This window comes from Salmo salar, chromosome 08 (genome assembly GCF_965601325.2).
Source record: "Salmo salar chromosome 08, fSalSal1, whole genome shotgun sequence".
Classification (NCBI taxonomy): domain Eukaryota; kingdom Metazoa; phylum Chordata; class Actinopteri; order Salmoniformes; family Salmonidae; genus Salmo; species Salmo salar.
Genome location: NC_138298.1, coordinates 28983479 through 29049394, shown reverse-complemented (window position 1 = coordinate 29049394; position 65916 = coordinate 28983479). Strand labels below are relative to the sequence as shown.

The 65916-nt window shown below is 42.2% G+C and overlaps 2 protein-coding genes across 2 annotated transcripts; both read right to left on the bottom strand.

Annotated features, from left to right (window-relative positions):
- Window positions 1–38910: 38910 nt before the first annotated feature.
- LOC106610433 (von Willebrand factor A domain-containing protein 7) lies at window positions 38911–63983 on the bottom strand. The gene is made up of 18 exons (XM_045722980.2): window positions 63846–63983; window positions 62847–63159; window positions 62458–62610; window positions 61930–62070; window positions 61739–61832; window positions 56221–56349; window positions 55595–55781; window positions 55194–55363; window positions 54562–54674; window positions 54070–54186; window positions 53597–53750; window positions 53413–53489; window positions 48020–48152; window positions 47771–47923; window positions 40915–41007; window positions 40336–40622; window positions 39888–40187; window positions 38911–39541 (listed from the first exon to the last, which is right to left on the bottom strand). Exons 2-18 carry the CDS (start codon window positions 63033–63035, stop codon window positions 39074–39076), a joined length of 2958 nt encoding a protein of 985 aa, XP_045578936.1. The 5' UTR covers window positions 63036–63159; window positions 63846–63983; the 3' UTR covers window positions 38911–39073.
- On the bottom strand, window positions 56354–57700 carry LOC145881462 (uncharacterized; the record flags this gene model as incomplete). Its single annotated transcript, XM_082978167.1, has 2 exons — window positions 57478–57700; window positions 56354–57357 (listed from the first exon to the last, which is right to left on the bottom strand). Coding segments are annotated over exons 1-2 (1227 nt in total), but the record flags the coding sequence as incomplete, so codon positions are not given.
- Window positions 63984–65916: the final 1933 nt, after the last annotated feature.

Genomic DNA, 65916 nt, shown 5'->3' with positions numbered 1-65916 from the left:
ATGAATTGAGAAAAAACCCATAGACAAGTGTGTAATACCACTATTTTACCTCTATGTTGAGTTCATGGTGAGTTCATCTCTCACTTTAACCACTAGGTGGGATCATCACTTAACCATTCAGCACTGTATCCAACCATCAACATGAGAGAGGTAGAGGTAGAGAGACAGAGATATTTGTGTAGAGCCTACATGCAATGCTATATAATGAACTATACATCTTAACATTAACAACAGCTTTTACGTGATATACAGTACCAGTCAAAAGTTTGGACACACCTACTCACCTTGTTTATTTTACTATTTTCTACATTTTAGAATAATTTTAGAATAATAGTGAAGATATCAAAACTATGAAATAACACATATGGAATCATGTAGTTACCAAAAAAGTGTTAAACAAATCAAAATATATTTTACATTCTTCAAAGTAGCCAACCCTTGCATTGATGACAACTTTACACACTCTTGGCATTCTCTCAACCAGCTTCACCTGGAATGCTTTTCCAACAGTCTTGAAGGAGTTCCCACATAGGCTGAACACTTGTTGGCTGCTTTTCCTTCACTCTGCGGTCCAACTCATCCCAAACCATCTCAACTGGGTGGAGGCCAGGTCCTCTGATGCAGCACTCCATGACTCTCCTTCTTGATCAAATAGCCCTTACACAGCCTGGAGGTGTGTTGGATCATTGTCCTAAACAATTGATAGGAAGGCGAGACTGAGACAGGTAATGGCGGACTGAACGTAGTTATGTAGAGCACCTCAAGATAAAAACGTAATATTCAATATCGGCAAGTTAGACTAAATATTAGCACTACACAATCTGGTGGGTAACAACCTTCAATCTGGATAATAACACTAAACAAATCTTAAGACTAGAGACATTTATCGACAAATATTACGAAAACAAGCAACACCCAAACATGACGAAGAGTAAGACAGGGGAACCGATTTCAAAACGAAAACGTGATTCTTCTACAGACACAGACGATTTAACATTTTCACCACCGGGAAAGGTAAAGGTCGAAACCGATCTGTTAAAGTCAATAAATGACAAACTGGGTATACTTGAATTAGTCAGTAAGGATATAAAAGAGTTGAAGGCAAGCCTCGAGATGAGTGATGAAAAAGCTGCGACATTGGTGAAGGAAACACACAAGATGCCTTCCCTGTAGCTCAGTTGGTAGAGCATGGTGTTTGCAACACCAGGGTTGTGGGTTCGATTCCCACGGGGGGCCAGCACAGAAAAAAAAAATGTATGAAATGTATGCATTCACTACTGTAAGTCGCTCTGGATAAGAGCGTCTGCTAAATGACTAAAATGTAAAATGTAAATGTATAAAAGGGACAGTCAATAAGATTGAAACCGAAGTGAATGAACTTAAAAAGGAGTACTCCGTTCTGAGAGAAGTCTTACTTGACATACAGACTAGATCCATGAGAGAGAATCTGGTACTTACAGGTATACAAGAGAAAGAAGGAGAAGTTCCTGAATCTGTAGTTAGAGTTCCTCCTTACAGCGCTTCAGATTTCACGCAAAGCTATCGACAAAATCCAACTCGAACGTGTACACCGCTTCGGACAGAGAGGGCAAAGGTATAAACGCCCAATCGTTGCCAAGTTTGCTTCCTTTAAAGATAAAATAATGGTTAAATGCCTGGGTAAATGACTTGCTGGGACCAAAATTGGCATGAATGACCAGTTTCCGAAGGAAATTGCAGAACGGCGTAAAGTTCTGTGTCCAATTCTCAAGGAAAATAGATTAAAAGGGAAACGGGTAGCTCTCGTCGTCAATAAACTATATATTGATAACCAGTTGTTCAGAGACACAAGACATGGTTATTTTAAAAATGACAAAGTTCTTATAGACGAGGAAAATAATGAAACACAATTCTAGCCCGGTTATGGATTGTAACAATACGATAAAAAATATAGCTTTCTATATATCTTCAAATATTACTAATTGGTACACACAAGCACTAATTCAACATGGTGAAGATAAAAACTCAGTAAACAGAAGGCACAGTATGTGTGGATGGTGTGGTGTGTGTTTATTATTATTATTTTTTTTTTTGTTATGTTTGGGAAAGTGTGGCGTTGAGTGAGAAAGGAAATGGTTGCATGTCCCAGAACCAATGTATTGCTGTGAGCGGGAGTGTGAGAGCGCTTTCAATGTTGTTCAGATGATTGATAAACTTTTTATAATGAATTATACATCTTATTTATTTATTGTCATATCATGGTGGCACTGTTTTAAAATATATTATACATTTAGTGTATTTATTGTCCTGTCATGGGGAACAATTAAAAAAAAAAAAATTATATATATATATAATTGATTTATTTATGATCCTATATTGATGGAACGGTCCACAACTCTATACCCTAGACACCCACCTGAATGACCCAGATACTAAAGAGAAGTCCCTAACTGTTTTATGGGCCTGCTGTAAGCGGTCTGTATTCAGCCAAAATGCGGTCAGAGATCTAGAGCAGCACTGCCTCCTCAAGATTCTGAGCCTGCTTGGCAGGGTTGGTCCTGCAAAGCCAAAGCCCCCTAAAGGGAGAGCAGACTATACAAGGAAATTCTCAAAGCTGCTAATGAGAACCTTGACAACCTTGTACCTAGTTGGTGGGGATTCCGGTGGGGTGACCCCACCCAGGCAGTGGCAGTGCTGGCAACACCAGCTGCAGTAACCCATGGGGAGGTGGTCACACTCGGACATTCAGAGAGGAGGTATATTATTGTGGCCCTGGTGGCACAAAATTTGACCTCCATCATCTGGGATGTGACAACGGTTAATGAAATCTCCATTTCTGCCAATTTTTTTGCACGGTCTTGCAGGCCTTCTCATACAGCTGCAACTGTATATGCATTTGTAAATCAAGACCTTTCTTGAGTTGGGCTCTGGGATGGTGCAACTGTTGTGTGGGGGGAAAGGGTTGAGTGTGTATGAGTACGTGAGTGTATGTGCGTACCCCACAACTGTTGCGAAGGAGTAAAATATGTTAGGGACAATAGAGGATGATTCACAATAATTGTTCGCTAATATAATAATTGCTTGTAATAATGTAATTTTGGTCATGGCGAGACTGGTGAGAAGTAAAATCATTTTCATAAATTGCCTACATTACAACAAATATGAATAGCTAATTATGGAAAATAAGAAACAGGATTCTTAATATATATATATATATATATATATATATATATATATATATATATATGTATATATATATATATATATATATATATATATTTATTTATTTTTTTGATGGCTATATATAATAAAAATCGAGGTGGTGAAATAAGTATAGCCAGTTACAATTGTAATGGCCTAGCAGATAATAAGAAAAGACAATCAGTATTTACCTGGCTAAAAGAGAAGGAATATAATATCTATTGTTTACAGGAAATTCATTCAACAATTTTAGATGAAGTTTTGTGGAAAAAGGACTGGGGGGGCAAAATATATTTCTCCCATGGGCAAAGAAATTCAAAAGGGGTGATGGTTTTAATTAACAGTAATTTTGATCCAAACGTGCAAATTGTCCAAACAGATCATCAAGGTAGATGGATTATTTTAAATATGTTATTGGACAATAAACAGATACGGCTTATTAACCTATACGGTCCAAATAATGATGATCCAAGCTTCTTTGAAAATATATATAAGAATTTATCAACTCTACAAGCAACACTAGACTCTATTATTATGGTGGGAGATTTTAAAACGGTCTTAAATACCTCTATGGACCGGAAAGGAAATCACACTACAAACTATCCCCCTCAGGCACTTAAGGAAATCATGAATGTCATGGATAAATTGGAATTAGTGGATATATGGAGACTTAAAAACCCTGACCTAGTGAGATATACATGGCGGAGGCTTTATCAAGCTAGTTGTCTTGACTACTTTCTTATGCCATTCTCTCTGGCACCAAAAGTTTAAAAAGTGTTGACAGGGGACAGAATACGGTCGGATCATCACATAATTGGCATATATATTACTCTTACAGAATTTCCACGTGGGCGAGGATATTGGAAATTTAATCAAAGCCTACTAGATTATAAATTGATGATAAAAACTAGGACAGAAGAATTTATAACTGACTTTTTCAGACATAACATAGGTACAGCAGATCCCCTTATTGTATGGGACACGTTTAAGTGTGCCTTTAGAGGCCGTGCAATTCAATACTCATCTATAAAACAAAAGCAATTTAGATCAAACAAGTCCATATTAACAGAGGAAATTGACGGACTAACAGTACAGTTAGATAGCAATAAAAACTGTACCATCGAGGCACAGAATAAGTTAGAGTAAAAACAAAAAGAAATGGAGGAACTTATTCAAGAAAGATCCAGTGTAATATATTATAAAAATATAGCGAACTGGATGGAATATGGGGGAAAATGCACCAAATTCTTTTTCCATCTTCAATTTAGAAATGCTACCAAAAAATGTATTAAAACTTGTTACAAATGATGGAGCCACGCATGATTCACCGAATGATATTTTGAAAGAGGAAGTAAAGTACTTTAAGAATATGTTTTTGTTTCAGTCTCCTCCAGGTCCACTAACTGAAACTAATGGTATGGATTTCTTTCCTATTAATAATGTAAAATTAACATCTGTACAGAAAGACTCATGTGAAGGCCAAATTACAGAGGAGGAACTTCTTGATGCAATTGGGGCCTTTAAGGATGGGAAAACTCCAGGGCTGGATGGCATACCAATGGAAGTATACGAAACGTTTTTTTGATATATTCAGAGGACCATTATTAGCATGTTTTAACCACTCCTATATATATGGTAGATTATCAGACAAGCAACAAGAAGGTCTGATATCATTATTACTGAAACAGGACCCAAGTGGTGTATATATAAAGATCCAGTCCATTAAAAAAGTTGAAGACCTCTTACACTTCAGTGTTGTGATGCAAAACTCCTAGCAAAATGCTTGGCGCATTGAGTTAAAAAAGTATTGTCAGATATTATTCATCCTAATCAGAGAGGTTTTTTACATGGACGATACATTGGAGATAATATAAGACAAGTACTGGAAACAATAGAATACTGTGAAATATCGGGGACACCAGGCCTGGTTTTCATAGCTGATTTTGAAAAGGCTTTTGATAAAGTACGACTGGAGTTTATATATAAATACCTAGAATTTTTCAATTTTGGGGTTAAAATTATGTATAGTAACCCTAGGTGTAAAATAGTAAATAACGCCTACATCTCAGAAAGTTTTAAAAACTACCTAAAGGAGTAAAACAAGGTTGTCCACTATTGGCATATCTATTTATTAATGCCATAGAAATGTTAGCTGTTAAAATTAGATCAAACAATAATATTAAGCGATTAGAAATCCGTGGCTCTATAAGAGGTTAAAAACTAAGGTGTCATTGTACGCTGATGATTCATGTTTTCTTTTAAAACCACAATTAGAATCTCTCCACAGCCTTATAGAGGATCTAGATACTTTTGCTATCCTCTCTGGATTAAAACCAAATTATGATAAGTGTACTATACTACATATTGGATCACAAAAAAATGCACAATTTACATTACCATGTAGTTTACCAATTAAATGGTCTGACGGAGATGTGGACATACTCGGCTTACATATCCTAAAAGAAAGAAATTAACTCAGTCCAATACATTTTTATAGAAAGTTAGCAAAATTAGATAAGATCTTGCTACCATGGAAAGGAAAATACCTGTGTATTTGTGGAAAAATCATCCTGATTAACGCTTTAGTCATATCACAGTTTACCTATTTGTTTATGGTTTTGCCTACACCTAGTGACCTGTCTGGCAAGCCAGACAAAATTAAAAGGGCCTATTTATATAACGAATATGAGTTCAGAGGGCAGAAATTATTAAATATTAAAGCATTAGACATCTCACTAAAGGCATCAGTCATACAAAAGTTATACTTAAATCCAAACTGGTTCTCCAGTAAATTGGTAGGAATGTCCATGTTCAAGAATGGCCTTTTTCCCTTTATTCAGATTACACCTGCTCACTTTCGATTGTTTGAAGGGGAAATAATCTCCAAAATATCATTATGTTTTAAACAAGCCTTGGAAAGTTGGTTGCAATTTTAATCCACCTGAAAAGACAACAAATAAGGACATTTTAAAAAAAGGTATAATTTTAGTGAATGATATCATAAGTAGGACTAGTGGAGTTATGTCACACATGCAGCTAACACAGACATATGGAAATGGCTGCTCTATCCAGAATTACAACCAACTAATTGCAGCATTACCACAAAAATGGAAGAGGCAAGTAGAAGGGGAAAAAGTAAGGAACTTGTATGTCGGCCTTGTATTAAAGAACAAAAAAGGTTAAAGAAAAGTGTGATAAATAAAAACATATACCAATTTCATTTAAAGACCAAAAAACTGACAGCTGTGCCATATAAATTGCAAAATAGTTGGGAAGAGATTTTCGATGTACCCATTCCATGGCACATGGTTTATGATTTGATACGCAAAACAACGCTGGATTCAAAACTTCACATTTTTCCATTTAATTTACTATACAAAATTCTTGCAACCAACATAATGTTATATATATGGGGGATACAATCTTCCCAGCTTTGCAGATTTTGCTGTGAGGAGGCAGAGTCATTAGATCATTTATTTTGGTATTGTCCATAAGTAGCTTGTTTTTGGTCACAGGTCCAGGAATGGCTGAAGAAGACATATCAGTGTGGATGACGGATCACCACCTCAGGCTGAACCTCGGCAAGACGGAGCTGCTCTTCCTCCCGGGGAAGGACTGCCCGTTCCATGATCTCGCCATCACGGTTGACAACTCCCTTGTGTCCTCCTCCCAGAGTGCTAAGAACCTTGGCGTGATCCTGGACAACACCCTGTCGTTCTCCACTAACATCAAGGCGGTGACCCGATCCTGTAGGTTCATGCTCTACAACATTCGCAGAGTACGACCCTGCCTCACACAGGAAGCGGCGCAGGTCCTAATCCAGGCACTTGTCATCTCCCGTCTGGATTACTGCAACTCGCTGTTGGCTGGGCTCCCTGCCTGTGCCATTAAACCCCTACAACTCATCCAGAACGCCGCAGCCCGTCTGGTGTTCAACCTTCCCAAGTTCTCTCACGTCACCCCGCTCCTCCGCTCTCTCCACTGGCTTCCAGTTGAAGCTCGCATCCGCTACAAGACCATGGTGCTTGCCTACGGAGCTGTGAGGGGAACGGCACCTCCATACCTTCAGGCTCTGATCAGGCCCTACACCCAAACAAGGGCACTGCGTTCATCCACCTCTGGCCTGCTGGCCCCCCTACCTCTGAGGAAGCATGGTTCCCGCTCAGCCCAGTCCAAACTGTTCGCTGCTCTGGCACCCCAATGGTGGAACAAGCTCCCTCACGACGCCAGGACAGCGGAGTCAATCACCACCTTCCGGAGACACCTGAAACCCCACCTCTTTAAGGAATACCTGGGATAGGATAAAGTAATCCTTCTAACCCCCCCCCCCCCCCCCTTAAAATATTTAGATGCACTATTGTAAAGTGGTTGTTCCACTGGATATCATAAGGTGAATGCACCAATTTGTAAGTCGCTCTGGATAAGAGCGTCTGCTAAATGACTTAAATGTAAAAATGTAAATGAAGAATTGCAACATTTGCCTAGAACTAACGCTGCAGATAGCAATACTGGGTGATTTGAAAAGCCATAGTCAATTAATTAATAATATAATTATTATTTTAGCATAAATGTTTATTTTTAATTTACAATCTGTAGAAGCTATGAGAATAGAAAGGTTCAGTACTTTTGTGAAGCATCACAGCACAGTTGAAAAATATATGGCAAATAGAAATCCAAAATGGATGATGTTGAGAGATAGATGGGAGGGGTTGAATGGAGCTGAAGGGTGGGACTAATAACAAGATAAACAATGTAAAACATACGGGGTCTGTAAAATGTACATAGGTTCAGACATTTTGTGAAATAGCACAGTTACAAATAGAAATCAAACTGGATGGACATCAGAAATAGAGGAAGGACTAAAAACAAACAAAATATAACTATTGTAAAATAGATTGTGTCTGTAAAATGTGTATAAGATGTATAAACTGAAGGTAGAAGCCTAAGTGTTTATTAGTTTACTCCAATTGATGGGAGGGTGGTAGGGTTTGCGGGGAATAATAAAGGTATATTCTTAAAAAAGAATGTATATCTATATAGGTATGTGTATGTATATATGTGTATATGTATGCATGCGTGTATGTATATGGATATATATATATATTTACCCCAAAAATATATAGGGGATTGGAAATGATGCAGATAATTACATTGATGGAAGCAACAATCTTTCCGCAATATTAAGCTGATCCACCCCTTAAAAAAATCCATTAAAAAATTAAAATATTAAAATAAATGATCGTTCCACTAAGCACAAACCATATGGGATAGCATATCGCTGCAGAATGCTGTGCTAGCCATGCTGGTTAAGTGTGCCTTGAATTCTAAATAAATCACTGACCGTGTCACCAACAAAGCACCCCCACCCCATCATACCCCCTCTTCCATGCTTCACGATGGGAACCACACATGTAGAGATCATCCGTTCACCTACTCTGTATCTCACAAAGACACGGCGGTTGTAACCAAAAATCTCAAATTTGGACTCATCAGACCAAAGGACAGATTTCCATGTTCCAATGTTAATTGCTCGTATTTCTTTGCCCTAGCAAGTCTCTTATTATTATTGGTGTCATTTAGTATTGGTTTCTTTGCAGCAATTCGACCATGAAGGCCTGATTCACACAGTCTCCTCTGAACAGCATTTTAAGCATTTTTCTACGGCTGGCCATGCTTTCCACCTAACTACCCCTACTGCATTCAACAGCACTGCACCGCCCACAGCTACTCGCCCAAGCCTCCCCCATTTCTCCTTCTCCCAAATCCATTCAGCTGATGTTCTGAAAGAGCTGCAAAATCTGGACCCCTACAAATCAGCTGGGCTTGACAATCTGGACCATTTCTTTCTAAAATTATCTGCCGAAATTATTGCAACCCCTATTACTAGCCTGTTCAACCTCTCTTTCGTGTCGTCTGAGATTCCCATAGATTGGAAAGCAGCTGCTGTCATCCCCCTCTTCAAAGGAGGTGACACTCTTGACCCAAATTGCTACAGACCTATATCCATCCTACCCTGCCTTTCTAAGGTCTTCGAAAGCCAAGTCAACAAACAGATTACCGACCATTTCGAATCCCACCGCACCCTCTCCGCTATGCAATCTGGTTTCAGAGCTGGTCATGGGTGCACCTCAGCCACGCTCAAGGTCCTAAACGACATCGTAACCGCCATCGATAAGAAACAATACTGTGCTGCCGTATTCATTGACCTGGCCAAAGCTTTTGACTCTGTTAATCACCACATCCTCATCGGCAGACTCAGTAGCCTTGGTTTCTCAAACGATTGCGTCGCCTGGTTCACCAACTACTTCTCTGACAGAGTTCAGTGTGTCAAATCGGAGGGCCTACTGTCTGGACCTCTGGCAGTCTCTATGGGGGTACCACAGGGTTCAATTCTTGGGCCAACTCTTTTCTCTGTATACATAAATGATGTCGCTCTTGCTGCTGGTGAATCTCTGATCCACCTCTACGCAGACGACACCATTCTGTACACTTCTGGCCCTTCTTTGGACACTGTGTTAACAACCCTCCAGACGAGCTTCAATGCCATTCAACTCTCCTTCCGTGGTCTCCAACTGCTCCTAAACACAAGTAAAACTAAATGCATGCTCTTCAACCGATCGCTGCCTGCACCTGCCCGCCTGTCCAGCATCACTTCTCTGGACGGTTCTAACTTAGAATTTGTGGACAACTACAAATACCTAGGTGTCTGGTTAGACTGTAAACTCTCCTTCCAGACTCACATCAATCATCTCCAATCCAAAGTGAAATCTCGAATTGGCTTCCTATTTCGCAACAAAGCATCCTTCACTCATGCTGCCAAACATACCCTCGTAAAACTGACCATCCTACCAATCCTCGACTTCGGCGATGTCATTTACAAAATAGCTTCCAATACCCTACTCAACAAGCTGGATGCAGTCTATCACAGTGCCATCCGTTTTGTCACCAAAGCCCCATATACTACCCATCACTGCGACCTGTACGCTCTCGTTGGCTGGCCTTCGCTTCATAATCGTCGCCAAACACATTGGCTCCAGGTCATCTACAAGACCCTGCTAGGTAAAGTCCCCCCTTATCTCCGCTCACTGGTCACCATAGCAGCACCCACCTGTAGCACGCGCTCCAGCAGGTATATCTCTCTGGTCAGCCCTAAAGCCAACTCCTCCTTTGGTCGTCTCTCCTTCCAGTTCTCTGCTGCCAATGACTGGAACGAACTACAAAAATCTCTGAAACTGGAAACACTTATCTCCCTCACTAGCTTTAAGCACCAGCTGTCAGAGCAGCTCACAGATCACTGCACCTGTACATAGCCCATCTATAATTTAGCCCAAACTACTACCTCTTCCCCTACTGTATTTATTTATTTTATTTATTTTGCTCCTTTGCACCATATTATTTATATTTTATCTCTGAACTTTCTTCAAACTACAAATCTACCATTCCAGTGTTTTTCTTGCTATACTTTATTTACTTTGCCACCATGGCATTTTTTTTGCCTTTACCTCCCTTATCTCACATCATTTGCTCACATTGTATATAGTCTTTTTTTTTTTCTACTGCATCATTGATTGTATGTTGTTTTACTCCATGTGTAACTCTGTGTTTTTGTATGTTGTCGAACTGCTTTGCTTTATCTTGGCCAGGTCGCAATTGTAAATGAGAACTTGTTCTCAACTTGCCTACCTGGTTAAATAAAGGTGAAATAAATAAATAAAATAAAAAACAGTTGATGTTGGGATGTGTCTGTTACTTGAACTCATTTACTTAGGAATCATTTATTTAGGCTCCAATCTGAGGTGCAGTTAACTCTAATGAACTTTTCCTCTGCAGCAGAGGTAACTTTGGGTCTTCCTTTCCTGTGGCGGTCCTCATGAGAGCCAGTTTCATCATAGCGCTTGATGGTTTTTGTGACTGCACTTGAAGAAACTTTCAAAGTTCTTGAAATGTTCCAGATTGACTGACCTTCGTGTATTAAAGTAATGATGGGCTGCCATTTCTCTTTGCTTATTTGAGCTGTTCTTGCCATATTATGGACTTTACCCTATTTGGTAAAATACTGTCTTCTTTATACTGCCCCTACCTTGTCGCAACAAAACTGATTGGCTAAACGCATTAAGAAGGAAAGAAATTCCACAAATTAACTTTTAACAAATGCATTCCAGGTGACTACCTCATGAAGCTGGTTGAGAGAATGTCAAGAGTGTGCAAAGCTGTCATCAAGGCAAAAGGTGGCTACTTTGAAGAATCTGAAATATAAAATATATTTTGAATTGTTTAACACTAATTTGGTTGCTACATGATTCCATATGTGTTATTTCATAGTTTTGATGTCTTCACTATTATTCTACAATGTAGAAAATAGTAAAAATATAGAAAAACCCTGGATTGAGTAGGTGTGTCCAAACATTTCACTGGTAGTGTATATACCTAATTTGTTTTGTGTGTGTGAATGCTTCCGTGTGTTTGTGTGTGTGTGTGTGTGTGTACGTGCCTCTCTCTCTCCAACGTCTGGTTTATAGTGCCATTTTACCGAAATATATAATCAGTATTCAGAGTTCCTTAAACAGCAGTACCTACAAAAGGCCTTTTTCACAGATCCAGTACTCTCGATTGGAACACCCAAAGTCCCACCAATCTCCTTGGCTTGATGACCAGTAAGGTACCACCGCACAGTTCTCCACGCCACCACCATTAGGCTCTCCACTCCTCCAATAGCTGCAGTAGAAACAACAGAGTTATACTGACCACTCTCTCAGAACCTAGAGTATGAACAACACAGAGAATCAGTCCTACTTCTTCCACTGTGGTCAGTGTTATTAGAGCAGTAGTCTCTTACCTTGGGGTGGTCAGTGTTATTATAGAGCAGTAGTCTCTTACCTTGGGGTGGTCAGTGTTATTAGAGCAGTAGTCTCTTACCTTGGGGTGGTCAGTGTTATTAGAGCAGTAGTCTCTTACCCTGGGGTGGTCAGTGTTATTATAGAGCAGTAGTCTCTTACCTTGGGGTGGTCAATGGTGTGCCATCCATCCATTTCCAGGTCCCCTCAGTAACAGAGTCAGTCAGACCAATCCAGACATGACTGACTGATTTAAGCCCATTGATGAACGTCTGTTATTGTGACAGAAAACAACATTGTTAATACAATATCTCCACCGCTATTCATTCTCTCTCTCTCTCTCTCTCTCTCTCTCTCTCTCTCTCTCTCTCTCTCTCTCTCTCTCTCTCTCTCTCTCTCTCTCTCTCTCTCTCTCTCTCTCTCTCTCTCTCTCTCTCTCTCTCTCTCTCTCTCTCTCTCTCTCTCTCTCTCTCTCTCGCAGTGCATGCTGGCAATTTTTTGGAGTTTGAGTATTTGGTGTGGAGGGCTCTGTCCTAACTTTTCTCTTGATTATTTCGTTGGTCTTTTCTTTACATTTTTATTTTCTATTGTGGAAGGTTAATGCACTGTTTGTTTTAGCGGTACCCACATTTTTTTTCTCTCTCAAAGTTAGGGTAGAATAGGACAGAGTTTTATTTTCCTGGGGTTTGAGCGGTGTGGTGTGCGCGATGGCTTCACAGCCTAGCACGAAGGGGACGCTGTCGTTACGGCATGGATTCAGCTGTGTTCCTGAGAATGGAATTAAGGTGGAGGAGGTTCTGCTTGCGGTCGGCAAACAGGTAGGAGCAGAATTTATACATTCCGTTTCCAGAATGAACAAAGCTGTGGTTGTGTTCATGAAAAGAGCACATTTGGTTGGTAGGCGCATTGCTAGTGGAATATTTGTAAGGGTGTGTTGATGCCAGTTTATCCTCTTTCTACCACTTCGACCAGGGTGATAGTTGCAAATTTGCCTCCGGTTATTACGGATGATCAAATCAGGAAAGAGCTGAGTTGTTTGGGTAAGTTTGCTAGCGGTTTTTGTGTACTGTAGACCTCCAGGCTAATTTAGCTGAATTACGTAGGGACGTGGGGAGTTTTTTCCAGGTTAAAGCAAAGGGAGCACTAGTAAGAGCTAGGGTTCTCCTTGCTCAAGGAAATGGACACTCCCAGCTCCTTCTTTCTTGGTTTGGAAAGACAGAGCGGTGAAGCCAAGGATATGCATTGTCTACGGCTGTCTGATGGGCAGTTGACCTCTTGAGGGGAGAGATGCGGGAGCAGACTGTGGCGTTTTATATTGAGTTGTATAGGGCAGCACTGTGTGCTCAGATTTTGTTTGAAGAACTCCCTAAGTTCTCTCTGGCACAGAGGGATGAAATGGACATTCCTCTGTTGTCACATGAACTGGCAGAGGCCGTAACCCAGATGTCCCCCGGCCGTACACCAGGGGTCGATGGACTCTGGGTGGAGTTTTATAAATAAATCTGGGGAATAATTGGACTGGACTTCTTTTGCGTGTTGCGTGAATGTGTCGGGGTAGGAGAGTTGCCGATGAGCTGGCGTCGGGTGGCTCTGACTCTCCTGCCCAAAAAAGGGGACTTGTGTGTGAACTTAAGAACTGAAGGCCTGTGGCATTGCTCTGTGCGGACTACAAGATATTTGCCAAGGTCCTCTCTAACAGACTGAAGTCCTATCTGGACTCTATAGTACACAAGGACCAGACATATTGTGTACCGTGCACGCTCAGTCACGGACAACGTGTTCTCGTTGGACTTGTCGAGAGGTTCTGATGTGAACTTTGAAATGGTCTATCTATATCAAGAGAAGGTTTTTTTTATAGAGTGGGCCATGAGTATCTGTTTACTGTGATGTTTGGGTTTGGGTAAAGGTTTTCGGCCTGTGAGAGGATGTTGTATGCTGGAGCGTAATGTATGGTCAAGGTGGGAGGAGGGCTCAGTAGGCCAGTCTGGGTGAGCTGGGGCATTAGACAAGGATGCCCTCTATCAGGGAAGTTATATACACTAGCCATGGAGCCTTTTTTGGGCCTGCTACGCAGGAGACTGCAGGGAGTGTGCTAGACAAGCATGGGTGTGTTCACAGGCATAGCAGTGTTGGCGTATGCTGATGACATTTCTGTGATGGTCAGGGATGAGCAGGATATGCAGGCACTAGAGAATGGTCTGAAGGTGTACGAAGGAGCTTCATCAGCTAAGGTGAAGCAGGGGCAAGAGCAAAGCTCTGTTATGTGGGGCATGGAGGGATAAGGGGTTTGCAGTGGGGTTGTGAAGGGCTTAACATTTTGGCGGTGTACCTGGGCTCGGAGAGGTGGGTCAGGAAGAACTGGGAGGGGCTGTCACAAGCAGTGGTTTTAAGACTGGCCAGGTGGAGGTGGCTCCTGTCCCAAGTGTCATATAGAGGGATGGTGCTGATAATCAACAACCTGGTGGCATCTTCCCTGTTGCATAAACTGGCGGTCCTCAACCCTCCCGCCAGTCTGCTCACAGACCTGAAATACAAGCTGGTGGATTTTTTTCTGGTTGGGCCGTCACTGGCTGAGGGTGACAGTGTTGTACATGTCCATCCATGAAGGAGGACAGGGCCTGGTGGAACTGGAGAGCAGGGTGGCCAGGGTGGCTGCATTCTGACTAAAGGCGTGCGCAGAGACTGCTGTACCATACTGTTGTTGGCTGGAGGGAACCAGCATGCGCGCTGCTGAGGAGAGCTGGTGGATTAGGGTTGGACTGGCAGCTGTTCCTCATGAAGCTGGAGAGACTGAGTACAGCAGGTCTCTCAGACTTTTACTCTGGGGTGCTTAGGGCCTGGCAGCTATTAAGGCCCACACGAGAAGGGCATGTGGAGCCTTGGCTGTGGGTGTGGGAGGAGCCTATCTTAGACACAACCCAGACATCCCTTTGAGATTGGTTCAGTCATCCACCCTGCAAAGGCGACTGATGGCAGCAGGTTTACTAAGGCTGGGTGACCTACGACTGATGGGAGAGAAGTCCTGGCACAACAAACAGGAATAATGTATTTTAGGCTGCTGGAGAGATTCCTGGAGGAGGTCCAGGAGGCACTGTCTGAGCCGATAAGGGGGGTGTTTGAGCGGCCAAAGGAGGAGGGGCCACCAATGTTTCCGCCACTGCAGGTGACGGCAGAGACTGGGGACTGGCAAGGGGGTCTGGAGGACTTGTTAGATTTTAACACTCCGTGCCTGGGGGAGTTTGAGGGGGTGGGAAGTAAAGCCCTCTACAACCTCTGCATTAAGGTAAGGAACATTAGGAGCCTAACAGGAGTGAAGGCACATCAGTGGCAGGGGGTATGTGGGGCGGAGAGTATGGTGGGTTATAGATGGTAGGGGCTCTACAAACCCAAAGAGGTCCAGCGGAGGATTCTACATGGAACCCTGGCTACTAACAGCTGGTTGGCACGGGTTGAACCAGGAGTCAGGCAGGGGTGTCCTTTCTGTGTTATGAGTGAAACTGTGATTCATGTGTTTTCTGTGTGTGCCAAGTTAATGCCATTAATGTCTCTGTTCGAATGTCTGTGTGAGAGGTTGTGGGTGGGTTTTACTGTTGGGATGTTTATAATGGGGTACAGTTATTTAACCTCTTACATCTAGACGTTCCGCTAGCGGAACACCTGCTCCAATATCCAATGATAGGCGTGGTGCGAATGACAAATTCCTCAAAAATACAAAAACTTCAATTTTTCAAACATATGACTATTTTACAGCATTTTAAAGACAAGACTCTCCTTTATCTAACCACACTGTCCGATTTCAAAAAGGCTTTACAGCGAAAGCAAAACATTAGATTATGTCAGCAGAGTACCAAGCCAGAAATAATCAGACACCCATTTTTCAAGCTAGCATATAATGTCACAAAAACCCAGAAGACAGCTAAATGCAGCACTAACCTTTGATGATCTTCATCAGATGACACACCTAGGACATTATGTTATACAATACATGCATGTTTTGTTCAATCAAGTTCATATTTATATAAAAAAACAGCTTTTTACATTAGCATGTGACGTTCAGAACTAGCATACCCCCCGCAAACTTCCGGGGAATTTACTAACAATTTACTAAATTACTCACGATAAACATTCACAAAAAGCATAACAATTATTTTAAGAATTATAGATACAGAACTCCTCTATGCACTCGATATGTCCAATTTTAAAATAGCTTTTTGGTGAAAGCACATTTTGCAATATTCTAAGTACATAGCCCAGCCATCACGGGCTAGCTATTTAGACACCCGGCAAGTTTAGCCTTCACCAAAATCAGATTTACTATAACAAAAATGTTATTACCTTTGTTGTCTTCGTCAGAATGCACTCCCAGGACTGCTACTTCAATAACAAATGTTGGTTTGGTCCCAAATAATCCATCGTTATATCCGAATAGCGGCGTTTTGTTCGTGCGTTCCAGAAACTATCCGAAATGGTAAATCAGGGTCGCGCCCATGGTGCAATTCGTGACAAAAAAATTCTAAATATTCCATTACCGTACTTCGAAGCATGTCAACCGCTGTTTAAAATCAATTTTTATGCAATTTATCTCGTAAAAAAGCGATAATATTCTGACCGGGAATCTCCTTTTCGGCAAACAGAGGAAAAATCACAAAGACGGGGGCAGCCAGGGCACGCGCCTAAGCCCACAGTCCCTTGATCGGCCACTTGAGAAAGGCGATAATGTGTTTCAGCCTGGGACTGGGATGACGACATTCAGGTTTTTCCCGGGCTCTGAGCGCTCATGGAAGACATAGGAAGTGTCACGTTAGAGCAGAGATCCTTAGTAAAAGATAGAGATGGCAAATAAGTTCAAGAAATGGTCAGACAGGCCACTTCCTGTAAAGGAATCTCTCAGGTTTTGACCTGCCATTTGAGTTCTGTTATACTCACAGACACCATTCAAAAAGTTTTAGAAACTTTGGAGTGTTTTCTATCCAAAGCCAATAATTATATGCATATTCTAGTTACTGGGCAGGAGTAGTAACCAGATTAAATCGGGTACGTTTTTTATCCAGCCGTGAAAACACTGCCCCCTAGCCATAACAGGTTAAATAAGGAGAAGGCCAAATGTGTGTTGTTGAATTGAAATGTTTTCTCAGGCAAAGTTGGCTATTTGGTTAACAAGGAGGAACAGGATCAAAGGTGGGGGGATAACAGACCCTTTACTGTTATTTAATGGGATGGTCTCTGCGCGCCTTAGGGTGGAATTTGAGTTCTATAAAATGATAAAAAGTGTGGAGATGTTTCAGGAGATATGGTGTGTTGGGGATGCTGTCTGTACAGCTGGGGAAGATCGGTTAGATATATATGTTGTAGAAGTGGTGAGGTTTTGGTTATTGTGATGTGTGGTGTTGTTTTTGTATCGTGCTGTAGAGGGCAAGGTGAGTATGGAACATGTATGCAGTACGACAACAAGTCAAAAGTCTCTCTCTCTCTCTTTTACCTGTTCATCTTTGCTCTCTATGATCACCAGGTCTGCTCCTCTGTTCAGACAGTCCTGTCTGGCATAATCCCAGGTGTTCTTCACAGTGGAGATGTAGAAAGTAGAGATGTAGTAACAGCTGCGTTCAAACCTCATCCATCCATTAGAGCAACAGGTTTGCTCTGTTGAAGAATACAACACAATAAATAAATATAATTACTTGGGGCTATCCAAAAAGTGTTACCTAAAGGTTGTATACAGTTGACATGATTGAAGAAAAACCGTTTCAGTTCCTCAAGGCTTTAGAATTGTCATTTTGATGAGGATTGACATCAAAAGGAATACCAGTTCAGTTCACTTGCCTTCTAACTTCTTATGATAGTTGTCTTTCTCTCTTTGTAGCTGGTCTCTCTCTTTAGTCAGCCTGTTGTAACTCGTCTGTAGCTGGTCTCTCTCTTTAGTCAGCCCGTTGTAACTCGTCTGTAGCTGGTCTCTCTCTTTAGTCAGCCCGTTGTAACTTGTCTGTAGCTGGTCTCTCTCTTTAGTCATATTAATTTTATGAAGATAGAAATGCTTATTTTCAGAGTCTCCGATGCTTCTGTTATCTGGATAGGATGGATACATATAGCTACTGGTGAAAACGTCATTTGTTACTGCAAGTGACAGACATTAAAAACACACAGTCCTCGGGTACCTCCAGACATTTCAACATGTTGTTGTAGCCCTAAACTAGGTAATTTCACCTATTCAAAGGCTTTATGACTAGTTGACATTTGGAATCAGGTGCTAGCCCTGAAATACGCATGGAACAGCTGGGAGTCCCCGAGAAGAGGTTTAAAAAACACTGGTCTAGAAGGGGTGCACATTTTTGTATTGACCTCAGCATTACACACCTGATTCAAATCCTCAAAGTGTGATGGTGATTTGATCATTTCAATCAGCTGTGCGCTGCTATGACAAAAATAAAAATGTGCACTCCTTTTTGGCTCCCCTGGACCAGGATTGAGAAACACTGGTCTAAAAAGTCTGCTGAAAGAATATACAATATCTTGAATGTGGTTTGCAAGTTCCTTAAACATGTCTAACAGAGGACGAACTTAGGGAAGTTGGGACCTTGTTGTGAAAGTCTGATATAGTGTGATGATTAGATAACAATAGACTCACAGACTAGTCTCAGGGAGATGTTGAGAGTGCCTTGTAGAACACAGAGTATCCCAAAGCTCACAACAACCATCCTGTAGAGTGTTCTTCCTGAATCCTCAGGTCCTGAGGAGATACACACTGATGTGAGAACACACACATATACCTACAAACACACACGTGCACAAGCATACATACACACAGGTACACACACACACACACACACACACAGACACACACACACACCCCTGCATACACACACACACACACACACACACACACACACACACACACACACACACACACACACACACACACACACACACACACACACACACACACACACACACACACACACACACACACACACACACACACGTATAAGAGGGTGGGGGTGTGACATAGTCAGCCACAATAGGACTGTTTCTCACAGCTGTTTTATGATATAAAGTCTACCAATCCAATCTTAAAGATGATCATTTTTAAATGCCTCATGAGCTTAGTTCAACACTCATTCCCCATCAGAACCCAACATATAACATGTTTAATTAATTGTTTCTAAACAATATTGTAAACAAACTGTATGTATAGTCTCAAAACACAGTTAAAGCTATAAGTTGCTATCAGTTAGCATTTTTTTATGCTTTTGTTCATGTGTTTAAGTCTTTGTCTGTGTACAGTATGTGTGTGATATAGAGCTTTCCTAGTTTTTACCTGAGCGATGGGTCTCAGTCTTCACTCTTTTCTTTGCTCTGATCTTTTTTTCTGCAATAACTTTGTTTCCTTCAATAACCTCTTCATTGACGTAGTCATCCATCTCAACTAACTGTGTAGTTACCTTTCTAGCTGACTCCTAATGGTAATATCTACTGTATGATTACCTTTCTAACTGACTCCTAATGGTAATATCTACTGTATGATTACCTTTCTAACTGACACCTAATGGTAATATCTACTGTATGATTACCTTTCTAACTGACTCCTAATGGTAATATCTACTGTAAGATTCTAACTTCACTGACAAGTAGTTGAGTAGTTGGTCTGATATGTGTCTCCACCAGGTACCTCTCTGTTGTCCACTGCAGTTGATAGAATGTTTTAAGTATTCAATCACCGTCAAGCAGGAAGTTGGTAGACCTGACAGGATAATCTAAACACAGCGATTTAACATGATAGCTGCATGACAACAAGTCGTGACGAGAGCAGCCTTTCAGCCTATCACTTTATAAGGCCTGTTTGGGGTATCATTCATAAGGAAGTCATGTTATGGCTTGTACTCTGTGACCGGCCATCGATGGCCATATAAGGTCCTTTCTTTCTATCTATGTAGTCTGTCTGTGTCATCAGTGTGAAGAGTTATTCAGAGGTGGTGGGGGAAATCTATGTCTGCATCTTTATCAGATGTTTAAAAAGGGAACTTTACGTGTGTGTGTGTGTGTGCAGCATGCGTATGTCTTCTCAGTTCTGTTTTGCCCTTTCTGTGTCCAACTGCAGATGACAATATTTTAACCTGTTGGGTCTAGGGGGCAGCATTTGCACGTCTGGATAAAAAAAATGTACCCGATTTAATCTGGTTACTAATCCTACCCAGTAACTAGAATATGCATATACTTATTATATATGGATAGAAAACACTCTAAAGTTTCCAAAACTGTTTGAATGGTGTCTGTGAGTATAACAGAACTCATTTGGCAGGCAAAACCCTGAGACATTTTCTGACAGGAAGTGGATACCTGATGTGTTGTATTGACTTTAAACCTATCCCATTGAAAAACACAGGGGTTTAGGAATATTTTGGCACTTCCTATTGCTTCCACTAGATGTCACCAGCCTTTACAAAGTGTTTTGAGTCTTCTGGAGGGAGATCTGACCGAACAAGAGCCATGGAACGATGATGTCCCATTAGACACCTGGCGCGCGAGTTCATGTTGGGTACCCTCGTTCCAATACGTTATAAAAGAGTATGCATTCGTCCACCTTGAATATTATTCATGTTCTGGTTAAAAAAGGCCCTAATGATTTATGCTATACAATGTTTGACATGTTTGAACGAACGGAAATATATTTTTTCCCCTCGTTCATGACGAGAAGTCCGGCTGGCTTACATCATGTGCTAACGAGACGGAGATTTTTGGACATAAATGATGAGCTTTTTTGAACAAAACTACATTCGTTATGGACCTGTGATACCTGGAAGTGACATCTGATGAAGAGAATCAAAGGTAATGGATTATTTACATAGTATTTTCGATTTTAGATCTCCCCAACATGACGTCTAGTCTGTATCGCAACGCGTATTTTTCTGGGCGCAGTGCTCAGATTATTGCAAAGTGTGATTTCCCAGTAAGGTTATTTTTAAATCTGGCAAGTTGATTGCGTTCAAGAGATGTAAATCTATAATTCTTTAAATGACAATATAATATTTTACCAATGTTTTCTAATTTTAATTATTTAATTTGTTACGCTGACTTGACTGCCGGTTATTGGAGGGAAACGATTTCCTCAACATCAATGCCATAGTAAAACGCTGTTTTTGGATATAAATATGAACTTGATAGAACTAAAAATGCATGCATTGTCTAACATAATGTCCTAGGAGTGTCATCTGATGGAGATTGTAAAAGGTTAGTGCATCATTTTAGCTGGTTTTATGGTTTTGGTGACCCTGTCTTTGACTTGACAAAACATTACACACAACTCTTGTAAATGTACTGTCCTAACATACTCTAAATTTATGCTTTCGCCGTAAAACCTTTTTGAAATCGTAAAACGTGGTTAGATTAAGGAGATGTTTATCTTTCAAATGGTGTAAAATAGTTGTATTTTTGAAAAATGTGAATTTTGACATTTATTTGGATTCAAATTTGCCGCTCTTGAAATGCACCTGCTGTTGATGGAGTGCACCACGGGTGGCACGCTAGCGTCCCACCTAGCCCCAAGAGGTTTTAAGTATCTAATCACATTCAATCAGGAAGCTGGTAGACCTTTTTAAAGGACATTGTTCCTTTATTTATTAATCTGTGACTTTGTTATTCTTAATATTGAAGTGATAAGCATAGGTTAATAATTGGTCCCACCTTTTTCTTTTTTTTACCAAGCAAAAGCCTATGGCAAATCACATGACATGTTTCTAAAAAAAGAATGAAGAATCATTTTACAGAGTACAGTATGTCTACATACTCTCCTCTAAATCTAAACAGAACAAATATGTGTCTTATTCTTTCTCTCTTCAGATATTCTCTTAATTTTCTTCTTCCTCCTATGTCTCCCTCTGACACTAAGGCTCCTTTCTCCTCTTCTCCCATCTCTTCACCTCCCATCTCCTCTCCTCCGGTCTCCTCTCCTCCGGTCTCCTCTTCTCCCATCCTGTCTCCTCTCCTCCTGTCTCTTCTACTCCCATCTCCTCCCGATTAGATGAGAAAGTCCAACAGTCCTTCCCATTGGCCAATAGTATCCAATGGGTTTTTAGAAGGAAGCGAAGAGACCAAGAGGATGCAAGGAGGAATCAAGGAAGGATGAATTGAGGAGAGAGAGAGAGAGAAACATAGTTTAAAAAAAAAACACACAATACCCCACAGTGACAAAGTGAAGTAATTTTTAAAAATGTACATAAGTATTCACACCGCTGAGTTCATACTTTGTGGAAGGACCTTGGGCAGCGATTAAAGCTGTGAGTCTTTCCACACCTGGATTGTCCACCATTTGTCCATTATTTTTTCAAAGTTCTTAAACTCTGTCAAATTGCTTGTTGACCATTGCTAGACAACCATTTCCAGGTCTTGCCATAGATGTTCAGGTAGATTTAAGTCTAAACTGTAACTTGGCAACTCAGGAACATTCACTGTATTCTTGGTAATCAACTCCCGTGTAGATTTGGCCTTGTGTTTAAGGTTATTGTCTTGCTGATAGGTGAATTAATCTCCCAGTGTCTGGTAGAATGCAGACTGAACCAGGTTTTCCTCTAGGATTTTTCCATTGCTTAGCTCAATTCCATTTATTTTTTATCCTGAAAAACTCCCCAATCCTTAAGGATTACAAGCACACCCACAACATGATCCACCCAACACTATGCTTGCAAATATGGAGAGCGGTACCCGGTAATGTGTTGTGTTGAATTTGCCCCTAACATAACATTTTGAATTCAGGACAAAAAGTGAATTGCTTTGCCACAGTTTTGGCAGTATTACTTCAGTTCCTTGTTGAAAATAGGTTGCATGTTTTGGAATATTTGTATTATGTACAGGCTTCCTTTTCACTCTGTGGAGTAATTACAAGGTTGTTGGTCCATCCTCAGCTTTCAAATGTCACAGCCATTACACTCTGTAACTCCTTTAATATCAACATTGGCCTTAAGGTAAAATCCCTGAGCAGTTATCTTCCTCTCAGGCAACTGAGTTAGGAAGGATGCCTGTATCTTTGTAGTGACTGTGTGTATTGATACAGCATCCAAAGTGTAATAACTTAACCATGCTCAAAGGGATATTCAATGTCTTTTTCCCTCCCTTTTTTTAATCTACCAATAGGTGCCCTTTTTTTGTGAGGCATTGGAAAACCTCCCTGGTCTTTGTGATTGCATCTGTGTTCACTGCTCGGCTGAGGGACCTTACAGATAATTGCATGTGTGGTGTACAGATATGAGTCATTTAAAACAAAATAATTAAAAAAAAAAAAAAAAATATATATATATATATATATATATATATATATATATATATATATATTCACTTTGACATTATGGGTTATTGTGTATAGGCCAGTGACAATAAAATCTCAATTTAAATTATTTTAATTTCAGGCTATAACACAACAAAATGTGGACAAAGTCCAGGGGTGTGAATACTTTCTGAAGGAACTTAAGGAGGCATCATGCATTTCGGCAGCACCTTCAACATGAAACTACGAGAGAGAGAACAAGTATAGAGTGAGAGAGATTGAGAACTATTTCTCACAGATTCAGTAACTGTTAAATGAACACCGATAGTCATGCCATGTTCCTTGGCCTAATGATGTGTGAGTTAACAACACACAGTCCTCCACTCCACCACTATTAGGCTGTACCCTCCCCCAATAGCTGCAGTAGAAACAACAGAGTTAGATTGACCTCTCTCTCAGAACCCAGAGTATGAACAACACAGAGTTAGACTGACCACTCTCTCAGAACCTAGAGTGATGTGGGCAATGTTATTATAGCAGTAGTCTCTTATCTTGAGGTGGTAGGTGTTATTAGAGTAGTAGTCTCTTACCTTGGTGTGGTCAGTGTTATTATAGAGCAGTAGTCTCTTACCTTGGGGTGGTCAGTGTTATATTAGAGCATTAGTCTCTTACCTTGGGGTGGTCAGTTTTATTATAGAGCAGTAGTCTCTTACCTTGTTGGTCAGTGTTATTACAGAGCAGTAGTCTCTTACCTTGGGGTGGTCAGTGTTTAATTAGAGCATTAGTCTCTTACCTTGGGGTGGTCAGTGTTATTATAGAGCAGTAGTCTCTTACCTTGGGGTGGTCAGTGTTATTATAGAGCAGTAGTCTCTTACCTTGGGGTGGTCAGTGTTATTATAGAGCAGTAGTCTCTTACCTTGGGGTGGTCAGTGTTATTACAGAGCAGTAGTCTCTTACCTTGGGGTGGTCAGTGTTTAATTAGAGCATTAGTCTCTTACCTTGGGGTGGTCAGTGTTATTATAGAGCAGTAGTCTCTTACCTTGGGGTGGTCAGTGTTATTATAGAGCAGTAGTCTCTTACCTTGGGGTGGTCAGTGTTATTATAGAGCAGTAGTCTCTTACCTTTGGGTGGTCAGTGTTATTATAGAGCAGTAATCTCTTACCTTGAGGTGGTCAGTGTTATTATAGAGCAGTAGTCTCTTACCTTGGGGTGGTCAGTGTTATTATAGAGCAGTAGTCTCTTACTTTGGGGTGGTCAGTGTTATTATAGAGCAGTAGTCTCTTACCTTGGGGTGGTCAGTGTTATTATAGATCAGTAGTCTCTTACTATGGGGGGTCAGTTGTGTGTCATCCACCCATTTCCAGGTCCCCTCAGTAACAGAGTCAGTCAGACCAATCCAGGCTTCTGGAACTGAGTAAAACTTATTGGTGAATGTCTGTTGTGACAGAAAACAACGTTCTTAATACAAGCCCTCTCTCTCGCTCTCTCTGCGATGATTCCACCTAGTGGTTAAAGTGAGAGTTGAATACACCATAGAGGTATTCCAGACATGCTCATGGTCTTTTCTCAATTCATCCTTCCTTGTATCCTCTCGGTCTCTTCGATTCCTTCTCAAATCGCATTGGATAATATTGTCCAATGGGAGGACCATTCACTTTTTCTTCTAATAGGAAGGAGATGGGAGTAGAAGAGACAGGAGGAGATAAGAGGAGAGGAGACAGGAAACGGGAGGAGAGGATATGGAAGTAAAGGATATGGGAGAATGGAGCCTTAGTGTCAGAGAGACAGAGGAGGAAGAAGACAATTAAGAGAATGAGGAAGAGAGAAAAAATAAGACAAATAATTGTTGTTTAGATTTAGAGGAGAGTATGTAGACATTCTGTACTCTGTATTTCACACAGAGTGAGTCTATGCAACTAATTATGTGTCAAGGTTAAGCACATTTTTACTCCTGAACGTATTTAGGGGTTTCAATACTTTCTGACTCAAGACATTTCAGATTTAAAAAAAATAGAAAAACACATTTCCACTTTGACATTATGAGTTATTGTGTGTAGGATAGTGACAATAAAATCTCAATTTAATCCATTTAAAAATTCAGCGTGTAAACAACAAAATGTGGAAAAAGTCTAGGCTGTGAATACTTTCTGAAGGCACTGTAGCTGGTATCATGACTTTCAGCATGACAATCAACATCATAACTAAGAGTGAGAGAGAACTATATCTCACAGATCCAGGAACTGTTATATGAACACGGATAGTCATGCCATGTTCCTTGGTCTGATAAACTGTGAGTTAACAACACACAGTTCTCCACTCCACCACCATTAGGCTGTCCACTCCCCCAGGACCTGCAGTAGAAACAACAGAGTTAGACTGACCACTCTCTCAGACCCTAGAGTATGAACAACACAGAGTTAGACTGGAAACGCTCTCAGAACTTAGAGTACGAACAACACACAGAATCAGTCCTACCCCTTACACTGTGGTCAGTATTATTAGAGCAGTAGTCTCTTACCTTGGGGTGGTCAGTGGGTTGCTGTCCACCCATTTCCAGGTCCCCTCAGGACAGAGTTAGTCAGACCAATCCAGAAACCCTTGTTGAGGTTTCTGGATTGGTGAGAAAGATACTGATATTGTCAACTACTATAGACTACATGTGTTAAATACTGGAACATACATTACTGACCAAGGGATGTTTGATCATACCCCCCCCACCGCACCATCTCTCTCTCTCACTCACTCACTCACTCACTCACTCACTCACTCACTCACTCACTCACTCACTCACTCACTCACTCACTCACTCACTCACTCACTCACTCACTCACTCACTCACTCACTCACTCACTCACTCACTCACTCTCACCTGTTCCTTTTCACTGTTTACGATCACCAGGTCTGCTCCTCTCCCCAGACAGTCCTGTCTCCTCTCCTCCCAGATTGTAGTCTTAGTAGACAGGAAGTAACAACTGCATTCAAACTTCTTCCAGCCTTCAGGACAGGTTTGTTCTACATGACAAAAACATTTTCCATCTTATTATTCTGCACCTATTATTGTAGAATACAAACACAGTTGACTGCATATTAGATATGTGATGTTATGATCATTTATTAGGTGAACTCACTCAGATTAGAGAACTTTCTCATGAGATCATCTTTCTCTTTCTGTTGCTGGTCTCTCTCTCTTTAGTCAGCTTGTTATAACTGGTTTGTAGCTGTTCTCTCTCTCTTCAGTCAGGTTGTTGTAACTGGTCTGTAGCTGGTCTCTCTCTCTCTGTTGAGTCATGATGACCAATGACTCCATCTGTAAAAGGGAAAAGTTAATCAAACATGTAACTACCACACCATTGATGATTATGTATGATTAAGTATGCTACTTAAGTCTCAGTGACAACATATTAAACTTACAGTAGACAGACAGGCCTATGATCCCAGCCAGTAGGAGAACACACAGCAGCCCCAGACACACTGCAGCAACTCCAGAGGGTCTCTTCCACCACTGAAAATGTACTGAATCACATTTGTGTGTGTGTGTGTGTGTGTTTTACTGTATCATCCACGATTGGGACAAATAAATAAAATAAGATTGTATTTGTCACATGTGCAGTATCCAACAGGTGTTTTAAGAAAAAAAACTAAAAGAAAATACATTTAAAGAGCAGCAGTAAAATAACAATAGCGAGGCTATAAACAGGGGTTACCGGTACGGAGTCAGTGTGCGGGAGCACTGGTGTCGAGGTAATTGAGGTAATATGTACATGTAGGTAGAGTTATTAAAATGACTATGCATAGATAATAAACAGAGTAGCAGCAGGGTAAAAGAGGGGGGGGGCAATGCAAATAGTTTGGGTAGCCATTTGATTAGATGTTCAGGAGTCTTATGGCTTGGGGGTAGAAGCTGTTTAGAAGCCTCTTGGACCTAGACTTGGCGCTCCGGTACCGCTTGCCATGCGGTAGCAGAGAGAACAGTCTATGACTAGAGTGGCTAGAGTCTTTGACAATGTTTTGGACCTTCCTCTGACACCGCCTGGTGTAGAGGTCCTGGATGGCAGGAAGTTTGGCCCAGTGATGTACTGGGCTGAATGCACTACCCTTTGTAGTGCCTTGCGGTCGGAGGCCGAGCAGTTGCCATACTAGTCAGTGACGCAACCAATCAGGATGCTCTCGGTGGTGCAGCTGTAGAACCTTTTGAGGATCTGAGGACCCATGCCAAATCTTTTCAGTCAGTTGTGCCCTCTTTTCAGGTTTTGTTGTGCCCTCTTCACGAACGTCTTGATGTGCTTGGACCATGTTAGTTTGTTGGTAATGTGGACACCAACGAACTTGAAACCCTCAACCTGCTCCACTACAGCCCCGTCGATGAGAATGGGGGCGTACTCGGTCCTCCTTTTCCTGTAGTCCGCAATCATCTCCTTTGTCTTGATCAGGTTGAGGGAGAGGTTGTTGTCCTTGCACCACACGGCCAGGTCTCTGACCTCCTCCTTATAGGCTGTCTCGTCGTTGTCAGTGATCAGGCCTACCACTGTTGTGTCATCGACAAATTTAATGATGGTGTTGGAGTCGTGCCTGGCCATGCAGTCATGAGTGAACAGGAGGTACGGGAGTACAGGAGGGGACTGAGCACACACCCCTGAGGGGCCCCCGTGTTGAGGATCAGCGTGGAGGATGTGTTGTTACCTACCATTACCACCTGGGGGCGGCCCGTCAGGAAGTCCAGGATCCAGTTGCAGATGGAGGTGTTTAGTCCCAGGATTCCTAGCTTAGTGATGAGCTTTGAGGGCACTATGGTGTTGAACGCTGATCTGTGGTCAATGAATAGCATTCTCACATAGGTGTTCCTTTTGTCCAGGTGTGAAAGGGCAGTGTGGAGTGCAATAGAGATTGCATCATCTGGATCTTTTTTGGCAGTATGGAAATTGGAGTGGGTCTAGGGTTTCTGGGATAATGGTGTTGATGTGAGCCATGACCAGCCTTTCACTAACTGTTGCTACGGGTTGGTAGTCATTTAGGCATGTTACCTTAGTGTTCTTGGGCACAGGGACTATGGTGGACTGCTTGAATCATGTTGGAATTACACTCAGACAGGGAGAGGTCAAAAATGTCAGTGAAGACACTTGCAAGTTGGTCAGCACGTACTCAGAGTACACGACCTGGTAATCCGCCTGGTCCTGCGGCCTTGTGAATGTTGACCTGTTTAAAGGTCTTACTCACATCGGCTACGGAGAGCGTGATCACACAATCGTCCAGAACAAAGCTATAATGCTACAAAGCTATATTACTACATGGTAATCTCACCTGTTTAATGTGTGTGCACACGTGTAATCTTACCTGAAGCAACAACTCCATCTCGTGGACCGAGCTTGAAGGCTCTTATGTTGGAATATAATTGGCCATCAATGTCCGTGTTCTTCATTGCATCAGGCTCCTCGTCTTCAAATCCATCTGGGAATTCATAGACTCCCTCTGACATCTTAACACACTTGTGACCAAATACAGTAACCTCTACTTCTAACCTCAACTCTAATGTACATCTATAGCTGTGTCTTCTCCCTGCAAAGTGCTGTGTCTGTGTGACTTTAGGTAGTGAAACTCTATATCAGTCAACCATTGTGAAGGGGAAATTGTGAAATTAGCACAACACTGGCCACCATGTGACTCCCACCAGCCTTAGTGTGATAATATACTACATGATATGACTCCCACCAGCCTTAGTGTGATAATATACTACATGATATGACACCCACCAGCCTTAGTTTGATAATATAATACATGATATGACTCCCACCAGTCTTAGTTTGATAATATAATACATGATATGACTCCCACCAGTCTTAGTGTGATAATATACTACATGATATGACTCCCACCAGCCTTAGTTTGATAATATAATACATGATATGACTCCCACCAGTCTTAGTTTGATAATATAATACATGATATGACTCCCACCAGCCTTAGTTTGATAATATAATACATGATATGACTCCCACCAGTCTTAGTTTGATAATATAATACATGATATGACTCCTACCAGCCTTAGTTTGATAATATAATACATGATATGACTTCATATCATGCTATATAAAGCATTTGTGAATTCATAGTGTCCCAATTTTGGATGTGCTAAAAATGATTTGGGATTCTGTTAATTGACATATAAACTACATATATCCTGACTGAGTTTACAGCACCACCAGCCTTCAAATGGAGAGCACATTATGGATCTCACTCTGTGACTGGTGGTGTAGGAGGAAGTTGACCCTAGACGATGATCTTGGGTCAGTTTTGCATTTCCACCACCTTGGGGTTGTCAGTGTTATTAGATTTTAAATGGGACTGATTTGTGACGTCAATATACGTGTGTGTTTTATGTGTGTACGTGTGTGTGTGTATTTGAGTATCAGTGTAAGTATATGTGAGTGTGTGGGTAGAGTCTAGTGAGTGTACATAGAGACAGTGCAAGAGAGTCAGTGTAAAAAAAAAAAAGGTGTCAATGTAAATACAGACATGTTTTTTTCAGATTTAAAAGGAGAATTGCCTTTTTTGGAACAAGAACCAAAAGTTTATTTGTATTTTTTTTAATGAAATTTTAAGATATATCTTCAGTGCTCCTGGAATGACATCTATGAACATGATTTGAAGCAATATGTAATTTGTTAACCTCTCTGGGCCAGTGGGACGCTTGCGTCCCACCTACTCAACAGCCAGTGGAATCCCGTGGCGTGATATTCAAATACCTTAGAAATGCTATTACTTCAATTTCTCAAACATATGACTATTTTACACCATTTTAAAGACTCTCATTAATCTAACCACACTGTCCGATTTCAAAAAATCTTTACAACGAAAGCAAAACATTAGATTATGTCAGAAGAGTACACAGCCAGAAATAATCAGACACCCATTTTTCAAGCTAGCATATAATGTCACATAAACCCAAACCACAGCTAAATGCAGCACAAACCTTTGATGATCTTCATCAGATGACAATCCTAGGACATTATGTTATACAATACATGCATGTTTTGTTCAATGAAGTTCATATTTATATCAAAAACCAGCTTTTTACATTAGCATGTGACTAGCATGTGACTAGCATTCCCACCGAAACTTCCGGTGAATTTACTAAATTACTCACGATAAACGTTCACAAAAAACATAACAATTATTTTAAGAATTATAGATACAGAACTCCTTTATGCAATCGCTATGTCCGATTTTAAAATAGCTTTTCGGTGAAAGCACATTTTGCAATATTCTGAGTAGATAGCCCAGCCATCACGGGCTAGCTATTTAGACACCCACCAAGTTTAGCCCTCACCAAAGTCAGATTTACAATAAGAAAAATTTGATTACCTTTGTTGTTCTTCGTCAGAATGCACTCCCAGGACTTCTACTTCAATAACAAATGTTGGTTTGGTTCAAAATAATCCATAGTTATGTTCAAATATCCTCTGCTTTGTTCGTGCGTTCAAGACACTATCCGAAAGCTAAAGAAGGGTGACGCGCCCGACGCGTTTCGTGACAAATAATTTCTAAATATTCCATTACCGTACTTCGAAGCATGTCAACCGCTGTTTAACCTCTATGGGCTAGGTGGGACGCTAGCGTGCCACCCGTGGTGCACTCCATCAACAGCAGGTGCATTTCAAGAGCGGCAAATTTGAATCCAAATAAATGTCAAAATTCAAATTTTTCAAAAATACAACTATTTTACACCATTTGAAAGATAAACATCTCCTTAATCTAACCACGTTTTACGATTTCAAAAAGGTTTTACGGCGAAAGCATAAATTTAGAGTATGTTAGGACAGTACATTTACAAGAGTTGTGTGTAATGTTTTGTCAAGTCAAAGACAGGGTCACCAAAACCATAAAACCAGCTAAAATGATGCACTAACCTTTTACAATCTCCATCAGATGACACTCCTAGGACATTATGTTAGACAATGCATGCATTTTTAGTTCTATCAAGTTCATATTTATATCCAAAAACAGCGTTTTACTATGGCATTGATGTTGAGGAAATCGTTTCCCTCCAATAACCGGCAGTCAAGTCAGCGTCACAAATTAAATAATTAAAATTAGAAAACATTGGTAAAATATTATATTGTCATTTAAAGAATTATAGATTTACATCTCTTGAACGCAATCAACTTGCCAGATTTAAAAATAACCTTACTGGGAAATCACACTTTGCAATAATCTGAGCACTGCGCCCAGAAAAATACGCGTTGCGATACAGACTAGACGTCATGTTGGGGAGATCTAAAATCGAAAATACTATGTAAATAATCCATTACCTTTGATTCTCTTCATCAGATGTCACTTCTAGGTATCACAGGTCCATAACGAATGTAGTTTTGTTCAAAAAAGCTCATCATTTATGTCCAAAAATCTCCGTCTTGTTAGCACATGATCTAAGCCAGCCGGACTTCTCGTCATGAACGAGGGGAAAAAATATATTTACGTTCGTTCAAACATGTCAAACGTTGTATAGCATAAATCATTAGGGCCTTTTTTAACCAGAACATGAATAATATTCAAGGTGGACGAATGCATACTCTTTTATAACGTATTGGAACAAGGATACCCAACATGAACTCGCGTGCCAGGTGTCTAATGGGACATCATCGTTCCATGGCTCTTGTTCGGTCAGATCTCCCTCCAGAAGACTCAAAACACTTTGTAAAGGCTGGTGACATCTAGTGGAAGCAATAGGAAGTGCCAAAATATTCCTCAGCCCCTGTGTTTTTCAATGGGATAGGTTTAAAGTCAATACAACACATCAGGTATCCACTTCCTGTCAGAAAATGTCTCAAGGTTTTGCCTGCCAAATGAGTTCTGTTATACTCACAGACACCATTCAAACAGTTTTAGAAACGTTAGGGTGTTTTCTATCCAAAGCCAATAATTATATGCATATTCTAGTTTCTGGGCAGTAGTAATAACCAGATTAAATCGGGTACGTTTTTTATCCGGCCGTGCAAATACTGCCCCCTACCCCCAACAGGTTAATAACCTCATGGTGTTCCCTTCTATTTGTTCTTATGCAGCTGTGTACTTGTAGTGTGTCATTCATTGTCTCGCGATGTGTCCATCACATAACTACTGAAGTCAGAAAGCTACTACTGCATCTCAGAAAGTAAATACTGTAGGTTTTAAATTAATTCATGAATATGTTCAGAGAGAGAGATTTAATTGATGAAGATGTCTATATATCTTACATTTATAAATGAAATATCAGTGCCATCATCAAATTATCTCACCCTCATCAGCCCTTCCCCACTCTCTCACCTTGTTCTCTCTCTTCATTCAGGTTGTTGTAACTTGTCTGTAGCTGGTCTCTCTCTTTAGTCAGGGTGTTACTACTGGTCGGTTGCTGGTCTCTCTCTTTAGTCAGGGTGTTGTTTCTGGTCTGTAGCTGGTCTTTCTCTTTAGTCTGCTTGTAGTATCTGGTCTGTAGCTGGTCTCTCTCTTTAGTCAGGTTGTTGTATCAGGACTCAATGCAAATATTCCGGGCAGCCATTTGATTGCCTGTTCAGGAGTCTTATGGGTTAACCTCTCTTGGGTAGGTGGCAGTATTTTCACGTCCGGATGAAAAGCGTGCCCAAAGTAAACTGCCTGTTACTCAGGCCCAGAAGCTAGGATATGCATTTAATTAGAAAACACTCTAAAGTTTCTAAAACTGTTAAAATAATGTCTGTGAGTATAACAGAACTGATATGGCAGGCGAAACTCCGAGGACAAACCATCCCAAAAAAAACTAATTCAGCCTACCACTATTTTCAATGGCTGTCACTTTTATTATAAGGCGAAGTCCTCCCAGATTGCAGTTCCTAGGGTTTTCACTAGATGTAAACAGTCTTTAGAAAGAGTTTCAGACTGGTTTTTGGAAAAATGAGCCAGAAATGGTAGTTTTTCTAGGTGGCTCCCATTTTGGCTGTAGTGTTTCCAAGCGTGTGAATGAGAGCGCGTTCTTTGGTATTTCTCTCCGGTAAAGACAATAACGATTCTCCGTCTTAAATGTATCATTTATTTACGTATTAGGGTACCTAAGGTTTGATTATAAACGTTGTTTGACTTGTTTGGAAAAGTTTATTAGTAACGTTTGGATTCATTTTGTATGCATTTTGATGGAGGGAAACTGGGTGGATTATTGACTGAAGTGCGCCAGCTAAACTGAGTTTTTATGGATATAAAGGACAACATTATCAAACAAAAGGACCATTTGTGATGTAACTGGGACCTTTTGGAGTGCCAACAGAAGAAGATCATCAAAGGTAAGGCATTTATATTGCTATTTCTGACTTTCGTGGCACACCTGCCTGGTTGAATATGTTTTTCATGGTTTTGTATGCGGGGCGCTGTCCTCAGATAATCACATGGTGTGCTTTCGTCATAAAGCCTTTTTGAAATCTGACACAGCGGCTAGATTAACAAAAAGTTAAGCTTCATTTTGATGTATTACTCTTGTGATTTTATGAAAGTTAAATATTAATAATTCTGTAGATTGAATTTCGCACTCTGCAATTTCACCGGATATTGGCCAGGTGGGACGCTACCGTCCCACCTGCCCATAAGAAGTTAACCTGTTAGGGCTAGGGGGCAGCATTTGCACGTCTGAATAAAAAAATGTACCCGATTTAATCTGGTTACTAATCCTACCCAGTAACTAGAATATGCATATACTTATTATATATGGATAGAAAACACTCTAAAGTTTCTAAAACTGTTTGAATGGTGTCTGTGAGTATAACAGAACTCATTTGGCAGGCAAAACCCTGAGACATTTTCTGACAGGAAGTGGATACCTGATGTGTTGTATTACCTTTAAACCTATCCCATTGAAAAACACAGGGGCTGAGGAATATTTTGGCACTTCCTATTGCTTCCACTTGATGTCACCAGCCTTTACAAAGTGTTTTGAGTCTTCTGGAGGGAGATCTGACCGAACAAGAGCCATGGAACGATGATGTCCCATTAGACACCTGGCGCGCGAGTTCATGTTGGGTACCCTCGTTCCAATACGTTATAAAAGAGTATGCATTCGTCCACCTTGAATATTATTCATGTTCTGGTTAAAAAAGGCCCTAATGATTTATGCTATACAACGTTTGACATGTTTGAACGAACGTAAATATATTTTTTCCCCTCGTTCATGACGAGAAGTCCGGCTGGCTTAGATCATGTGCTAACAAGACTGAGATTTTTGGACATAAATGATGAGCTTTTTTGAACAAAACTACATTCGTTATGGACCTGTGATACCTGGAAGTGACATCTGATGAAGAGAATCAAAGGTAATGGATTATTTACATAGTATTTTCGATTTTAGATCTCCCCAACATGACGTCTAGTCTGTATCGCAACGCGTATTTTTCTGGGCGCAGTGCTCAGATTATTGCAAAGTGTGATTTCCCAGTAAGGTTATTTTTAAATCTGGCAAGTTGATTGCGTTCAAGAGATGTAAATCTATAATTCTTTAAATGACAATATAATATTTTACCAATGTTTTCTAATTTTAATTATTTAATTTGTGACGCTGACTTGACTGCCGGTTATTGGAGGGAAACGATTTCCTCAACATCACTGCCATAGTAAAACGCTGTTTTTGGATATAAATATGAACTTGATAGAACTAAAAATGCATGCATTGTCTAACATAATGTCCTAGGAGTGTCATCTGATGGAGATTGTAAAAGGTTAGTGCATCATTTTAGCTGGTTTTATGGTTTTGGTGACCCTGTCTTTGACTTGACAAAACATTACACACAACTCTTGTAAATGTACTGTCCTAACATACTCTAAATTTATGCTTTCGCCGTAAAACCTTTTTGAAATCGTAAAACGTGGTTAGATTAAGGAGATGTTTATCTTTCAAAGGGTGTAAAATAGTTGTATGTTTAAAAAATTTGAATTTTGACATTTATTTGGATTCAAATTTGCCGCTCTTGAAATGCACCTGCTGTTGATGGAGTGCACCACGGGTGGCACGCTAGCGTCCCACCTAGCCCATAGAGGTTAACAACTTGTCTATTTTTTGTGTACATACAGGACTGTATCGTCTGCCTACATCTGCATGTTAACTTGTGGGCAAGCAGTGGTAGATAATTTATGTAAACGGTAAACAGAAGGGGGCCTAATACTGACCCTTGTGTGACCCCAATGTTATAGTAAAGAGTGTCCAACTGAGTGTCCCCCAGACGAACTCTTGACAGTTTCTCTTCAGTGCCACCTACGGTAAGGCACAGGAACAGACACAGGGCAGAGGTAACGATATCACAAGAACCTGGATAGCCTTAACATACACCTGTTAGACAGAAAACACAGTACATTGTTGAAGATGTCTGAGGCCATCTATGCTGAGGCAGATATGACCAATAAGGTCAAGTTTGGCAGAGGTGAGATGGTGGAGAGGATTGTGGACACCCTGAGAGATGATGAGAACAACACTAAGAGAGAAGAGACAGTAATAATGGACCAGGAGACCAGCACTCAGGTAACACACAAACACAAAGGTTTATTTGATGTATCTACAGAGCCTGGTAGCTCAGGGAAGAGACCCTTCCCAGTTTTTGCAGTGTGTCTGGGACTGCTGTGTATTCTAATGGCTGAGATCATAGGCCTGGCTGTCTACTGTGAGTTGGTGTCCAAATTCATTGCTTATCACCTAGTTGTAAGAAGTGTTGGTGATTAGGACTATTCACCTGTTGTTTTACCTAGTAACTATGTTGCATCCTAGTAACTGGTTGCATCACTGCCTGATACGGCAACCGCTTGGCTTCCGACCGCAAGGCACTACAGATGGTGGTGCATACGGCCCAGTACAGCACTGGGGCTAAGCTGCCTGCCATCCAGGACCTCTACACCAGGCGGTGTCAAAGGAAGGCCGTAGAACTTGTCAACCCAGCCATCCAAGTCAGAGACTGTTCTCTTTGTTACTGCATGGCAAGCGGTACCGGAGTGGCGAGTCTAGGACCAAAAGGCTTCTCAACAGCTTTTAACAAGTTAACTGAAGCTGTGGTACACATTTCTAAATGGATGACTAATTCTTGCCTATATTAAATATCGCCAAGACTGTTTGTATGTACTCCTCTAAGAAATCCATTGATTCTTCTCAACGAGCTGTTCTTGTTAACGGGGAGATTCTGAAAGTTGTCTAACTTCAGGTATCTCTGTGTCATTTTGGACTCCAACTTGACATGTAAGAAACAGGTGACGGTAGATTATCCAACATTACGTTTATAAGACCTTAACTTCCTCTGGAGAACGCCAAACTATATTGGCATGCTGTGATCTTCTCACATCTGAGATATTGCCTCACATATTGGTCACAAGCAGGAGCTACTCTTCTGAAATCAATTGAATCACTCTACAAACAAACACTTAAGATTTTTGATAAACCGAACAGTTACCACCATTGTCACATCATTCACAAACATAATTTATTCAGTCTGGACAGCTTTAAGCACCTCCAGGAGAACAAGGGCAGTAACTAGAGGTTGATTGCGTTGTACCTTTATTGAGACAGTAAATTCAGTCAATCGGCCTTCTCCGTTAGAGCTAAATGATATATGATGGAATGCAATGCCCATGGACCAGAGAAGCTGCACTCATTATTGTGCTTTTACATTTAACCTGTTGGGGCTAGGGGGCAGTATTTTCACGGCTGGATAAAAAAACGTACCCGATTTAATCTGGTTACTAATCCTACCCAGTAACTAGAATATGCATATACTTATTATATATGGATAGAAAACACCATAAAGTTTCTAAAACTGTTTGAATGGTGTCTGTGAGTATAACAGAACTCATTTGGCAGGCAAAACCCTGAGACATTTTCTGACAGGAAGTGGATACCTGATGTGTTGAATTACCTTTAAGCCTATGCCATTGAAACACACAGGGGTTGATTAATGTTTTGGCACTTCCTATTGCTTCCACTAGATGTCACCAGCCTTTACAAAGTGTTTTGAGTCTTTTACTGTGAGATCTGACCGAACAAGAGCCATGGAACGGTGATGGCCGATTAGACTCTGGCGCGCGAGTTCATGTTGGGTACCCTCGTTCCAATACGTTATAAAAGAGAATGCATTCGTCCACCTTGAATATTATTCATGTTCTGGTTAAAAAAGGCACTAATGATTTATGCTATACAACGTTTGACATGTTTGAACGAACGTAAATATATTTTTTCCCCTCGTTCATGACGAGAAGTCCGGCTGGCTTAGATCATGTGCTAACAACACGGATCTTTTTGGATATAAATGATGAGCTTTTTTGAACAAAACTACATTCGTTATGGACCTGGGATTCCTGGAAGTGACATCTGATGAAGAGAATCAAAGGTAATGGATTATTTACATAGTATTTTCGATTTTAGATCTCTCCAACATGGCCGTTTGTCTGTATAGCAAAGCATATTTTTCTGGGCGCAGTGCTCAGATTATTGCAAAGTGTGATTTCCCAGTAAGGTTATTTTTAAATCTGGCAAGTTGATTGCGTTCAAGAGATGTAAATCTATAATTCTTTTAATGACAATATAATATTTTACCAATGTTTTCTAATTTTAATTATTTAATTTGTGGTGCTGACTTGACTGCCGGTTATTGGAGGGAAACGATTTCCTCAACATCAATGCCATAGTAAAACGCTGTTTTTGGATATAAATATGAACTTGATAGAACTAAAAATGCATGCATTGTCTAACATAATGTCCTAGGAGTGTCATCTGATGGAGATTGTAAAAGGTTAGTGCATCATTTTAGCTGGTTTTATGGTTTTGGTGACCCTGTCTTTGAATTGACAAAACATTACACACAGCTATTGTCAATGTACTCTCCTAACATAATTTAACTTTATGCTTTCGCCGTAAAACCTTTTTGAAATCGGACAACGTGGTTAGATTAAGGAGATGTTTATCTTTCAAAGGGTGTAAGATAGTTGTATGTTTGAAAAATTTGAATTTTGACATTTATTTGGTTTCAAATTTGCCGCTCTTGAAATGCACCTGCTGTTGATGGAGTGCACCACGGGGGGACGCTAGCGTCCCACCTAGCCCATAGAGGTTAAATTGAAAACATGGCTCAAATCTATCCAAACCTGTACACATGAGTTATCTGTGGTTCCTCATGATAGTGTGTTGTTGTTAGAATGATATATTATTGGATGTAATGTATTTGTATTTTGTATTGTTTTATTGTGTATTTGTAGTTAGATAATGGCTGTGTAAAGGCCCTTACTTGCTCAGGGACTAAGGGTGCAAATGAGATTTTGGCTAAACTAATGTGCACTGTCCCCTATAAAAACGTGACCAGGTGACTTCCCCCACTTTAGCTTCTAATGGAAAAATTGTTGTTTCCCACAATTCAAGCAATAAATGACGTGCTAATATTTTAGCAGAACAATTTTGACCCTGTGACTTCATCACATACATCACCATTGGTCTTAATGCTATATTGGGGTCCTGTTTTCTATCTATGCTGTCTGTGGGACATCAATGTGAAGAGTTATTCAGAATGAAACTGACGGTCAACTTGGATAAGAGGGGAATTTCACCAAAAGCAGAAGTTTTGATAAGATCTTCATAGTTTCAGTTTGACAGATTTAAGAGAATAGAAATAAATAATACAAATAACAAAATGTTTCCACAGTGTATTATGACAGAGTTCATTACATATTTCCACCCTGTCTATTTGTACAACATAACATATACATATCGGCTTTGTCTGATGACTTGACTCTCTTTGCAATGATTCCACTGTTCCACATGACATATACCAATATGAACTATTATACAACTCTATAGCTCTACTCTATTCCACAGGAGAGAAAGCATCACACAGATCCTTAGATACAGGGACAGAGTCAAAGGTGGCCCTCCGGGGGATGTAGTACTAACTACAGGTACAGCTGTAGTGTTGGTGACAGAGGCCTGGGCTGTAGAGCTCACAACCACCCCAACAGAGTCATTCACTGAGCCCAGACACACACCCACGTTGCCTGCCCTGTCCACTACCACCAGCTCTACCTTCTTTGAACAGCAGGTGGCGCTGTACGTCACCCGGGTCACGTTCTCGCCCCCGGTGCCCACCTCTGTAGAAGTGTTCAGGGTCCCGTTACCCTGGCGCAGGGTGACTCGGTCGATGCCCGTCCCGTTGGCACCGTCGGTCAGGTTGGCAGAGAGCTGCCAGTAAGAGGCACTGCAGTCAGCCAGGCAGTTGGACAATACGCTGACCACCCCGCACTGGGGAGGGGTGAAATCTGTCACCTGGAGGAGGGGGGAGACAGAGAGAGGGAGCGATAGAGCTTAGTCAGACAAATAAGTAGTAGTGGTGGTGGTAGAACCATCTCTGACCTGTAGAGCTGGTAGTGGTAGAACCATCTCTGACCTGTAGAGCTGGTAGAGTTCAAATCAGGGCCATGAGGGAAGAGAAGATATGAGGAAAGGAGGCCAGACCCATTTTAGAGTTTTGGAATACGACACTTACCTTGCGGACAAGAGAGAGACGCAGGACTGAGTACTTAATTTCAGAGTTCCTTACTTTGCTGACAACAGAGAAATACAGACGCAGGACGGAGTAGTTCATTTTAGAATTTTGTGATATGATGCTTACCTTGCTGAAAACAAAGAGACGCAGGATGGAGTAGTTCAAGTCTGTGGCTCCAGCGGACTCTGCCTCGATGGTCAAGGTGACGTCCGTTCCCGATGGGGTGCTGGCGGGTGCCGTGAGGGTCACCGTACCGTTGGCCGCTCCGCCCCCGGTCACAATGGAGACACTGGCCGGGAAGGAGGAAATGAAGCCGCGGTCGTTCGTGGCTCGGATGGTAAAAGTTCCTCCTGTTCCTTTGGCCATTGTCACGGTGAAGGGGACAGAGATGGTGGACCCGGGTTCTAAAGTACTGTCAGCCTGGGCCTGGGGTGAGAAGAACTTAACTTTTTAACAATAAGACAGAGTGTCCAAAATGCCATCCTATTCCTTATAGTGCACTGATTTTCATCAGAACCCTGGCGGCCCAGGTCCAATGGAAAAGGGTGCAATTTCAGAGTTCTACAAGACTGACCGTAACAGAGATGCTGGAAGTCTTTATCTGAGTGGAGGCCTGTCTCTGGAAGAGGCTAGGTGATGATTTGGTGGTGGCGCTATTGCTCTCTCCCCTCAGACGCACCACAAACTCCCCCTGTGGGACTCTGGCCACGGTAACCAGGAAGTCCCCGCCGCCAATGCCGCCTAGCGATTGCAGGGTTCCGTTGACTTCTGATCCTGACCCCGAGGCCTCGACCAGGGCCACCGCTGTCACAGTGACAGAATCACCCCCCGTCACAGACACCAGCAGGGTTATGTTACCGCCTGGGTGGGGGGGGGGGGGGGGGGGGTGATGAAGAGAGACATGGAGGAAGAGGAGAGAGAGAGAGAGGGGGTGTAGAGACAGGGTGGTGGACAGAGAAATAGAGGAAGGGCAGGAGAATGAAGTGAACAGAGGAAAATAGAGAGTAAGAATGACAGAGAGGTAAGGTGAAGTCGAGAGGAAGAGGAAGTTATTATTTTTTACATTATTTGAAACTACTCTGCTGTGATGCTGTGGAAGATGAAGATGAAAAAGTTCGTACAGAAGATGGTTTCTTCTGTTATTTATTGTTACCTGTGAGAGGACGGCCCTCTCTGAGGCCAAAGTCTCCATGAGCCCCTCCGAAAACTTCCATGAAATGGTAGCCAAAATTAACAGAGCTCTGACCTGAAACACACACACGCACGCAGTTTAGATAATCCCTTATCCTCTACGGGATTGGTGTCCCCCCCCCCACGGGACGGTTGAGTTAAAGTGCGATAATGTGATTAGCATGACGTTGTAAGTCACAAGAACATTTCCCAGGACAAAGATATATCTGATATTGGTAGAAAGCTTAAAATCTTGTTAACTTCTATGGGCTACGTGGGACGCTAGCGGCAAATTCAAAAACAGCAAAATGTCATAATTCAACTTTCTCAAACATACAGTTATTTTACACCATTTTAAAGATACACTTCTCCTTGATGTAACCACATTGTCCGATTTCAAAAAGGCTTTACAGCGAAAGCAAAACATTAGATTATGTTAGGAGAGTACATAGACAAAAATAATCACAGCCATTTTCCAAGCAAGGACATATGTCAATAAAACCCAAAACACAGCTAAATGAAGCACTAACCTTTGACGATCTTCATCAGATGACACTCCTAGGACATTATGTTACACAATACATGTATGTTTTGTTTGATAAAGTTCATATTTATATCAAAAAACAGCATTGTACATTAGCACGTGATGTTCAGAAAATGTATTCCCACCAAAACCCTCCGGTGAATGTGCACATCAATTTACAAAAATACTCATCATAAACGTTGACAAAATATATAACAATTATTTAAAGAATTATAGATAGACTACTCCTGGATGCAACCGCCGTGTCAGATTTTAAAATAGCTTCACGGAGAAAGCACATTTTTCAATATTCTGAGTACATAGCTCAGCCATCACAGCAAGCTATACAGACACAAGTTCGGGGCAACCTAAACTCAGAATTAGTATTACAAATATTCTCTTACCTTTGCTGATCTTCGTCAGAATGCACTCCCAGGACTGCTACTTCCACAAGAAATGTTGTTTTTGTTCGAAATAATCCATATTTATGTACAAATACCTCCGTTTTGTTCGTGCGTACAGATCACTTATCCAAAGGCATAACACGCGAGCGCGGAACCAGAGACGAAAAGTCAAAATGTTCCATTACCGTACTTCGAAGCATGTCAAACGCTGTTTAAAATCAATCTTTATTGTATTTTTAATGTAAAATTGCGATAATATTCCAACCGGACAATAGCATATTCATTCAAGAAGAAAAAGAAGGAACAGCGCGTACGCGGGACCGAGCATATCCAATCCCTTTTTTGCCACGCAGACCACTCAGTAACTGATCTCCTATACTCTGCCCAGTGACAGGAGAATACTCAAACCACCTTCTGAAGGCTGTTGACAGCCAATGGAAGCCTTAGGAAGTGCAACGTCACCCCACAGCCACTGTAGTTTCGATAGAGAATCAAAAGAAGAACTAAAAGAAGAACTTGTCTCAGGTTTTTGCCTGCCATATGAGTTCTGTTATACTCACAGACACCATTCAAACAGAGTGTTTTCTATCCAAATGTATTAATAATATGCATATTCTAGTTTCTGGGCCAGAGTAGTAACCTGTGAAAATACTGCCCCCTACACCCCAACAGGTTAATCTAACTGCACTGTCTAATTTACAGTAGCTTTTACAGTGAAAAATACCATGGTATTGTTTGAGGAGAGTGCACAACAACAACAAAAACGTCAAATGGTTTGACACAGTCACCTTTGAAGGTAAATAATGTGCTTACATTCAGTAATCTTGCTCTGATTTGTCATCCTGAGGGTCCCAGAGATAAAATGTAGCATAGTTTTGTTTGATAAAATATATTTTTATATTCAAATGTAGGAACTGGGATCTACAGTTTGAACCCCTGCTGTGTCTGAACGTGTGAAGGTTAGTGTCTTTTCTGTAGGGAAGCTAATTATCCATAATTTATGACATTCCTGGGAGTGTGTAAATTAAAATGTTTTATTACCATATCATTTTTGTATGTTCTCTATAGTTATGTACTTGAAAATGTATCAATTGACCAATTCGGCACATTTGGGCAGACTTGATACAACATGTTGAACAGTAATGCAATGGTTCATTGGATCAGTCTAAAGCATTGCACATGCACTGCTGCCATCTAGTGGCCAAAATCTAAATTGTGCCTAGACTCCTAACTGATATAATGGCCTTTCTCTTGCATGTTTTTTTCTTGGTATTATCTTTTAACAGATATAATGTGTTATATTCTACTACAGTAATTTCACATTTCCACAAACTTCAAAGTGCTTCCTTTCAAGTGGTTTCAAGAATATGCATATCCTTGCTTCTGGTCCTGAGCTACAGTCAGTTAGATTTGGTCATTTTAGGCGTAAATTGAAAAAAAAGGGTCCAATCGGTGTTTAACCTGTTGGGGCTAGGGGGCAGTATTGAGAATTTAGAAAAAAATATGTGCCCATTTTTAACCTGTTGGGGCTAGGGGGCAGTATTTTCACGGCTGGATAAAAAAAACGTACCCGATTTAATCTGGTTACTAATCCTACCCAGTAACTAGAATATGCATATACTTATTATATATGGATAGAAAACACCCTAACGTTTCTAAAACTGTTTGAATGGTGTCTGTGAGTATAACAGAACTCATTTGGCAGGCAAAACCCTGAGACATTTTCTGACAGGAAGTGGATACCTGATGTGTTGAATTACCTTTAAGCCTATGCCATTGAAACACACAGGGGTTGATTAATGTTTTGGCACTTCCTATTGCTTCCACTAGATGTCACCAGCCTTTACAAAGTGTTTTGAGTCTTTTACTGTGAGATCTGACCGAACAAGAGCCATGGAACGGTGATGGACGATTAGACTCTGGCGCGCGAGTTCATGTTGGGTACCCTCGTTCCAATACGTTATAAAAGAGTATGCATTCGTCCACCTTGAATATTATTCATGTTCTGGTTAAAAAAGGCCCTAATGATTTATGCTATACAACGTTTGACATGTTTGAACGAACGGAAATATATTTTTTCCCCTCGTTCATGACGAGAAGTCCGGCTGGCTTAGATCATGTGCTAACAACACGGAGCTTTTTGGATATAAATGATGAGCTTTTTTGAACAAAACTACATTCGTTATGGACCTGGGATTCCTGGAAGTGACATCTGATGAAGAGAAAAAAGGTAATGGATTATTTACATAGTATTTTCGATTTTAGATCTCTCCAACATGGCCGTTTGTCTGTATAGCAAAGCATATTTTTCTGGGCATAGTGCTCAGATTATTGCAAAGTGTGATTTCCCAGTAAGGTTATTTTTAAATCTGGCAAGTTGATTGCGTTCAAGAGATGTAAATCTATAATTCTTTAAATGACAATATAATATTTTACCAACGTTTTCTAATTTTAATTATTTAATTTGTGGTGCTGACTTGACTGCCGGTTATTGGAGGGAAACGATTTCCTCAACATCAATGCCATAGTAAAACGCTGTTTTTGGATATAAATATGAACTTGATAGAACTAAAAGTGCATGCATTGTCTAACATAATGTCCTAGGAGTGTCATCTGATGGAGATTGTAAAAGGTTAGTGCATCATTTTAGCTGGTTTTATGGTTTGGTGACGCCTGTCTTTGAATTGACAAAACATTACACACAGCTATTGTCAATGTACTCTCCTAACATAATCTAACTTTATGCTTTCGCCGTAAAACCTTTTTGAAATCGGACAACGTGGTTAGATTAAGGAGATGTTTATCTTTCAAAGGGTGTAAGATAGTTGTATGTTTGAAAAATTTGAATTTTGACATTTATTTGGTTTCAAATTTGCCGCTCTTGAAATGCACCTGCTGTTGATAGGGTGCACCACGGGTGGCACGCTAGCGTCCCACATAGCCCCAAGAAGTTAACTGCCTCCTACACCAACTCAGAAGCTAGAATATGCATATTATTGTTCAGGTTTGGATAGAAAACACTCTGAATTTTCTAAAACTGTTTGAATGGTGTCTGTAAGTATAACAGAACTCATATGGCAGTCAAAACCCTGAGACAAATTCTGACAGGAAGTGGATACCTGATGTGTTGAATTACCTTTAAGCCTATGCCATTGAAACACACAGGGGCTTATTAATTTTTGAGCACTTCCTATGGCTTCCACTAGATGTCACCAGTCTTTGGAAAGTGTTTTGAGTCTTATACTGTGAGAACTGAACGAACAAGAGCCATGGAACGGTGGTGGCCGATTAGACTCTGGCGCGCGAGATCATGTTTGGTACTCTCGTTCCAATACGTTTTAACCTGTTAGGGCTAGGGGGCAGTATTGACACGGCTGGATAAAAAACATACCCGATTTAATCTGGTTACCACTCCTACCCAGTAACTAGAATATGCATATACTTATTACATATGGATAGAAAACACCCTAAATTTTCTAAAACTGTTTGAATGGTGTCTGTGAGTATAACAGAACTCAAATGGCAGGTCAAAACCTGAGAGATTCCTTTACAGGAAGTGGCCTGTCTGACCATTTGTTGAACTTCTTTTCCATCTCTATCATTTACTAAGGATCTCTGCTCTAACGTGACACTTCCCACGTCGTCCATAGGCGCTCAGAGCCCGGGAAAAAACAGAATGTCGTCATTCCAGCCCCAGGCTGAAACACATTATCGCCTTTCTCAAGTGGCCGATCAAGGGACACGGGCTTATGCGCGTGACCCCGACCGCCCCCGCCTTTGGGATTTTTTCCTCTGTTTGCCGAAAAGGAGATTCCCTGTCGGAATATTATCGCTTTTCTACGAGAAAAGTGTCGTAAAAATTGATTTTAAACAGCGGTTGACATGCTTCGAAGTACGGTAATGGAATATTTAGAATTTTATTGTCACGAATTGCGCCATGCGCGTGACACTTCTTTACTATTTCGGATAGTGTCTGGAACGCACGAACAAAACGCCGCTATTCGGATATAACGATGGATTATTTTGGACCAAACCAACATTTGTTATTGAAATAGCAGTCCTGGGTGTGCATTTTGACGAAGACAACAAAAGGTAATCAAACTTTTATAATAGTAAATATGATTATGGTGAGTGCTAAACTTGCCGGGTGTCTAAATAGCGAGCCCGTGAAGCCTGGGCTATGTACTTAGAATATTGCAAAATGTGCTTTCACCAAAAAGCTATTTTAAAATCGGACATATCGAGTGCATAGAGGAGGTCTGTATCTATAATTCTTAAAATAATTGTTATGCTTTTTGTGAACGTTTATCGTGAGTAATTTAGTAAAATGTTAGCGAATTCCCCGGAAGTTTGCGGGGGGTATGCTAGTTCTGAACGTCACATGCTAATGTAAAAAGCTGGTTTTTGATATAAATATGAACTTGATTGAACAAAACATGCATGTATTGTATAACATAATGTCCTAGGGTTGTCATCTGATGAAGATCATCAAAGGTTAGTGCTGCATTTAGCTGTCTTCTGGGTTTTTGTGACATTATATGCTAGCTTGAAAAATGGGTGTCTGATTATTTCTGGCTTGGTACTCTGCTGACATAATCTAATGTTTTGCTTTCGTTGTAAAGCCTTTTTGAAATCGGACAGTGTGGTTAGATTAACGAGAGTCTTGTCTTTAAATGGCTGTAAAATAGTCATATGTTTGAGAAATTGAAGTAATAGGATTTTTAACGTTTTGAAAATCGCGCCACTGGATTACACTGGCTGTTACGTAGGTGGGACGAATTCGTCCCGCCTAGCCTAGAGAGGTTAAAAGAGAATGCAAACGTCCGCCTTGAATATTATTCATGTTCTGGTTAAAAAAGGCACTAATGATTTATGCTATACAACGTTTGACATGTTTGAACGAACGTAAATATTGCTGGCATAGATCATGTGCTAACAACACGGAGCTTTTTGGACATAAATTATGAGCTTTTTCGAACAAAACTACATTTGTTATGGACCTGGGATTCCTGGAAGTGACATCTGATGAAGAGAATCAAAGGTAATGGATTATTTACATAGTATTTTCGATTTTAGATCTCTCCAACATGGCGGTTAGTCTGTATCGCAAAGCGTATTTTTCTGGGCGCAGTGCTCAGATTATTGCAAATTGTGATTTCCCAGTAAGGTTATTTTTAAATCTGGCAATCCGGTTGCGTTCAAGAGATGTAAATCTATAATTCTTTGAATGACAATATAATATTTTACCAATGTTTTCGAATAGTAATTATTTAATTTGTTGTGCTGCTTGACTGGCGGTTATTGGAGGGAAACGATTTCCTCAACATCAACGCCATAGTAAAACGCTGTTTTTGGATATAAATATGAACTTGATAGAACAAAAAATGCATGCATTGTCTAACATAATGTCCTAGGAGTGTCATCTGATGGAGATTGTCAAAGGTTAGTGCATCATTTTAGCTGGTTTTCTGCTTTTGGTGACGCCTTTCTTTGAATTGACAAAACATTACACACAGCTATTGTCAATGTACTCTCCTAACATAATCTAACTTTATGCTTTTGCCGTAAAGCCTTTTTGAAATCGGACAACGTGGTTAGATTAAGGAGATGTTTATCTTTCAAAGGTGTAAGATAGTTGTATGTTTGAGAAATTTGAATTATGACATTTAATTGTTTTCAAATTTGGCGGTCTTGATATTTCACCTGTTGTTGATTGGGTGTACCAGGGGTGGGACGCTTGCGTCCCACATAGCCCATAGAGGTAAAAAAATTCTTACATAGAGAATATAGATATTTAAATGTTGTGATGAGGAGGGGAAGTCTGGACAATGGACTACATCTGAAATGGAACCCTATTCCATATATATAAGCACTACTGTTGTCCAGGAATCAGGGCTCGCCACTGTACTGACCTATGACCTTCAGTGAGTAGGACTCAAGGGAGTTAAGACTGATTTCCCATAATCCTGTGTTGCTGTGTGTGATCAGAGAGACGCGGTGTAGGTTCCCTACAGTCTGGATGGTCCCCAGAGGACCGCTGGCCTCACTGTTACTCTGAGACACACCTAGAGGGAGGAGAGGGACATCTGGTTATCAAACACTTTACCTGGAAAGGTGACGTGTACAGTAAATCCAGTCACACCTGGCTGTCACACACACACCTGAAGGGCTGGTGAGAGTGAAGGAGAGGAGTCCTCCTGTGATGTAAGCATTCAGATTTCTCAAAGACTCGTCTACTGTAAAGGAGAAATTCTCTGCCTTCCCGGGGCTCCTTACCTCCTGTAGAACAGTTACCTGGAGGAGGAGGAAGAGGAGGGGTTAATAGACAATACATTAGATATGTTAACAACACAGTCACCTGGAGGAGGAGGTGTTAAAAGACAATACATTAGATATGTTAACAACAAAGTCACCTGGAGGAAGAGGAGGAGGGGTTAACTTTTTAGTGACGGGGCAGTATTCGGAAATTCGGATGAATGACGTGCCCAAATTAAACTGCCTACTACTTGGGCTCAGAACATAGGATATGCATATTATTAGTAGATTTGGATAGAAAACACTCTAAAGTTTCCAAAACTGTTTGAATAATGTCTGTGAGTACAACAGAACTCATATGGCAGGCAAAAACCTGAGAAAGAATCCACCCAGGAAATGAGTTGTAGTTCTTCTATCTAATCCCTATTCAAACTACAGTGTCTGTGGGGTCATTTTGCACTTCCTAAGGCTTCCATTGGCTGTCAACAGCCTTTAGAAACTTGTTTCATCCGTCTACTGTTACTGGGCAGAGAATAGGAGCTCAGTCAAACAGTGGATTGCCTGGGACCAGTGAGTTGTTTACAGCGAGGGCACGTTTGCGCGCCTCTCCTTCTTTTTCCTCTGTAATGAATACGCTATATTCCGGTTGGAATATTATCGACGTTTTATATTAAAACGACCCTAAGGATTGATTGTAAACATCGTTTGACATGTTTCTATGAACGGTAATGGAACTATTTGACTTTTCGTCTCTGGTTCTGCGCTCTCGCGTTATGCCTTTGGATTAGTGACCTGAACGCACGAACAAAACAGAGGTATTTGGACATAAATATGGAGTATTTCGAACAAAAAGAACATTTCTTGTGGGAGTCCTGGGAGTGCATTCCGACGAAGATCAGCAAAGGTAAGGGAAGATTTATAATACTAATTCTGAGTTTAGTTGACTCCAGAACTTGGCGGGTAACTGTATAGCTTGCTTTGATGGTTGAGCTAAATCTGACACAGTGGTTGCATTAAGGAGTATTGTATCTATAGTTCTTTCAATAACTGTTTATCAACGTTTATGATGAGTGTTTTTGTAAATTGATGTGCTCATTCACCCGGAAGTTTTGGTGGGAATACATTTTCTGAACATCACGCGCCAATGTAAAATGGGGTTTAGGGATATAAATATGAACTTTATTGAACAAAACATACATGTATTTTGTAACATTGAGTCCTGAGAGTGTCATCTGATGAAGATCATCAAAGGTTAGTGCTTAATTTGAGCTCTATTTCTGGTTTTTGTGACGCCTGTTCTTGCTTGGAAAATGGCTGTGTGGCTTTTATTTTTTAGGCACTGTCCTAACATAGTCTAATGTTTTACTTTCGCCGTAAAGCCTTTTAAAGCCCAACGTGGTTGGGTTAAGGAGAAGTGTATCTTTAAAATGGTGTAAAATAGTTGTATGTTTGAGAAATTTGAATTATGAGATATTTGTTGTTTTGAATTTGCCGCCCTGCTATTTCACTGGCTGTACCGCATAGCCCATACTAGTTAACAGACGATACATTAGATATGTTAACACAGTCACCTGGAAGAAGAAGAAGAGGTGTTAAAAGACAATACATTAGATATGTTAACAACACAGTCACCTGGAGGAAGAGGAGGAGGAGGAGGAGTTAATAGACAATACATTAGATATGTTAACAACACAGTCACCTGGAGGAGGAGGAGTTAATAGACAATACATTAGATATGTTAACAACACTGTGAGGAGGAGGAGGAGGAGGAGGGGCTAATAGACAATACATTAGATATGTTAACAACACAGACACCTGGAGGAAGAGGAGGAGGAGGAGGAGGAGGAGGAGGGGTTAATAGACAACACCTTAGATATGTTAACAACACAGTCACCTGGAGGAAGACGAGGAGGAGGAGGAGGGGTTAATAGACAATACATTAGATATGTTAACAACACAGTCACCTGGAGGAAGAGGAGGAGGAGGAGGAGGAGGAGGAGTTAATAGACAATACATTAGATATGTTAACAACACAGTCACCTGGAGGAAGAGGAAGAGGAGGAGGAGGGGTTAATACACAATACATTAGATATGTTAACAACACAGTCACCTGGAGGAGGAGGAGGAGGAGGAGGAGGAGGAGGAGGAGGAGTTAATAGACAATACATTAGATATGTTAACAACACAGTCACCTGGAGGAAGAGGAGGAGGAGGAGGAGGGGTTAATAGACAACACCTTAGATATGTTAACAACACAGTGAAGAGGAGGAGGAGGGGGAGGGGTTAATAGAAAACACCTTAGATATGTTAACAACACAGACACCTGGAGGAAGAGGAGGAGGAGGAGGAGGAGGAGGAGGAGGAGGAGGAGGAGGAGTTAATAGACAATACATTAGATATGTTAACAACACAGTCACCTGGAGGAGGAGGAGGAGGGGTTAATAGACAATACATTAGATATGTTAACAACACTGTAACCTGGAGGAAGAGAAGGAGGAGGAGGAGGAGGGGTTAATAGACAATACATTAGATATGTTAACAACACAGTCACCTGGAGGAGGAGGAGGAGGGGTTAATAGACAATACATTAGATATGTTAACAACACAGTCACCTGGAGGAAGAGGAGGAGGAGGAGGATGGGTTAATAGACAATACATTAGATATGTTAACAACACAGTCACCTGGAGGAAGAGGAGGAGGAGGAGGAGGAGGGGTTAATAGACAACACCTTAGATATGTTAACAACACAGTCACCTGGAGGATGAGGAGGAGGAGGAGTTAATAGACAATATATTAGATATGTTAACAACACAGTCACCTGGAGGAAGAGGAGGAGGAAGAGGAGGAGGAGGAGGGGTTAATAGACAACACCTTAGATATGTTAACAACACAGTCACCTGGAGGAAGAGGAGGAGGAGGAGGAGTTAATAGACAATACATTAGATATGTTAACACAGTCACCTGGAGGAGGAGGAGGAGGAGGAGGAGGAGGAGGAGGAGTTAATAGACAATACATTAGATATGTTAACAACACTGTAACCTGGAGGAAGAGGAGGAGGAGGAGGAGTTAATAGACAATACATTAGATATGTTAACAACACAGTCACCTGGAGGAAGAGGAGGAGGAGGGGTTAATAGACAATACATTAGATATGTTAACAACACAGTCACCTGGAGGAAGAGGAGGAAGAGGAGGAGGAGGGGTTAATAGACAATACATTAGATATGTTAACAACACAGTCACCTGGAGGAAGAGGAGGAGGAGGAGGAGGAGGGGTTAATAGACAATACATTAGGTATGTTAACAACACAGTCTCCTGGAGGAAGAGGAAGAGGAGGAGGAGGAGGAGGCGTTAATAGACAATACATTAGATATGTTAACAACACAGTCACCTGGAGGAAGAGGAGGAGGAGGAGGATGGGTTAATAGACAATACATTAGATATGTTAACAACACAGTCACCTGGAGGAAGAGGAGGAGGAGGAGGAGGGGTTAATAGACAATACATTAGATATGTTAACAACACAGTCACCTGGAGGAGGAGGAGGAGGATGGGTTAATAGACAATACATTAGATATGTTAACAACACAGTCACCTGGAGGAAGAGGAGGAGGAGGAGGAGGAGGAGGGGTTAATAGACAATACATTAGATATGTTAACAACACAGACACCTGGAGGAGGAAGAGGAGGAGGAGGAGGAGCAGGAGGGTTTAACCTGTTGGGTCTAGGGGGCAGCATTTGCACGTCTGGATAAAAAAAATGTACCCGATTTAATCTGGTTACTAATCCTACCCAGTAACTAGAATATGCATATACTTATTATATATGGATAGAAAACACTCTAAAGTTTCCAAAACTGTTTGAATGGTGTCTGTGAGTATAACAGAACTCATTTGGCAGGCAAAACCCTGAGACATTTTCTGACAGGAAGTGGATACCTGATGTGTTGTATTGACTTTAAACCTATCCCATTGAAAAACACAGGGGTTTAGGAATATTTTGGCACTTCCTATTGCTTCCACTAGATGTCACCAGCCTTTACAAAGTGTTTTGAGTCTTCTGGAGGGAGATCTGACCGAACAAGAGCCATGGAACGTTGATGTCCCATTAGACACCTGGCGCGCTAGTTCATGTTGGGTACCCTCGTTCCAATACGTTATAAAAGACTATGCATTCGTCCACCTTGAATATTATTCATGTTCTGGTTAAAAAAGGCCCTAATGATTTATGCTATACAACGTTTGACATGTTTGAACGAACGGAAATATATTTTTTCCCCTCGTTCATGACGAGAAGTCCGGCTGGCTTACATCATGTGCTAACGAGACGGAGATTTTTGGACATAAATGATGAGCTTTTTTGAACAAAACTACATTTGTTATGGACCTGTGATACCTGGAAGTGACATCTGATGAAGAGAATCAAAGGTAATGGATTATTTACATAGTATTTTCGATTTTAGATCTCCCCAACATGACGTCTAGTCTGTATCGCAACGCGTATTTTTCTGGGCGCAGTGCTCAGATTATTGCAAAGTGTGATTTCCCAGTAAGGTTATTTTTAAATCTGGCAAGTTGATTGCGTTCAAGAGATGTAAATCTATAATTCTTTAAATGACAATATAATATTTTACCAATGTTTTCTAATTTTAATTATTTAATTTGTTACGCTGACTTGACTGCCGGTTATTGGAGGGAAACGATTTCCTCAACATCAATGCCATAGTAAAACGCTGTTTTTGGATATAAATATGAACTTGATAGAACTAAAAATGCATGCATTGTCTAACATAATGTCCTAGGAGTGTCATCTGATGGAGATTGTAAAAGGTTAGTGCATCATTTTAGCTGGTTTTATGGTTTTGGTGACCCTGTCTTTGACTTGACAAAACATTACACACAACTCTTGTAAATGTACTGTCCTAACATACTCTAAATTTATGCTTTCGCCGTAAAACCTTTTTGAAATCGTAAAACGTGGTTAGATTAAGGAGATGTTTATCTTTCAAATGGTGTAAAATAGTTGTATATTTGAAAAATTTGAATTTTGACATTTATTTGGATTCAAATTTGCCGCTCTTGAAATGCACCTGCTGTTGATGGAGTGCACCACGGGTGGCACGCTAGCGTCCCACCTAGCCCCAAGAGGTTAATAGGCAAATCATTAGATATGTTAACAACACAGTTGAGGTCATTGTTAGGGTGTACAGTTGTATAGCTTGTCCAGTGAGAGAGAGTGACTGAACACTGAGCAGGAGGACTTGATCTATAGCCTGTAAGCCAAAACATTACCAGACCTGTGCTGCAGCAGAGGCGTCCTCGATGATGCTGGTGGCCCGGTGCAGATCCTCCTTGGTGACCTCAATGGCCTGACCTGGAGGAAGGGACCACAGTATGTTCTGAGAACTCTATAAGAAGCTGTAAAAGACTTTAGGACAACTGCTTTATGAATAAGATCAATTGATTGACTGATTGGTTGACCTCCAGAGGCCTGGGCAAGGTCACGGTACAGCTGAGCGTCTGATTGGGCCATCCGATTGGAGGCTCCACCCTGACTGGGCCATATGGCTGAAGCTCCGCCCACGGAACGGCGACGACGACTGGATCGGAGGTTGTCAGTCAACATGAAGGTCACCTGAGGAGAGGAGAGGGAGCAGAGGAGAGGTAGAGAGAGGAGAAGAGAGTTAGAGGTTGATGACAGAATAAAGGATGAAAGGAAAGTGGAAGTTAGGAAAGAATGGCAGTAAAGAAATAAGATATGTTGAGATGAATCATAATGGCTAGCCTTTACATCACACTTCATCACATCTCACTCAGACAACTTGTGAGCCCACGAACAGTAAACTGTCTCCAAAAGGGGGAGAGACAGAGACAGTGATGAACAGAAGCACAGAGAGAGACAGAAAGAGAAGGAGACAGAGAGAGAAAGATTAACAGTAGTGAAAGCTACTAACCACAGACTTGGTGCTCTCTATGAGGGCAGTGACAGTGCTCTTCAGTGCAGTGTCTTTAGCAGGAGCATCAGTGAACACAAAGATCTCAGAGGAGGGTGGCGCCGCCGTGAGGGCCAGCTGGGAATTACAACACACACATCAGAGAGTCAGACCACACTGGGATCAAGTACAGGAACTCTATGGGAAATAACATGTTCAGTCCACTGGCTAACTAACCAGCTCTGGCAGAGTTGCAAAAACAGGCAACCACATTTCAAATGCAGCCGTTCAAATACAGCCTCCATATTGGCACTGTGAATGTAACTTTTGCTCAGGACATTGCCTGTACTCACACACACACACACACACACACACACACACACACACACACACACACACACACACACACACACACACACACACACACACACACACACACACACACACACACACACACACACACACACACACACACACACACACACACACACACACACACACACACACACACACCTGTAGTCCTGACAGACACAGCTCTGGTATATCTCCTCCTCCTGATGCTGTCAGGGCGTTGATTCTCTGTTTGAAAATGTCTGCGTTTGTTGTGGTGATCAGAGGCCCAAATCCTGCAAACACAAACACACACACACACACACACCACAAATGACTAATTGGGACGTGAAATTGTAATGTTATTCCACACAAGTAAAAAGAGAAGAACTTTGGGTTAAAACAGTTGTTCTGCTCCTAGTTTCAGGGAGGCACTTGGCATGTGACGTGATCGTAATGTTGGAGTTGGACAACAGATCTGGGACCAGGCTAACACCCACCTGGGTCGTTGAAGGGGACCAGGATGTATGTTCCTGCTGATCTGGGACCAGGCTATTAACCACCTGGGTCGTTGAAGGGGACCAGGATGTATGTTCCTGCTGATCTGGGACCAGGCTAACACCCACCTGGGTCGTTGAAGCGGACCAGGGTATATGTTCCTACTGATCTGGGACCAGGCTAACACCCACCTGGGTCGTTGAAGGGGACCAGGATGTATGTTCCTGCTGATCTGGGACCAGGCTAACACCCACCTGGGTCATTGAAGGGGACCAGGATGTATGTTCCTGCTGATCTGGGACCAGGCTAACACCCACCTGGGTCGTTGAAGGGGACCAGGATGTATGATGAAGGTTCCTGCTGGGTTCCTCTCTTACTGTCGATGATGGAGAAGGACACTCTCTTAGCCTCCGTGATGTCATCACTCATACTGCCTGTGGTGTCGATGACAAAACACAACACTGACGACTGGGTGATGCCTATTAACCTGGAGGGGGGATGAGAGAGAGCAAGGGAGATTATGGAGTAGGAATTATGAACCAAAAACACCCTCTGTTATCCTAGCTCCTCACAACAGTTTACCATGACATCTCCCTCATCATATAGTAGTCTAATCCTTGCCCATAAAGTGATAAAATCCTCCAATTTAACACAAAACATCACAAATAATCACCTCTAGCCTAAACATTGCCCACCTACTTCAGCCTCTCTCTCTCACCGTAGGAAGTCCTTGTCCCCGGCAGCTCCTCTGATGTCCTCCAGTAGTTCCATGGTAGCGTTGACGGCCACGTCAGCTGCAGTGTGGTGGAGGTGACCATGACTGGACCCCACGTCGTCCTTGTTGATGCCCCCTACCGGGTCCCGACCGCTGGTCCGGTCAAACAACCCGCCGTGGCTACACTTACCTAGGAGAGGGAGAGATGAGTGTGTGAGTTAGTTTGCATCAATGCTCCAAAGTGGCGCAGCGGTCTAAGGCGCTGCATCTCAGTGCAAGCAGCGTCACTACAGTCCCTGGTTCGATTCCAGGCTGTATCATAATCCGGCTGTGATTGGGAGTCCCATATGTCAGTGCATAATTGGCCCAGCGTCGTCCGGGTTTGGCAGGGCTAGCCCGTCATTGTAAATAGGAATTTGTTCTTAATTGAATTGCCTAGTTAAATAAAAATTACATCAAAGTTTTTTGTTGTTGTATTTATTAGGATCCCTATTAGCTGCTGTCTATCAAGAAGAGGAAGAAAAGGTGTGTGTGTGTGTGTGTGTGTGTGTGTGTGTGTGTGTGTGTGTGTGTGTGTGTGTGTGTGTGTGTGTGTGTGTGTGTGTGTGTGTGTGTGTGTGTGTGTGTACCTGCAGGTTTGTTGGAGGAGAACAGGTTGAAGTATCCAGAGGTGAGCAGGCCCTGCTGTGAGACCTCTGGTAGGATGTTATCAGTACAGTTACCTCCCATACAATTCCTACAGGTTGGAGTACTGGGGCCTGAAGAGGCAGGAGAGGGAGTTAGAACAGGAGTACTGGGGCCTGAAGAGGCAGGAGAGGGGGTTAGAACAGGAGTACTGGGGCCTGAAGAGGCAGGAGAGGTGGTTAGAACAGGAGTACTGGGGCCTGAAGAGGCAAGAGAGGGAGTTAGAACAGGAGTACTGGGGCCTGAAGAGGCAGGAGAAGGAGTTAGAACAGGAGTACTGGGGCCTGAAGAGGCAGGAGAGGGGGTTAGAACAGGAGTACTGGGGCTTGAAGACGGAGGAGAGGGGGTTAGAACAGGAGTACTGGGGCCTGAAGACGGAGGAGAGGGGGTTAGAACAGGAGTACTGGGGCCTGAAGAGGCAGGAGAGGGGGTTAGAACAGGAGTACTGGGGCCTGAAGACGGAGGAGAGGGGGTTAGAACAGGAGTACTGGGGCCTGAAGAGGCAGGAGAGGGGGTTAGAACAGGAGTACTGGGGCCTGAAGATGCAGGAGAGGGGGTTAGAACAGGAGTACTGGGGCCTGAAGAGGCAGGAGAGGGGGTTCGAACAGGAGTACTGGGGCCTGAAGAGGCAGGAGAGGGGGTTCGAACAGGAGTACTGGGGCCTGAAGAGGCAGGAGAGGGGGTTAGAACAGGAGTACTGGGGCCTGAAGAGGCAGGAGAGGGGGTTCGAACAGGAGTACTGGGGCCTGAAGAGGCAGGAGAGGGGGTTAGAACAGGAGTACTGGGGCCTGAAGAGGCAGGACAGGGGGTTAGAACAGGAGTACTGGGGCCTGAAGAGGCAGGAGAGGGAGTTAGAACAGGAGTACTGGGGCATGAAGAGGCAGGAGAGGGGGTTAGAACAGGAGTACTGGGTCCTGAAGAGGCAGGAGAGGTGGTTAGAACAGGAGTACTGGGGCCTGAAGAAGGAGGAGAGGGGGTTAGAACAGGAGTACTGGGGCCTGAAGAGGGAGGAGAGGGGGTTAGAACAGGAGTACTGGGGCCTGAAGTGGGAGAAGAGGGGGTTAGAACAGGAGTACTGGGGCCTTAGGAGGCAGGAGAGGGGGTTAGAACAGGAGTACTGGGGCCTGAAGTGGGAGAAGAGCGGGTTAGAATAGGAGTACTGGGGCCTGAAGAGGCAGGAGAGGGGGTTAGAACAGGAGTACTGGGGCCTGAAGAGGGAGGAGAGGGGGTTAGAACAGGAGTACTGGGGCCTGAAGAGGGAGGAGAGGGGGTTAGAACAGGAGTACTGGGGCCTGAAGAGGCAGGAGAGGGGGTTAGAACAGGAGTACTGGGGCCTGAAGTGGGAGAAGAGGGGGTTAGAACAGGAGTGTGTGTGTTGGAGGGGGTGACGGTGTGGTTGTGGTAATAGCAGTTGTAGCGTTCCATCAAAATGACCAAAACTGAGAGAGAGACAGAGACACAGACAGACAGACAGACAGAATAATACAGTAGAAAAAAAGAAAACAAAAAGTCTATATACAGTGAGTGCAAATGAGGTAAGATAAGGGAGTTAAGGCAATAAATAGGCCACGGTGGTGAAGTAATTACAATATAGCAATTAAACACTGGAATGGTAGATGTGCAGAAGATGAATGTGCAAATAGAGATACTGGGGTGCAAAGGAGAAAAGGAGCAAGATAAATAACTAAATACAGTATGGGGATGAGGTAGATAGATGGGCTGCTTACAGATGGGCTATGTACTGGTGCAGTGATCTGTGCGCTGCTCTGACAGCTGGTGATTAAAGCTGGTGAGGGAGATATGAGTCTCCAGCTTCAGAGATTTTTGAAGTTTGTTCCAGTCATTGACAGCAGAGAACTGGAAGGAAAGGCGACCAAAGGAGGAATTAGCTTTGGGAGTGACCAGTGAGATATACCTGCTGGAGCGCGTGCTACGAGTGGGTGCTGCTTTGGTGACCAGTGAGCTGAGATAAGGCGGGGCTTTACCTAGCAGAGACTTGTAGATAACCTGTAGCCAGTAGGTTTGGCGATGGATGGCACTGTGATAGACTGCATCCAAGTTGTTGAGCAGAGTGTTGGAGGCTATTTTATAGATGACATCGCCGAAGTCGAGGATCGGTAGGATGGTCAGCTTTATGAAGGTATGTTTGGCAGCGTCAATGAAGGATGCTTTGTTGCGATATAGGAAGCCGATTCCAGATTTAAATTTGGATTGGAGATGCTTAATGTGAGTCTGGAAGGAGAGTTTACAGTCTAACCAGACACCTAGGTATTTGTAGTTGTCCACGTATTCTAAGTCAGAGCCGTCCAGAGTAGTGATGCAGGACGGGCAGGCAGGTGCGTGCAGTGATCGATTGAATAGCATGCATTTAGTTTTACTTGCATTTAAGAGCAGTTGGAGGCCACGGACGGAGAGTTGTATGGCATTGAAGCTCATTTGGAGGTTAGTTAACACAGTGTCCAAAGAGGGGCCAGAAGCATACAGAATGGTGTCGTCTGCGTAGAGGTGGATCAGAGAATCACCAGCAGCAAGAGCGACATCATTGATGTATACTGAGAAAAGAGTCGGCCCGAGAATTGAACCCTGTGGCTCCCCCATAGAGACTGCCAGAGGTCCGGACAACAGGCCCTCTGATTTGACACACTGAACTCTGTCAGAGAAGTAGTTGGTAAACCAGGCGAGGCAATCATTCGAGAAACCAAGGCTGTCGAGTCTGCCAATAAGAATGTGGTGATTGACAGAGTCGAAAGCCTTGGCCAGGTCAATGAATACAGCTGCACAGTAATGTCTCTTATCGATGCCAGTTATGATGTCGTTTAGGACCTTGAGCGTGACTGAGGTGCACCCATGACCAGCTCTGAAACCAGATTGCATAGCGGAGAAGGTACGGTGGGATTCGAAATGGTTGGTAATCTGTTTGTTAACTTGGCTTTCGAAGACCTTAGAAAGACAGGGTAGGATAGATATAGGTCTGTAGCAGTTTGGGTCTAGAGTGTCACCCCCTTTGAAGAGGGGGATGACCGCGGCAGCTTTCCAATCTTTGGGAATCTCAGACGATACGAAAGAGAGGTTGAACAGGCTAGTAATAAGGGTTGCAACAATTTCGGCAGATGCTTTTATAAAGAGAGAGTCCAGAGTGTCTAGCCCGGCTGATTTGTAGGGGTCCAGATTTTGCAGCTCTTTCAGAACATCAGCTATCTGGATTTGGGTGAAGGAGAAATAGTGGGGGCTTTGGCGGGTTGCTGTGGAGGGTGCCGGGCAGTTGACCTGGGTAGGGGTAGCCAGGTGGAACGCATGGCCAGCCGTAGAGAAATGCTTCTTGAAATTCTCAATTATAGTGGATTTATTGGTGGTAACAGTGTTTCCTAGCCTCAGGGCAGTGGGCAGCTGGGAGGAGGTGCTCTTATTCTCCATGGACTTTACAGTGTCCCAGAACTTTTTTGAGTTTGTACTATAGGATGCAAATTTCTGTTTGAAAAAGCTAGCCTTAGCTTTCCTAACTGCCTGTGTATATTTGTTCCTAACTTCCCTGAAAAGTTGCATTTCACGGGGGCTATTCGATGCTATTGCAGAATGCCACAGGATGTTTTTGTGCTGGTCAAGGGCAGACAGGTCTGGAGTGAACCAAGGAGTATATCTATTCCTAGTTCAAATTTTTTGGAATGGTGCATGCTTATTTAAGATGGTGAGGAATGCAGTTTCAAAGAATAACCAGGCATCCTCTACTGACGGGATGAGGTCAATGTCATTGCAGGATACCCCGGCCAGGTCGATTAGAAAGGCCTGCTCGCAGAAGTGTTTTAGGGAGAGTTTGACAGTGATGAGGGGTGGTCGTTTGGTCGCAGACCCATTACGGATGCAGGAAATGAGACAGTGATCGCTGAGATCTTGATTGAAAACAGCAGAGGTGTATTTGGAGGGCGAGTTAGATAGGATGATATCTATGAGGGTCCCCGTGTTTACGGATGTGGGGTTGTACCTGGTAGGTTCATTGATAATTTGTGTGAGATTGAGGGCATCAAGCTTAGATTGTAGGATGGCCGGGGTGTTAAGCATGTCCCAGTTTAGGTCACCTAGTAGCACAAGCTCAGAAGATAGATGGGGGGCAATCAATTCACATATGGTGTTGAGGGCACAGCTGGGGGCAGAAGGTGGTCTATAGCAAGCGGCAACAGTGAGAGACTTGTTTCTGGAAAGGTGCATTTTTAGAAGTAGAAGCTCAAATTGTTTGGGTACAGACTTGGATAGTAATATAGAACTCTGCAGGCTATCTTTGCAGTAGATTGCAACACCGCCCCCTTTGGCAGTTCTATCTTGGCGGAACATTTTATAGTTAGGGATGGAGATTTCAGGGTTTTTGGTGGTTTTCCTAAGCCAGGATTCAGACACGGCTAAGCCATCAGGGTTGGCAGAGTGTGCTAAAGCACTGAGTAAAACAAACTTAGGGAGTGGGCTTCTAATGTTAACATGCATGAAACCAAGGCTTTTACGGTTACAGAAGTCAACAAATGAGAGCACCTGGGGAGTGGGAGTGGAGCTAGGCACCGCAGGACCGGGATTAACCTCTACATCACCAGAGGAACAGAGGAGAAGTAGGTTAAGGGTACGGCTAAAGGCTATACGAACTGGCCGTCTAGCGCGTTCGGAAGAGAGAGTTAAAGGAGCAGGTTTCTGGGCACGATAGCATAGATTCAAGGCATAGTGTACAGTGAAAGGTATGGTAGGATGTGAGTACATTGGAGGTAAACCTAGGCATTGAGTAATGATGAGAGAGATATTGTCTCTAGAGACCTTTAAACCAGGTGATGTCATTGCATATGTAGGAGGTGGAACAACATGGTTGGTTAAGGCATATTGAGCAGGGCTAGAGGCTAAACACTGAAATAAGACAGTAATCACTAACCAGGACAGTAATGGACGAGGCATATTGATATTAGAGAGAGGTATGCGTAGCCAAGTGAACATATGGGTCCAGTGAGTGGTTGGGCTGGCTGGGGACACGGCGATTCAGACAGTTAGCAGGCCGGTGCTAACAAGCTAGCAGTTAGTAGGCCGTGGCTAAACAAGCTAGCAGTTAGCAGACCGGGGATAAACAAGCTAGCAGTTAGCAGACCGGGTTAGCAAACAAGCAGTTAGCAGACCGGGGCAAGCTAGCTAGCAGTTAGCAGTTTATAGGGGTGTGAATTGTGTAGAAGCGATGACAAGTCTATTATCTCCATGCTGGTTGGTCGACTGATAAAAAGAGGGATTAGTTTAGTGTTGACAATGGCACACACCCAAATACTTCTTTATCAGTCCGTGAGGAGAGGTTTCTTTATTTTATGAACAAATTCCTTTATAATGTAGGCGTTTTAGCTACGTGTTTGTGTTGCATGTATTGCATGTATACCTGTATTGTGCCGATATAGGTGGGTATATCTGGGGGTGGTTTAAATAAACTACAGATAGTTCCACACACAATACCTGCCAGGTTCACCAGTTGCAGGTCAGGTCTGATCAGAGTGCTGTACGGCTGTCTGTTCCCCATCTCAACCCAGTTACTGTGGCTGTAGAAATCCTGGAGAGACAGTCACAATCAACTCAACAGTATCAGCACAATCAGTCTTCATCATCTCCCTCTCTCAGCTGTAGTATGTGTGTGTGTGTGTGCTCACCTGTAGTGTGTGACAGACACGTCCCAGTGCCAGCCTGGCCAACAGGAAGCGCCCTCGTTTGACGCTGGCCTTGACCTCCGACACCCCCGCCGTGATCAGGGCCCGCCCCCCCTGGAAGGTCTCACCGTCGAAGTGGTGTGCCTGGCTCACATCATCATCATCATCATCATCATCACCACCATCATGTCACCATCATCATCATCATATCCATTACCATCACAATCATTATCCTCACCAATATTACAATCGTCACCATTATCACCATTGTTATCATCTCAATTACCATAATTGTCACCATTATCATTACCGCCACCATCGTCAGCATGATCATCGCCATTATCATAATCCTAATAATCTTCATCATCATTATCATCCTCATCGCTGTTTACATCACCATTATCATAATACTAAACATCATTACCATTATCATAATAATCATCATCATTATCATCCTCATCACTGTTATCATCACCATTACCATCATTATCATCAACACCATCCTTCTCGTCGTCATCTTGTCATCCTCACCTTGCTCAGAGCAAACTCCATGTCCACAAGGGCGTTGCTAAGGTACATCTTGACAATGGCGCTCTGGAAGAGGATGGTGGAGACGAGGGTGGAAGAGGAGGAGTCTACAGAGCAGGCCTTCTGTAGTTTGACAACGGAGAGACTGTCTCCAATCTGTAGAAAGAGAGAGAGAGAGAGAGAGAGAGAAAGACAGAGAGGTTATTAATTGGTTTGTAGGGGAAACTCACAAGTAAGAGATAAGACGATGTGATGAAATCCTAAAACTTTCAGTCTGGTGAAAATGTCTCAGTAGTACATTCATTGCTTTATTATAGAACCAATTACAAAAACATTAGTTCATTTCCAGTAGCTCATTCCTGTGTCACAACATCCACCAATAGTCAACTCACCGGCAGGCTGAAGTCCTGCCCCTGGGCGGCAGCCAGGGCTCGGCAGACCTCGGCAGTTTTGCGTAAAACAGCCCTCTGTGTGATGTCACGGTGTGTGACCGAGCCCCCTCCTGAGATGAGGGGTTTGAAGGCCTGGGTGCCCCCTGGAAGTGACAGGTACAGCGCCATCAGGAGGAGGGAGGTCTGCATGGCAGCATATAAAGTCTTGAGGGTCCAAGGAGAGAGGAGAAGGTCTCTAATAACTCTCTCTATGTGTGAGATATGATCAGAGTCAATATCAAGTATCTTCCTGGTTCTGTGAGCCTGTTGGAACCTACAGAGACACAAAAGGACAGAGAGCAAACCAAGGAGAGGTTACTCAGGGTTAACGAGCTGTAGTGGGAATGCCTGGGTGGAGATTGGGAATGAAGGGGGAAGCATGAGAGAGACAAGGGAATGAAGGGGGAAGCATGAGAGAGACAAGGGAATGAAGGGGGAAGCATGAGAGAGACAAGGGAATGAAGGGGGAAGCATGAGAGAGACAAGGGAATGAAGGGGGAAGCATGAGAGAGAAAAGGGAATTAAGGGGGAAGCATGAGAGACAAGGGAATGAAGGGGGAAGCATGAGAGAGACAAGGGAATGAAGGGGGAAGCATGAGAAAGACAAGGGAATGAAGGGGGAATCATGAGAGAGACAAGGGAATTAAGGGGGAAGCATGAGAAAGACAAGGGAATGAAGGGGGAAGCATGAGAGAGACAAGGGAGGGGAGACAGAAATATTCTCACTTAAGTCCTGACCACATCTCAAATCACATTGTACCATATCACTAAAATAACTTGTAGTTATCTAATGAACGCACTTTAAGTAAACTCCAATTTACATAACATTTTCCATTCAGATACTTTACATAAACAGTGCGAAATTAACTAAAGATGAAGTCTAGAAAACACAAAGTTGACTTACAAAAATTCCAACTGAAATGTTGACAGGTATAATTCATTAAAATGACAGTGTTTTACCTGTGAGTCGTGAAGTCCCAATTTCCACGTTGGGAGTGGTGGTGGAAGTAGACTTCAAGTGTGTGTGTATAGTGTTCTCTGTGTGTTTGACATTCTTTGTCCTTATCAGTTTGTGCGTGGCCTCATTCTGCTCCTTTATAACTTGCTATACCTGGGTGGAGTGACGAGGGGGGGAAGTCACTCATTCAGTGTTCATGTGGCCGTGACAAAAAGAACACTCCTCCAGATACACAGGAAGAGGAGGGCTGTGTGTGTGTGTGTGTGTGTGTGTGTGTGTGTGTGTGTGTGTGTGTGTGTGTGTGTGTGTGTGTGTGTGTGTGTGTGTGTGTGTGTGTGTGTATGTGTGTGTTTGTGTGTGTGTGTGTGTGTGTGTGTGTGCTTGTGTGTTTGTGTGTGTTTGTGAGTCAGAGCAGTGGGAGGACAGTGGGAGTGGCCTTACTGTCCATATCAAGGAGGTCTGACTTCAGTACACATAAAGGCAGTGTCCCAAATGACACCCTTTTCCTAATATATGAGCACTATGAGCCCTATGATTCCCATGAGTCCTATGAGCACTATGAGCCCTAAATGTAGTGCACTATTTAAGGAAAAGTGTGCCATTTGGGACACAGGTGAAGTGATGTATCTCATAACAATGTGTGCGAGCTAATGTATCCTTTTCTGGCGTTCCACTGTTTCATCACAATTACCCACAGGGGCGAATCCTAACTTCCACTTAAGTCAAACGTTCACTTAGTAACGCATTGATGTCATATGAAGACTAAATGAAAATTGGACCTGAAGTTAGGATTCACCCTGAAGTGATGTATATGAGAGAGAGAACCAACAGATCCTCCTTTTCTGGCCTTCCTCTGTTCTGACACAATTACCCTGTCAGGTTACTTCTTCATCCATTGCCATGGAAATGAAGGTGAAAGCAAATGACAATCAGGTCACTCCCATTTCCTGTCAATATTCTGGCGGATGGTAACATAGAATTAGAGCGAATCATTCCAGTTCTACATAAAGTACAGAAACAGGATGCTACAGATGTCCAGAAAGGACAAGAACCTTTAAAAGGTAGCGAGATGGAAGAAAGATGGAGAAAAGGAGAGGGACCTGATTGGAAAAACAATACCACAGTCTTAGAAGAACAGGAGAAAGGTAAAAGTGAACGACAGAGAGTTGTAAAGAGGGAGGGAGAGAGAGGGTTGACAGTTGTATAGAGGGAGGGATGGGAGAGAGGGGGATGACAGAGAGTTGTAAAGAGGGAGGGAGTGGGGGAGAGAGGGATGAAAGAGAGTTGTATAGAGGGAGAGAGAGAGGGATGACAGAGAGTTGTATAGTAGGAGGGAGTGGGAGAGAGAGTGATGACAGAGAGTTGTATAGAGGGAGAGAGAGGGATGACAGAGTTGTACAGAGGGAGAGAGGGATGACAGAGAGTTGTAAAGAGGGAGAGAGAGAGAGATGGATGACAGAGAGTTGTAAAGAGTGAGGGATGAGAGAGAGTTGTAAAGAGGGAGGGAGAGAGAGGGATGACAGAGAGTTGTAAAGAGGGAGAGAGAGAGAGAGAGAGGGATGACAGAGAGTTGGTGAGAACAGACACTTCATATTGTTTTGGTATGGAGGTGTCTGCTGTCTACTCAGAGGTGGTGATGACAGACACTTCATATTGTTTTGGTATAGAGGTATCTGCTGTCTACTCAGAGGTGGTGATGACAGACACTTCATATTGTTTTGGTATGGAGGTGTCTGCTGTCTACTCAGAGGTGGTGATGACAGACACTTCATATTGTTTTGGTATGGAGGTATCTGCTGTCTACTCATAGGTGGTGATGACAGACACTTCATATTGTTTTGGTATGGAGGTATCTGCTGTCTACTCAGAGGTGGTGATGACAGACACTTCATATTGTTTTGGTATGGAGGTGTCTGCTGTCTACTCAGAGGTGGTGATGACACGCACTTCATATTGTTTTGGTATAGAGGTATCTGCTGTCTACTCAGAGGTGGTGATGACAGACACTTCATATTGTTTTGGTATGGAGGTGTCTGCTGTCTACTCAGAGGTGGTGATGACACGCACTTCATA

What these genes read in the sequence shown, in the direction of transcription:
- LOC106610433 (XM_045722980.2), bottom strand. Translation starts at nt 63,035, where the DNA reads ATGCAGACCTCCCTCCTCCTGATGGCGCTGTACCTGTCACTTCCAGGG. An exon ending in GCAACTGGTGAACCTGGCAG is followed by an intron (nt 56,350 to 61,738) that starts GTATTGTGTGTG and finishes CTGCCTCTTCAG; the next exon opens with GCCCCAGTACTCCAACCTGT. An exon ending in CTTCCAGCATCTCTGTTACG is followed by an intron (nt 40,188 to 40,335) that starts GTCAGTCTTGTA and finishes TTCTCACCCCAG; the next exon opens with GCCCAGGCTGACAGTACTTT.